Source organism: Quercus suber, unplaced genomic scaffold (genome assembly GCF_002906115.3).
Source record: "Quercus suber isolate HL8 unplaced genomic scaffold, Cork oak 2.0 scaffold_483, whole genome shotgun sequence".
In the NCBI taxonomy this organism is placed as follows: Eukaryota; Viridiplantae; Streptophyta; class Magnoliopsida; order Fagales; family Fagaceae; genus Quercus; species Quercus suber.
Window position 1 is genome coordinate 1 of NW_027069933.1, and position 57,665 is coordinate 57,665.

Here is a 57,665-nt window from a genome sequence, read left to right on the forward strand (position 1 = left end):
AAAAAAAAAAAAAAAAATACTTGCTGTTTGTGTTCGTGTAGCTCACGGTTTGTTTGATTTTTTCTTGTGGACTTCTAGATTTGCTGTTAATAATAATCCATTAATCCCGTTTATGGAAAAAAAGAAAAGAAAAAAAAGAAGTCTTCAAGTAAAGTTAATACGCTTGTATATGTTGAAGTGGCTGACTCCGAAAAATTGGTGATCTATTGCATGATTTTGATTTGCATCTATCACCAATAAGCCTATGAATATTAAGGTCAAGAAAGACTCTTAAGAGCGCACATTTTAGTATGATAGCAACGTAGTAGCTAAGGATATAAACAATGGCCACTCCCACCGCTTCCTTCCTTAGGTTTCTCTTATTTAGCGTTCTTGTTTTTCTTTGCACTCTGGACAACCTGGGATTTGCCCTTCAACCAAGAGAGTTGGAAAGCGAACATCTTACTCATATGCATACCCTTAATGTCAGCTCTCTAATACGGTCAACTACTTGCAGCCCTTCTACCAAAGGTTTCTCATACAACTTTCATTTCTCTCTCTCTCTCTCTCTCTCTCTAGATTCTCGTAATGCTACTATTATTATAGTCATTCCAACTCTTATAAGTTATTTTATTTCAGTCTTAATGTCTTATAATTTATTATTTATTAGATTCTTGTAAGTTTGAGAAACCTACTTGAGCAAAAGAAGTGTGGGTAGGTTTAGAAACAAATTGCCAATGAGCAATACTTATAGTAAAACTTTTTCTTTCACAAAATGTTAGAGGACATTATTTGGTAAATAGGATTGGCATTTATTTCCATAGAGTTTTGGGATTGTTATTTATATTTTTTAAAAGTAAAAATGGGAGAAGAGGGCTGGTGAGAGTAGAAGCTCAGTAGTCAAAACACTACAAGAGGTGCTGAGGTATCCTTCTCATGGGGCAATTGAGAAAAGAGCAAAATATTTTTGCCACAGCTAGGTAGTGATTTAATAATCACTTGGCGGCTTTGAGATGGCATTTTATGGTGTGTCATGAAAGGCTATGATTGTTAGGTGGTCCTACAAAGCGGATGTGACTATTGCAATAGGGGGCAAGGGTTGATAATAGTCAAAATTTCAATAGGTTCAATGTTACAATGCACGGGAGCACTCGACCTATTCTAATTCCGGGCTTTTATACTCTTACGTTCACCTTTATACACTCGTTATTTCACATTCATTTTTACGAGTTTGATTATGTCAGACATATCACTCAAGGAGCAAAGTTTTTAAACCCAGACTATTCATTGAACCGTAAAAGAGAAAGGTTCAAGATTTTTGAGATTGAACCAAGATCAAACTGAGATCGAATTGAGATGACGTCATAATTAATTTAATAATTATTTTAATATAAATAAATATATTAAATCAGTATAAATAGAAAATTTAACTAAAATAAACCAAATAAATATAAAGATCATCTTTCAAATATATTTTTCATATCACAACTTTCATTATAGTGTTTCAAAAAATAACGCTATATTATCAATTGTTAAACAAAATAATAATAATAATAATAAAAAGAGAAAAGAAAAATATTTATTTATAATATACTATCAAAGCAAGATTTTGCATTATAAATTAAATAAATATTTACACCATTGTACACTTTCATGTAAATATGTATAATATTGTATACTTTTTATAAATATATGCACGTGTTTTGTGCATTTTTTAATCTACAGTTACATTTACATTGACAGTACAAAGGCAGTAAGTAAATTTGTGGGAATTGGTGGGATTTTACCGTAGGTAGAAGCAATCAAATCAAATAAGTTTAAAAAACATTTACAAACTAAATGAAAGGTGAAGAGGTAGCCACGTGTCAAACTCTTCACATGGGGAAAGGGTAGTGCCTGCCAGCCATTGCCAGAGTGATAGACACTCATTGAAAAAGAAAAAAAAAACTTGGCTTTTGGTTTTGGGTACTAGTGATCGGTGTCTGGTGATAGAAGAAGCAAAAAGGAGCAAAACGGAAAAGAGGAAGAAGGAAAATGCAGATGAGGAAGAAGGAAAAAAGGTTTGTGCTTTTCATTTCATTTTATGTGGATCTATTAGTGTGTTTGGGGATTGCAATTTCAAATTTGGGGTTGAGAATGAGGGATAACAACTCAGTTTCACTGGAGATGAACTAATGAACTCGTTTTTTTTTTTTTTGCTTTTTGAAGCTTTGGTGTGAACCGTGAGACCCGGTCATGGTACTCAAACTTGGGTGGTTCGACTTCGGTTCGCACGGTTTACTGAATTTTTGTATAGAGTGGGTTTTGAAAGTAGAAGAACCGTTTAAGTAGACGGTTCTCGATTAATCGGGTCTGACCGTACGGTTCGGTCCGAATTTTAAAACTATGACAAGTAGAGCTGTCATGGGAAGTTAACAGATATACGCGTTGTTGAGTCAATGGGCTTCTAGCCCACTAGCCCTTAACATCTCCCCTATCTCCCGTAGGTTTGACCGGTCCCTCTCCTTTTCATTTTACCCCTCCATCTCCCTTTCCAAATTATAATTGAAAAAACAAAAGTTTTTATTTATTTATTTAATGAAAAACAATTGGTTTTTATAAAAGTAATTGTCTACCTCTCGCCGTTGACAATTTTATTAAATTGTGACAAATATTATGATAAATGGTGTAATCATAAGATAAAAATTCTTTTCCACACCTAAAAGATTTCTCTTTTGAAACTAATGACCTGATGGCTAGCAAGAATCCATTGATGACCCATCTAATCACTATGGGAATGGACCTAATTATGCCTGCCCTATTCAGATTTCATTTTTTCTAGATGGGTGAGAGGACAAAAGTAAGTAAAATTTGTGTTGACAAATCATAGGCCCTAAATTTTTTTGTCAAATTGGGAATTTTTTTGGCTGTCACGGGCTCTTGGATAATCGTCCTATTATCTTTTTCTTCATAACCCCCCCAAAAAAAAAAAAAAAAAAAAAAAAAAATCCTATGAGCGTGTGAATTGGTCAATCCATTTCATTGAAATTTGGCATGTATTCTTTTGGTTAGCCACTTATTGTTACCTTTTCCTGAATAAACAATTTTATTTTAGTTGTGTTTGGTGAAAACATACAATAATTGACAGTTGTATGAATTTGTTTATATGTCAAAACAATTCTAATCGATGTCGAATTAAAATGCAGGTTCTAATAAAAGGGCATCCTTAACAGTGGTAGACAAACATGGCCCATGCTCCCAACTCAACCAAGACAAAGTTAAAGCACCCACTATGACTGAAATCCTCGAACAAGACCAATCCAGGGTCAATTCAATTCACGCCAGGCTCTCAAAAAAGCTAGGTCTTAATGGTTTACGTGCATCAAAGGCCACTACCATCCCAGCCAAGTCTGGTAGCACCATTGGCTCGAGCAACTACGTTGTGACCATTGGTCTTGGCACTCCAAAAAGGGACTTAACACTCATATTTGATACTGGCAGCGACATTACTTGGACTCAATGCCGACCTTGCTTAAAATGCTACCAACAAAAGGAACCAACCTTTGATCCATCTAAATCATCGACTTATTCAAATATTTCGTGTAGCTCATCTGTGTGCTCTCAACTCTCTTTTGCCACAGGTATTTGATAATTTTGAGACCTTTATTTGTAGGTAACCATAGACATAGCGACAATTATATTGGAATAAAAAATCTAGGATTTGATCCGATACTATACCAAAAATTAATTGTGTCTTATCTAAACATAGTCATACAGCCTAACTATCATTTTCTAAGAAATATTTTATTATTTAATATTTATATTATGTATACTACTATTTAAGGGGCTTTTCCTGTTTGGACTGAACATTTTTAAAGCCTATACGTTACTGTTTTATTTTTTTATAAAATAAAAAAAATCCTCACGTTTATCTTCCTTTTCGAATTATTAATCTTTACCAAAAAAATAGAAGAGTNTAAACTAGTTATTTTTTTTTTGGTCAAAAGCTAACAAGAGTGAAAACTGAAAAGTGTAAATTCGGAAAGTATTTTTGTGAATGAAAGTCCAATAATAAATTAATACTACTTTTTATTTCTGCAATCTATATAAATAGAATAATTAAAAAAAAAGTGTACATTAACGAATGTAAAAGAAAAATAATTTTTTTTAAATAAATAATAATATTTATTAGTACACATACAAAAAAATATAACATTAGAACAATAATTATTATAAAAAAATTTGTGATAATGCAGGAAACTCACCACGTTGCAGTTCCTCGACATGTGTATACCGCATACAATACGGCGATAAATCATTTTCTGTGGGATTTTTCGGCAAAGAGAAGCTAACCTTAACACCATCAGATGTGTTCAAAAATTTCTTATTCGGCTGTGGCGAGAACAACCAAGGTCTCTTCAGTGGTGCAGCAGGATTACTTGGTCTCGGTCGCAACCCACTTTCCTTAATCCAACAAACCGCAACAAAATACAACCGTGTCTTCTCTTATTGCCTTCCTTCAACTTCTAGCGCTACTGGTCACCTCACGTTTGGAAAAACTGCTAGTTCTTCAAGTGCCATTAAATTCACCCCCTTTTCGAAACTCACTGAAAATACCTCATTTTACGGCCTCAACACACTTGGGATCACAGTAGGTGGAAAGAAGTTATCAATTGCAACCTCAGTTTTTTCGAATGCAGGCACCGTTATCGATTCTGGGACTGTCATAACACGTTTGCCGCATGATGCTTATAGCGCCTTGAAGGCGGCGTTTAAGGCTAAAATGAAGAGTTACCCTTTGACAAGTGGGTTTTCGTTGCTTGATACATGTTATGATCTTAGCAAATACAAGACAGTTTCGATTCCAAAGATAAGCTTTTTGTTTAGTGGTAATGTGAAGGTGGATTTAGATGTGTCGGGGATAATTCTCGCTCAAAAAATCTCGCAGGTTTGTTTGGCTTTTGCTGGAAACAGTGATAATGATTCTGTTGGGATTTTTGGGAATGTGCAGCAGAGAAGGTTGGAGGTGGTGTATGATGTTGCAGGAGGGAGAGTTGGGTTTGGTCCTGCTGGTTGTACCTGAAATGGTTTGGTGATCAAATAGTCATGTAATATTAAACCATTGATAAAGATCAGTGGAAATGTTAATTGCCAGAGCAAAATAGATTGGCAACGTTTAATATTAGTGACTTAATTACGCACATGTGTATCTAAATAAAACCATGTTTGCAAGTTCTTTATAACAAGGGTTACTTTGTTATGGATTTTGGGTTTAATATACACTTTATAAATCATATGTTGATAAAATCTGGAATGTTGTAATTTTCAATTATGTTTTGTTGGCATTAATTCAGTGTCAAATTTTATTGTATTTTGTAAAGTTGTGATTTCCAACTATATTGTGTGGGCTTTAATTCTGTACCAAATTTGATTGTAATTTCTTCAATCATTTTCCCGGTATGTATGTGGGTTTATTTGTAAGGGATGAGTGTGAGAGATTGATGAAGAATCAAGTTTCAAAAGTTGAATAAGCGGATTTCGTGATTGTCTCGCGAGAAGCAACTTGCGAAGAAGCCACATATGGAGCACATGATTGGAAGATGAAGAGTTGTGCCAGGCTGTCAATTTTGTGACTGTCTTGCGAGAATGGCCAACCTGCGAAGGACCCACGATAGTTTCTGTTTGGCAAAAATTTGTATTTTGCTTTACCAAGTCTTTACCCACATTATATATACTCTTATTACCCACAAATTGTAAGGAGTGCTTTTCAGAGAGAAAACCATAGAAAATACATTTGAGAGTTAGAGATTGTTATACCCACAATCATCTACACATTTCTTTGGGGTTTTCCTCAACTCCTACCTCTCAATCTCTAGATCTTTGAGAGGTTGCTAGCCCAAATACTTACCACACATATTTTGAGTGTTAAGTGAGATTTTGGTGCTATTGGGAAGCATTGAAAGGAGCCATTCATTGGTGGATGAAATCGAGCTGAATTGCGGGATCTGGAAAGCTAGAGAAGACAAGACTCCGAGAAGTCCGTTGGTAGTAGGAGCTTGGAGGGCTCAAGTACATGGGGTAGACTAGGCTTAAAGGGTTTTTTTGTTATCCGTGTACTCCAACTTTATTCTCTAATGGATTGATTTCGACTTGGAGGGCCACGGAGAGGTTTTTCGTTGAGTTTTTCGGTTTCCTCTTCGATAACACGTCTCAGTGTTAACTTGTGTTTACATCTCTCTTCATTACTCTTTAACCTTTCATTTTATTGTTGATGATGGATGAATATGGTTTAGGATAGTGTTATCAGTTCATTGTGCTTATTTACTCTTGTTTTGCATTTAGTCTAAGTTAGAGTAAAAACAATCTAGTCATAATTATTTATTGGGGGGTTTGAACAAGCTCTTGTGTTTTAGCACAAATTTGAGCTTTCATATTTAGTCAATCATTTCCTTGTATATTTGTGGGATTTAATGTAAGGGTTGAGTGTGTGAAATTTGGTGAAGAACTGTGAAGAAAAGACAACTCACAACTTGCTCGTGACTGGCTTGTGAGTGGACAACCCGTAAAAGGCCACATGAGAAGCATATGTTGGAAGCTAAAGAGTTAAGTGCCAAGAGGTATCTCGCGGCTATGGCAACTCGCGAGATGACCTGCGCAATGCATTGCCAGCCTGTTTTAGTGTACTTGACTCATTTGTTTACCCACACTATAAAAGTCCACATTATCCATGAAATTGTAAGGAGAATCTTAGAGAGAAAACCCTAAAAATACACTTGAGAGTTAGAGATTGTAAACCCACAATCATCTACACATTTCTCTTAATTTTCGTCTACTCCTACCTCTCTAATTACAAATCCTTGAGAGGTTTTTAACACAAACACATACCTCACCCAATCTGACTGTTAGGAGTTGTTTTGGTGCATGAGGGAAGCATTGGAAGAAGCCATTCTATAGTGGATGCTGTGCGCGCCTAGATGAGGTTGTTGGGCTTGGACTCACCTGGGCTGACAACTTACTTGTAATGTGGGCTTTGGATTTCCTACTTTGGGCATTCTCGGCCCAGTGACTCGATGAGTTTTCACTCTCTCTCTCTCTCTCTCTCTCTCTCTCTCTCTCTCTCTCACTCCCTTGCTTTCTGTATCACTCCTTTCCTAATCTCTATTTCTTTTAGAACCTCTCGACAACCAACCCCCTCTTCTTCTCCAACTTCTCTTATTTATAGCATTCCAATTAGTGGGGTACTATGATTACTTTTGCAGTTAGTGGTTTCAAGGGTCCAATGCTGTTTTCTTTAGGTGGATGTTTGGTGGGAGTGGCTTTGGAACCAGTTCCTATTGGAGGTGGACGCTCGGAGGCGGCGTTTCTTAGAGCTTTACAGGGCATCCGAGATATGGTTTTCCTGTGAGGTCGTTCTTCGGTGGCAATGAGATTTGCCGGTCACATTCCATTGTTGCGGAGCCTTGAGCCAGTTTTTTAACGACCGAGGTTTTGGGCTAACCACAAGGTCACGAGGCACGCATTTGTGTCCCTTATGGGCCTTCATCCCAGCTTCTGACAAGAGAGTTAGTAACCACGGGCCACCCTGTGGAGCTTGGGCCTAAGGCCCAGACGGTCTTGGGGGCTTGGTGCCGTACAGATGCAATTTGGAGCTAATTGTAGAACTCGGTGAAGTTCGTTAAGAGCTGGAACTTGGAGGGTTCAAGTACAGTGGGTAGATTAGGCTTGGAGGATCTTCTTGATATCCTTGTAATCCAACTTTATTCACTCATGGATCATTTTGGCTTGGAGGGCCATGGAGAAGTTTTTCGTCTAGTACTTCGGTTTTCTTTTTGATAACACGTCTCGGTGTTATCTTGTGTTTGCATCTCTCTTCCCTTACTAATTGTGCTTTATATTTGCTTATTGTTTATATATGCATATGCACTAGGTAGTAGTCCAGGTTAATTGCGCATTAATTACTCTTATTTTGCACTTAGTTGAATAGGTTAAAAGTAATTTAGCTATAAGTTCAAAATTGGGGGTTTAAACAAGCTATAGTGTTTCGCACTATTGAACTTTCAAAATCAATGAAGATGTTAATTGCGTTGGCATAGTAAATAGGTTAAAGTTTGTATGTCATGTATAACACCGTAATATTATTGCTTGCAAGGGTTATTTACTTCATTTGTAAACTAGAGACCCAGATTTTCATATTCTTTAGTTGGATTTTCGCTATGGTAGGTCCGATTTCTATTGTCAAATTGATCTCATGGTATACTTTCTTTTGATTCCATCAATTGCTCGGATTATAGTAGCGCTTAGTTTAAGGTGTGTACAGACTACTTTTAGTGCAACTATGGATGTGCACAATCACTTCATTCACTACCATAAAGCGTATACTCAACTATGGGTAGAGCTAACATGAGAGTTTTTTTGTTCTACTTATGAGAGCCACTAATGAACATGTGTCCTCACAATAGAAATGATGTTATATTCATGATTGACAAAGAAAACAAAGATCATTTTACACCCATCCACAGAAACTCTAACATCTCCTTTCTTCTAGGGGAAAATAAAAATTGATGTAAAACTTCTCTTTCTAATTTGTTTTACAAAACTACTGAAGATGCAAGTTGTAAATTATAGAAAATGATGTCAATGGTGGGTCAATATGAAATTCATAGTTCTAAAAATCGGATTGGACTAGCCGGTTCAATTGGTTCAACTAGGCACCAATTTGGTCTTGTAAAAGTCCCAAAACTGAATAAAACCAAGAATCGAGACCAAAACTGGTTCTTTGACCGTACCGGTTTTTAAAACCATAGAAAATCACTAACAAATCACTGTGAACTATCTTAGCAAATGGTAAAAAAATTTGTGAGCATAATTATTGTATCTGTAGCATTATAGGGGAAAAAAAAAAGTTTAACTTGCTTTCATGATCAATCCAATATAATATTACTGGGAAAAAAAATTAGTGTTCATGTGGCATGAGAAAGTTAAAATAACTAGAGTGACATATTTAGGTCTTCTTTTTTGTACATTGATAGTTTGGGCTTGGGGAATTTGAACCTCGGATATCTCTCTTAGAAATACCAAAATTTGCAAATCAATTGAATTTCAAGGCTCTTGGAGACATATTTAGGCCTTAATTACATATTATTTAATAAGAAAACAATTGAGTAATTTTAAAAGCTTGGTAGCCCATACCTTTTTTGTTGGGTTAAAATGAATTGACCCCTTACAAATTAATTAATTACCCAAGTTAATTAATTAGTCAAATTACATGTAATAGCGTGGTAGCATAAACAAATCACTAAATTACTAAATACAGCGGAAAATAAATTTGACACAGGTGATTTGTTTACAAATGGGGAAAACCATCAAGACAAAACCCCACCGAGTGAATTTAAGGTCACCACTCTCGAGAATCCACTATTATCAATCACAAGCGGTTACAAGTATAAGAAATTTTACCAAACCCTTTGGCCTATCCCAAAATACCAACCTACAGTTGAACCCTTACCCCAATACCCAATTAGACTTGTATTGTAGTGGCAATCTCTCCGTTCAATGCATGAATCCCTGTATGTGACTAACCAATGATGTATGGATCCCAGTATGTGACTAACTCACCAACTTGAAGAAGATTGTTGGCTGCAAAGTTCTTCAGTTTATCAACAATGAAGATTAGGAAGTTCCTTGGTCACAAAACCCTTGGCATAAAGACGTAGTAGCTTCTTCAGAGAGAATGATGAATTAGAGCAATTTCTGCCTCTAGTCACACAATGCACGTGCGACAGCCTTTAAAATAATCCTTATATATGTCTAGGGTTGAGAGAAAAGAAACCCTACACAAATACATAGGAATATGCGTGTAATCAGATCTGAAAAATATGATTTTGTAATTCTCGACAGATACAGCTTGTGTTGAGTTTTAACATTAAATCTCGATAGAAAGGATTCTGTTTAGACTTTTGTTGAGCTTTAATGAACAACACTTTCTTCACTTGTTTCTTGGTTAGACTTGCATGGCTTCGATACTTAACTTGAACACTTGTTTCTTGAAGTACTTAACCCATCCTAGATCTACCCAATTACAAGTAAAGTGCATTTTGTCAAAGAAATAGCCAGTTACATAAAATATATCCCTAACATCTTCATTTGTTGGTGCAAGTACAGTTATTCAATGTTAAGATTCTCTCCATTTTATCTAGATCTATTTTATGATATAAATTAAATATTATTAATTTAAAAGGAATATTCAATGTCATGTAATTTTTTTAAAGTTTAAATGATGTGATATTTTGTACATTGTTAAACTTTAAAACAGAACCTTAATTAAAATTGGCTATTTCCATTTCAATTCATTTCAAGTGAAATGAAGAAAATCCAATTAGGGTCATTGAATAGAAATCAGGTAGGATAATTATCTTACCTCAAAAAGTCTATTTGAGTTGATATGCGAAAAGGAGTTAAATTTTGTCATTTCCTCTGTAACGACAAATTATCCTACCTCAAGCAGAACCCTCATGTGAGAGTGCATAAGCTTCTGTCATGTGGCGCTCTAATTTTGCATTTAGCTTAACCTCTTTTCATTAAGTTTTTTAACTCTTACCGAATAGATCATAGTAACTTATTTTTACGGTTATTTAAAATATGGGTCGCTCTTGACAATTAGAACAAATGTTATTCTTTACAAAATGGACTACATTTTAAAAATAGATCAAACCTTGTGAAAATCTCAAGCCCAGTTATTATCTTACATATTATGACCTAGGTCCCACTTGTAGATCAAGGCCAAAACTCTTACCCACTTCTAGAAAATCTCATTTTCATGAAAACATGTCTTCCTCATGAAAAATTGTTCTATGCAATTTATGTAGGCAAATTCTCTTTGTCATTGACCAGTGCAACAAAAATATAAATAAATCTTGAGATTCCTAAGGTTGTTGAAATAACTGACAAGTGCATATTTTTAAAATTATTGATAATAAAAAAAGTCTGACAAATAGCATATACTATCTCACAAATACCATTTACATAATATTTTCTTTAAAAAAACTTCAATGATACGAATGGTCAAAAACATTATCCTATACAAGAAATACCAAAAATACTTACAAAACAATTTTCATATGAGGATTTATTTTTAAACAATATGAAGACAATAACAGAGATCAAATGCATTGAATGGGGCACTATGAAACAAGTTTGTTAATCATTTCAAATTACACTCATCATTTACATGAAAAAAATAATAATACATCATACTCATCATTTACATTAAAAATAAAAATAAATATTAACTTCAAATTTCATTGCAAGATGTGAATTACTGTTGTATTGCAACAATAAGCAACATTGATACAATGATAGGTTGGTATTGCATTTCATGCATGCTTTGTGGAAGGAAGGTCAAACTACAATCAGGATCATTTTGGTGTGCAAAATTTGAAACAAAAAAAAAAAAAAAAAAATCTCCCTATCCCAAGGTTAGAGGCACTCACATTAACGACATACTCTCCAAATATTTATAACATATTCATCTCACTATAACTACTATACAATTGCAAACAACTTCATATACAATTCAAATTGAATTTTTTGATACGACTGACAAAACAACTTTTGTGATATTTGATCGAGATGTTGAAAAAATCCTAAATAAATTTGCAAGTGATTTTACTGAAAAACAAACAGTGATGCAACTTATTTTAATTATTGTAAAACTATTGATCATAATATACATAAAATTCCCCATATGCAGATTGATATTGGAGTAGGAATCTCACATGAACTGAAGAAAATACATTTTCCTATTTCGTTTGAATGAATTCAATCTAAAGGATGAATTTTAAATTTGCATAGTTGCTAAGATTTTTGATGCGCCTCAAAATGACAAAAAGGTATGGAAGAAAAAAAAAATAGACACAATCCAGTGTGCTATATTAATTCGTTTGCTACACTATTCCTAAACTAACAAAAAATTTTAAAAACATTTACAAAAAATGTCACATCACTTTTAGATTGATGTAAATAACAATTTGAAATTTAATATGAATGAAAATACCTAAAAAAAATCTTAGCGACAACATATCTGCAAGTCCAAATTTTGCAAGATTAGTCAAGAATCTTCCATTTTCAATTCATAATTAGTGATCAACAGAAATGATGCAAAAAAGTAAAAAGTGATAAAAGATAAAAAATTGAACAAATAGGGACGGACCAAACTTGAAACATTGAAGATGAAGAAATAAATGATGATAACATACCCCTCAACAAGCTTTACAAGCGTCGCCATATCACAAAAAACAAAGCATTGAAGAAACCAAAAAAAAAAAGAAAAAAAGATTTCGCAATGAAACTCTTTATTATGTCACATAATAAAGATAAATAATATGTAATGAATTAACATGATTTTATCAACTTTTATCATACAATATTACTCCAAAGCTATTTTTTTTTTATTGCTCATTAGTAGAACAGAATAATTATAATGGATATGTGTATACAATTTATAATTGTTTCTTCTTATAATGAAGTCATTACTAACAAAGTTTTATATCAAATATGCTATAATATATGTACAATATTCTTAAAAAAAAAATTACATAAAATATTATACAACATTATCCGTGCATTGCACGGGCAACTTACTAGTGTTATTAATTATTTTTTTTGGACAAATTAGATTGGGGAAAGGATATTTTATTTAAGACATGGTAAACATGCTTGAAGCTTTGTAGTTCCATTGATTGACAACTTTTGATATTTTTGAGAGAAATATTTAAGGTTCAAATCTTTTCTCAGCCGTTGTAACCATAAAAAGTGTCAAACATGTTTGTATACAAGGAATGCACAACTTCTTTTTGGCATAAAAGATAGGAGAATGAAAATCCTAGGAGTATCAAGGGTCTTAAGAAGATTGCCTGTATTACAAATTTGTAGACGATAACTATAAGGCACTTGCGTGAAGGTGGACTGGAAAATGAAAGTGAAAACAAAATTCATGTAGCCAAATTAGGAAGTAATTAGTAGAAAAGTTTCTTCAGATATCCACCAATCTAGAAAGGACACGAATAACCTTAATCCGGCTATGCGTTTTTTAAGGATTTGCAATTGCTCCAAGTTATGTCAAGCAAGCTCAATTATTAGGGATAGCTAAATAACATAAATAAATACAAAATTGTCCTCAACTAGATACACTTGTTAAAGTGGGTGATGTGTGAGATTGATAATCTATTGTATCTTCTATTAGGGATGGCAATAGGTGGGGTGGGGCGGGGCAGGGCTAAAGGATGGGGTCTTTGTCTCTGGCCCACGTGGTTTTGTCCTGCCCCATTCCCAACCCACCCCACATGACGGGAAAAAAATTTGTTGCCCCATCCCCGCTCCTTGGGGTCCCATGAAGCCCTGCCCCACCCCGTAACACTCTACTTCTTGTTGATTTACTTACAACTATTACAATTTTTTTTAATAAATCCAGTTTCATTAGTAAAATCATACTTGAAATTAAAAATAAATTTATCCCATCAAATCAAACTATCTTTTAGCAAAAACTAAATAATATTATCCAAGTGTTTAATAAGACAATATCACAATAAAAACAAAAATGTCATAGTACAAAATAAATAATTTAATAGTATATAAATTTGTTTCTAATAAAGATAGAAGAAAACGTTAAAATTTGTACCTTATTTCCAACCTTGCTAGAAAGAAAAAAGAGGCAGAGAACCATGTAAGGTATAATAAAATAAGCTAAAAATATGTTTGTTTAAATAGTAGGGATTTAGGGTATGAAAAATTTACAATTTAACCCTTATCAACGCGAGGTAGGGTGGGGATAGGGCGGAGTGGGGCGGGATGGGTCTAAAAAGTTTAAATTCATCCCCACTCCACCCCATGGTGCGGGGCTAAAATCTCGCCCCATCCCTGCCCTTTCACTTTTACGGGGTGGGGAAAATCTGCGCGGGACGAAGCAGGGGGGAGTGGTTCAAGCAAAATGGGAAAAATTACCATCCCTATCTTCAAGTAGCTTATATTATCACATCAATAAAAATAAAATAATAATTATATGTTTGTTTGTTTAGATCCCTTGAAAGCAGATTAGTTTAATCTAATGAATTAGCCAAGTATTTACTTCGGTTAATTGTGAGATCTAGGTTAAACACATGAAAACATATTACTTAGTGCAGAAAAGTAAAGAAGCCAGTAATATGATGACCCAAGAAAGCCAATGAAATCAATTGTTTCAAGGTAAAAAACTGGGGAGGATTTAACCTGGCTATCCTCAAGGTAAACAAATCCACTATAATAGAATGAAAGTTTGCAATATATTTAAGCCCTAAATCTAAAACTAACTCTTGTAGAACTTACAAACACAACACTACAAGAAAAACGGGCAATTGCGGCGGGCCAAAAGCGTTGCTAAAGCTCAAAAATACCTTTAGTAGCGGGTTCTATTGCGGCGGTAACAAAAAGTGCTGCTGTATATGCATATTTTAGTGGTGGTTTTGGTTTATTGCCAAAATTGCACCCATATAAGGTTAGAGTTTGGGTCAGTTGACTTTTAGTGGCGGGCTAGGTGCACCATTATAGGTGTCAACATGTAGTAGTAGGCACATGGCGCTGCTATAGGGCATCAATTAAAATGAACTAATTGCGCTTGTAGTGGTGGGTGAGAAGTGCAGCTATATATGACAACCTTTAGCGGCCGGTGAGAAGTGCCGTTATATGTGACAACCTTTAGCGGCAGGCGATAAGTGCCGCTATAGGACTTCTTGTAAAACAAAACAAATGCACCTTGTAGTGGTGCTTTTTGACCACCACTATAGGTTAATTTTTTTTTCCCCACTAGGTTTGAAAACCTCTTTTTGCTGATAAATTGTTCACAGACCTGTTACAAAGAACCTGTATTAGTTTTAGCTCTACTAACACAATACCTCAAATGCAACTAATTAACAACATCACAATTGTCTCCAAACTAACATAATATTAACATAGAAATATATTATCAAATGTTTGTTTTTAGACCCCTTAAAACACAATTGGATTAACCTAGTTAACAAACCAAGTTATTACTTAGTCCAAATTCTAGATCTAGGTTATCACAATCAAACAATCATATCATGTATAGCAACGGAAAAATAAATAACACAATGATATGATGACCTACGAAAACCAAATTGGTAAAAAACCTGGGGAGGATTTAACCTAGTTATCCTCAAGGTAAACTTGAATCCATTATGAAAGAATCGAAGTTTTACAATAGTGACTTAAACCACTAACATCCTATTGCTACCCACTAGTAGAAACTTACTGACACAACCACGTGCAAACTCCGAGACCACAGACTCCTTCTTTCTTGGATTCTCTAGCAAGTACAAGCACTCCCGCTTGTGTATCTTTAAGTTCTTATGGCAACAATTGAATGATCATCAAGTTCTTGGAGAAATCTCCTCCTTGATAATCCTAAGCTTGTGTGAAGGAAAGCTCCTCTCAAATCTCACAAGAGATTCACACAAACAGCAATATGAGCAACCTGAACTACTCTAAAAATGTGACTAGGGTTTTCTTTATATACTAGAAGAATTAGATCTGAAACCCTAATCCTTAATGGGCTTGGGCTGAGTTGGAATTCTGCAGAAAAAAAAAAATCTGCCCGATATTTGATTGATCGAGCGAGGCCGAAGTGCATAGTAACTTCTGCATCAGCTCGATTCCAATTTTACGTAAAAGACACAACTTTTGAGCAAGCCTAAACAAGACTAAACAACTTGTTTTGATCATGGTTTGTCAACATTACATATTAGAGTTCTAAATACATAAATTCCTAAATCTTTAGAACCTAACATTAAATACATAACATTGTCTATAACCATCATCATAAGATTAACAAAAAAGGATGTGGTCCTTTGAATAAAACAACCGCTCAAATTAAGTTAATAACATAATTAAAAAAGTTCCAAAGTGTTTAAAAATATCCTTTAACACTTGCAAAAAATGCGGTTGTTCAAATATAGTTCTTTGTACACAAAAAAGTCCTCGAACACCAAGCACATCAAACTGTTCCTCTTAATAGCCAAGTCAATCAGTCCTGAAAATGATAAAAGCAACATTACAAACTTGTTTACAATGAACTTAACTTAACAAGAAAAAAAGGAAAAAAACTAATGAGCTTAAAAACTTGGAACAAAAGTGTTCCAAGGCGTCCATTGATGAAAGGAATATTTTCATAAACACAAGTCAAGACATACAAGGTGGGAGGAGATATCTTAGCCTCATTCTTCTCCACAGAAGCTAAGAGGTTCTCTTCTGTGTCATTTATCCCCACAATCACATTATTGTATCTCTCTGTGTTAGCGCCATTGGAAAGAATTCCTAAAATAATTTTATTATTAAGGTAAAATGTATCAATACTGAATTTTGGGGTTTTAAATAGGATTCTCAAGTATATGTATCAAAGAAAGAACTTAACAAGTGAACAAATTGTGAATACCTCATTTATCTCTTGCTAAACTTTATAAGAAAATTCATTATTATTTATCTTAAAGCAAAATGAAAAATCTAGTTTTATAAAGATTTATTCTTTTTTCAAATAAAATAACTGTTAGATAGAATTTCTAGAAAGGTTCTAGCTTGATTTAGTCTAAGCTATGCTCTAATGTATTAGTTTTGTGAGCTTGAAATATTTTAGCAGTATTAATCAGAGTCTTTCTCTCTGTTTTCATTCCGCCTTTTTGGCTTACTAGTTGCCACACTCAGTTGGCTACAATTCTTGGACTTCAGTTTTAGTATCTAATCATAAAATAAAAAAATAAAATAAAGAAGAAGAAGAAGAGAAGAAAAAGATTACTCTTTGCATGACGAAAAAAACAGAAAGGAAAAGGCCGACTATTGGATGCAACTTGTTCTTGTTCTTGTTCTTGGTCTTGGTCTTGGTCTTGGTCTTCTTCAAGAACTGGGTTTTGTTGGGTGATGTGGTGGGAGGTTCAGCTTTCGCGGAAAAATAGAGAGGTTTTCGATCCTAGAGACAGTGGCACCTATGAGAATTGCCGCTTTTCTATAGTGAGTGAGAGTGAATAATGAGCACCTGCCCCCGGACTCCTAAAATTTCTTGCATATTTAGTACTATTCTAAATCTAAAGTAGTTACTCACTCACATAGAAAAAATTGAAAAAAATGACTCACTTGAAAATGACTCTAACACCAAAAAAAAAAAAAAAGCGTATTACCTTTTCACCAATTTCAGTATTCTTATACAATAGCTTTTGACTGTCCCACGTTTTACACCTATTTCACTATTTTTATTCTTTTTTATTTAATATCATTATTTTTCACAATTTTCACTGTGAATTTATTATTAAGTGATACTAGAAATATTACAAATTTTACTACTTATGTCTTACAAATTAGCATGTTACCAGTCACAAAAAATAATTTCAAACATATATTCATTATATTGTTTAAGTAATACTAATCACATTTTACCACATCAATTTGTAAAATGCATAGTAGCTATGACTATTAATTGATTATTTTTATTTATTTATTTTAATAATATGAAATATATTCATCTTTTCTTACAATTGTTTATTTATTTTGTTATTATTATTGATTGATATTTTTTTAAATTAATTTCACTTTTAATATTTTCTTTTAATTTTGCCCCCTTCAGACTAAAATCTTGACTCTGCCACTGTGTACACTAGACTCTCTCTCTCTCTCTCTCTTCTCTCTCTCTCTCTTCTCTCTCTCTCTCTCTCTCTCTCTCTTCTCTCTTCTCTCTCTCTCTCTCTCTCTCTCTCTCTCTCTCTTCCACATACACAACATTTTCCCAATTGGTTTCCCATTTTTCTTATTTCATTGTCATTTGGCATAGTGTTTGAATAATCCTGATCTACCATGAGTTGTCAAGTCACGAGTGGAATGTTAAGAAAAGGGTTACATTTTTCCAAAATGCAACTAGCAAACTAAAAGAAAATGCATAATTACTTTTAATTAGTATGTTTTTATACCTTTCTCTAAAAGATAAAAGAAATATTGTTCAACTTAATAGAGCTAGGTCAAAAAGCATTTTATTATGTGGGGTAAAATTGTAGGAATCTTTTTTCCNCACATTATTGTATCTCTCTGTGTTAGCCGTCCATAGCACTACCACTTTATCTACCTTATTTGCCTCCTTGAACTCCCTAATGAGCACATTCAAATAGTAATAAGCACCAAACCAAAGTTTGAAACAATTACTAGAACAACATAGGATGATAGGAGGACTACCTAATATCTTTAATAATTTGTTGGATTTTTCTTTCTTGGTCCCTTTGTTCATGTTGTTGGCACGTGAACCTATGAGAAGACATATTGGTGAGATATAGGATTGCCTCCTTAAGAGACCAAACTTAAGCCATGTTCCGTAGAAACATTTGAAAACAAGGTTGAAAGTCTAATGAAATCATGATATTTAGCAATTTCAAAAAAGTAGGACATAGAATACCATACACAAAATAAATCTTAACTTGCCCATGATCCCACTGACACTTTCATGGTTAGCCATTCAACATGGATGAGCTCAAAGAACCTTAGCAAGAGTTTTAATGGTATTTACAATTGTTATTTGAGGCTTGTAGAAACAACATGGCTCACCTCCAATAATGCAAATTCAGAATTGAGAATTACCCATTCTTGTTATAGAAGGTGATGACATTAAAAGAAATAGAAATGAAAAGTGCAGCTATGAATATGTATAGTTGTAACATGTTTGAGAAGAAAGTCTAGACCCCAAATTAAGGCAATATATATATATATATATAAGGCTGTCTTATAAAATAACACCATTGATTATAAAAACAATCTTTTTTTTGTAATGACTCTCTAAATATTGTCCCAAAAAAAGTAAACAAAAACATCCATAGTATGTACACGTGCTAGTGAACAAGATAAATTAAGCATGAAGTTCTTTTCACAAAATCTCCACAAAATCTCGTGCAGATATGTAAAATTGGGGAGGATCCATTAAAATTTGAAACCATTAAAACATGGAACAATATGGGCAAAATCTAGTCAAGGTAGTTTCGATTAAGTCTTTAAGCCTTAAATTTTCTAAACAGTTGCCACTCAATTTTTATATTAAGAAAAATATATGAATAATAGTTGTAAATTAGATAGAAATGATACTATGTATATAAAGAAAGATAGTATAAAATAGGATGTCAAAAAACAATTTATCCTTCAACGTTCTTATAAAATGAAGCAAAATATAAATAGTTTGCAAGTACAACTTCTAATCAAGGTTTTCAGACTCGGACGTTTATTGAACCGTAAAAGGGAGAGGTTCAAGGTTTTTGAGGTCGAACTGAGGTCGAAACCGTGATGACATCATAATTAATTTAATAATTATTTTAAATATATATAAAAACATTAAATTAATAAAAAATAGAAAAATTAACTAAAATAGTCTAATTCATTTAGAGATCTATCTTTCAAATATTTTTTTACATCATAACTTTCAAGACAAATAAGAAATGTCAAATCCTTAGCAAACATAAATATGAATTACTCAATCAATCCATAAGAATACAAAGTAAAAATGCATAAACAAGCCTCTAAGTTACAATACACAACTACACATTGTTTCTTACAAAAATACATAAAACTTATTTGTCATAACTTTCATAAGACAGATAAGAAATATTAAATTTTAAGAAAAAATAAATATTTTTTTGATAAAACTATATTGTACTTTTTTAATCTTTTTATGAAAACTTATGTCTAAATTATCTCAAGATATGCTCAAGCCCATTTGACTATTCAATAAATTGTTTTATGTCAAAGGCCATTTGAATATTCAACTATTTATAAAAATTTTAAAATAAAAAATATCCAAAAGTTAGAAAAATGGCCGGATAAAGCATTAAGAAATTGATTAAATAAAGAACAAAGCTCAATAAAGTTTTGAAAAGAGTGGTTGACAGACACATGTATTTAGTTAAATTTTAAAAATAAAAAATAAACAAAAGGTAGAAGAGTGCCAGATAAACCATTAAAAAATTGATTAAACCAATAAAATTTAAAAGAGTGGTTGATAGCATGAATTTAGTGGGTGACAGAATACAGGTTGTCAATCATCTTCAAAGAGCCAGAAGACTCTAGAGTTCAGAGGAAAAACGCAGGAGGAAGAAAACTGCAGAAACAACAAATGAAACGCAGAGAAAGAGAAAATGCAGAAAAGTAGTCAGCAAAAACGCAGAGAGAGAAGGCGAGTGAGACTGAAAAGAAGAATAAGAACAAATAGTGGTGAGATCTAATGTCTGAGGTTGAAGCTTCATCAATGGCTGAGCCTATAAGTACCAAAAAAAAAAAAAAAAAAAACTCTGAATCAACTAAACCATGAGAACCGTGCAACCGTTCACGGTTACTCTCTCTCTCTCTCTCTCTCTCTCTCTCTCTCTCTCTCTCTCTCTCTCTATATATATATATATATATATTTCTTTTCTTTTTTTTCTTTTTTGTTTACTTTCAAAATGATATACTACATATATAGTAGAACTTTTCATTTGTTTGGATTAAGTTGTGAAATAATTGTTTTTTGGCTGAGTGTGGAAAGAATTAGGGCAAATTATAATTTACCCACCTGTGGTTTGGCCGAAATTTAAGTTGTTTATCTGTGGTTTGAAATTTGACTCTTTAGTCTTTACCAAGGTTTTCAGACCCGGACCGTTCATTGAACCGTAAAAGAAAGAGATTCAAGATTTTTGAGGTCGAACCGAGGTTGAACCGGGGTCGAACCGTGATAACGTTATAATTAATTTAATAATTATTTTAAATATATATAAAAACATTAAATTAATAAAAAAAATAGAAAAATTAACTAAAATAGTCTAATTTATTTAGAGATCTATCTTTCAAATATTTTTTACATCATAACTTTCAAGACAAATAAGAAATGTCAAATCCTTAGCAAACATAAATATGAATTACTCAATCAGTCCATAAAAGTACAAAGTAAAAATGCTTAAACAAGCCTCTAAGTTACAATACACAACTACACATTGTTTCTTACAAAAATAAATAAAACTTATTTGTCATAACTTTCATAAGGCAAATAAGAAATATTAAATTTTAAGCAAAAATAAATATTTTTTTGATAAAACTATATTGTACTCTTTTAATCTTTTTATGAAAACTTATGTCTAAATTATCTCAAGATATGCCCAAGCCCATTTGACTATTCAATAAATTGTTTTATGTCAAAGGCCATTTGAATATTCAACTATTTATGAAAATTTTTAAAATAAAAAATATACAAAAGTGAGAAGAGTGGCCGGATAAAGCATTAAGAAATTGATTAAATAAAGAACAAAGCCCAATAAAGTTTTGAAAAGAGTAGTTGACACTTACACTTGACAGCATGTATTTAGTTAAATTTTAAAAATAAAAAATAAACAAAAGGTGGAAGAGTGCCAGATAAACCATTAAAAATTTGATTAAACCCAATAAAATTTAAAAGAGTGGTTGACAGCATGAATTTAGTGGGTGACAGAATACAGGTTGTCAATCATCTTCAAAGAGCCAGAAGACTAGGAATGGCAATGGGTTGGGTTCGGGCCGAGTTTTTCCATACCCGGACCCGACCCGCGAGCCAAGACCCACGGCTCGAACCCGGCCCGTTTACTTAACAGATTTTTTTCCCGGAGCCCGAAACCGCCCCCGCCGGGCCCCGCGGGCTCCACGGGCCCCGTTGGGCCGTGGTACTTCAAGGCCCATTTTGTGGCCCAATCAAAAAAAAAAAAATTTGCCTGATATTGATTTTCTTAGCAACCAAATAGGAGGGTAAAAGAACACTCAAGAAAACCCATTATTTTCCAGCAACTAACAAATTTGAACAATCGGAAACCAACAAAACCCATTATTTTCTCAGCAACCAACAGATCGGAAACCCTTTTTTTTTTCATTACAATATTTTCCCACATCAAAAGTAAAAACAAGAACTAACATACATACCCTAGGTCTGAACAATAAGACCCTACAAAATCAAATCAAACAAGCCGATCCTATTCAACCAAAATAGCACTAAAACTAAATATTACAAATTTGATTCTTTGAACAAAAAGAACGATTTTCATCCTTTCAAAAAAAAAAAAAAAAAAAAAAGAACGATTTTCATTGCAAAAGCCACAACAAGGTGAGGGAGATGAGAGAGTTGCGGCCTTGTGAGGTGGAGGAGGGCCTGGCGAGGTGGGGAAGAGCAGCGACGTCTGCAGGCTGCGGCAAGCTGAAGGAGGGAGGGAGGAAAGACCTGGTGATTTGGTGATTTGGGGTTCGGCCTGGCGAGGTGAAGAACGGAGCGACGCCGGTGAGGTGAGGTGCAAGGAGCAACGGCGCCGGCGAAGTGAGACTGAGAGTGAGAGTGAGAGCGAGGGGGAGGGTGAGGGAGAGAATGGGAGGCGGCTTGGGAGAGAATGAGAGGGTGAGAGAATGGGTCTGATGGTGAAAAATGACTATTTATACTTAGGGTTTTTTTTTTTTTAATATTATATATACGGGTCGGGTTCGGGCCGGGTATGCCTAATACCCAGACCCGACCCGAACCCGCTTCGGGTTTTTTAATTAAATCTCAGACCCGACCCTAATGTTAAACGGGTCGGGTAAAACTCAACCCATTAGGGTCAGGCCGAGCCGGGTACCCCGGGTCGAGTACATTTTGCCATCCCTACAGAAGACTCAAGAGTTCAGAGGAAAAACGCAAGAGGAAGAAAACTGCAGAAACAACAAACGAAACGCAGAGAAAGAGAAAATGCAAAAAAGCAGTCGGCAAAAACGCAAAGAGAGAAGGCGAGCGAGACTAAAAAGAAGAATAAGAACAAATAGTGGTGCGAGCTCAATGTCTGAGGTTGAAGCTTCATCAATGGCTGAGCCTGTAAATACCAAAAAAAAAAAAACAAAAAAAAAAAAACTCTGAATCAACTGAACTGCGAGAACCGTGACAACCATTCACGGTATTTAAACTCATGAGGTTGAACTGCAGTTCGCACGGTTTACTAAGTTTTTCATATATGCCGGTTTTTGAGGTTAAAAGAACCGTTTTGGTGGATGGTTTCCGGTTATCCCGGTCGGACTATACGGTTCGGTTTGGTTTCAAAACCTTGGTCTTTACCCACCTAAGGTTAACTTAGTTAGACTTATTAAAAACATGGTTAAATATATTATTTTTCTCCACTTTTATGTCTTTCCCCTCCAAAAACACAAAAAAAAAAAAAATATATATATATATATATATAAGATTAAAAAAGTTCCAGCAGAACACTTGCATTATAGTATTTCAAACCACACACAAGCAACTTAAATTTCGGTAAAATCTCAGGTGGGTAAAGTGTCAAATTTCTACAAGTAGGCAACTTAAATTTCAGTCTAACTATAGGTAGGTAAATTGTAATTTATCCAAAGAATTATTTGTTATAAAGGGGAGTCACCTATCACATATAAGATCTTGTTCATTAATAAACTACACAAGTATATAGATGAATCTTCCAATATGGAGTTCTTCTGTTTAAGAATAGATCAATTTGGCTTTATCCTATGATGTCGCAGAAGCCTGAAGAGAAGCACACACGATACTCTCTTGATTGAATAGAAACTAAACTGTTAGTTCCTGGTAGTAAACCTCGAATCCACGATGAGTTTTCCTAAATCCACAAGGAGATAAAACTGGAATCCACTAAAAGAAAATTTGACAAAACATCTGTGTTTATTGATAATAGTCTAAAAATTAAATTGCCTTTGGAGGCTACAATGCGTTTAAATAGTAAAAACAAAACCTAGGGCAATTAGAAACCCTAAGGCGGCTACAAAAGCATATAAAACCCTAATTTGACTAAACAACATTAAAAACACCTAAAAACAAGGAAATAAATGCCCTAAACCGAAAATTACATAAAAATACCAAATATAAAAGATTACGAAAATGAATTAGAATATTTTGTCCTACATCAGACCTCTCCACTTGAAATAAACTCATCCTCGAGTTCATTCTTGAAATCTGAAATCTTCCACTCCAAATAAACAAATACTTTGAATATTTTAATAACTTGATCCGGTTCTAAAACTTGAATCTGTCATAAAGTGTAGCATAAAATTTTTTTCTCATCTATCTTCAATTTATTTGCAACATCATTCAACAAAGGGTTGATAGTAAAATTTTCTACTCCAAGAAAATCAACATATTGTGTAGTTATCTTCAACAAATCAACTGAGACCTGAGGATTGTGAGTTGTGGACTCATCCTCATATTTGACCTCAATTGAATCTTTCACAATGTTCTCAATAATTACCATCTCTTCATTCCTGTCATTATTCACAATCAACTCAACCTTCGTTTCTTTGACCTCTTCTTCAAATTTTTGACAAGTGGTATTTTCAATCTTCAATTCAATAACTTGTAGCAAATCTTGATATTTTTTAACCACTTCAAAATTTTCTTTAGAAATAGGCTGCTCCTTCTCAACCCTCAAACCCTTTCCTTTACTTGACACATGGACTTAGCTGTCATAATTTTGATTTTGAATATATTGCTTTTCATATGAATATACAGATTTATAATCAACACTTGTATAATCTAGTATATCATAATAGTCATTAGGAAACCATAATAGTCTAAAAATTGAATTGATAATAGTCTAAAAACTGGAATCCACAAGAAGATAAAACTAGAATTCACTAGAAGAAAATTTGACAAAATATCTGTGTTTATTGATAATAGTCTAAAAACTAAATTGCCTTTGGAGGCTACAATGCGTTTAAATAGTAAAAACAAAACCTAGGGCAACTAGAAACCCTAAGGCGGCTACGAAAGCATATAAAACCCTAATTTGACTAAACAACATTAAAAACACCTAAAAATAAGGAAATAAATGTCCTAAACCGAAAATTACATAAAAATACCAAATATAAAAGATTACAAAAATTAATTAGAATATTTTGTCCTACATCAGACCCCTCCACTTGAAATAAACTCATCCTCGAGTTCATTCTTGAAATCTAAAATCTTCCACTCCAAATAAACAAATACTTTGAATGTTTTAATAACTTGATCTGGTTCTAAAACTTGAATCTGTCATAAAGTGTAGCATAAAATTTCATCTCATCTATCTTCAATTTATTTGCAACATCATTCAACAAAGGGTTGATAGTAAAATTTTCTACTCCAAGAAAATCAACATATTGTGTAGTCATCTTCAACAAATCAACTGAGACCTGAGGATTGTGAGTTGTGGACTCATCCTCATATTTGACCTCAATTGAATCTTTCACAATGTTCTCAATAATTACCATCTCTTCATTCCTGTCATTATTCACAATCAACTCAACCTTCGTTTCTTTAACCTCTTCTTCAAATTTTTGACAAGTGGTATTTTCAATCTTCAATTCAATAACTTGTAGCAAATCTTGATATTTTTTAACCACTTCAAAATTTTCTTTAGAAATAGGCTGTTCCTTCTCAACCCTCAAACCCTTTCCTTTACTTGACACATGGACTTGGCTGTCATAATTTTGATTTTGAATATATTGCTTTTCATATGAATATACAGATTTATAATCAACACTTGTATAATCTAGTATATCATAATAGTCATTAGGAAACCATAATAGTCTAAAAATTGAATTGATAATAGTCTAAAAACTGGAATCCACAAGGAGATAAAACTAGAATCCACTAGAAGAAAATTTGACAAAACATCTGTGTTTATTGATAATAGTCTAAAAACTGAATTGCCTTTAGAGGCTACAATGTGTTTAAATAGTAAAAACAAAACCTAGGGCAACTAGAAACCCTAAGGCGGCTATGAAAGCATATAAAACCTTATGTTGACTAAACAACATTAAAAACACCTAAACACAAGGAAATAAATGCCCTAAACATAAAATAATGAAAATTACATAAAAATACCAAATATAAAAGATTACAAAAATTAATTAGAATATTTTGTCCTACAACATCCTATCTTTAGAGTGTGATACAATAAGTGTCTTCTGAGAACGTCAAAGTTACCTTCTTTCTTTTCTTTTTCTTAAAAAAATTTAAGTTATAACAAGGTAGATGGGAGGTTTAAACTTGGACATCTCCATTAAAAATAATACCAAGATAACTCAATTGAGCTATATTTATAAGACTTGATATTTACCCCCCCCCCCTCCCACCCCCCACGCCTGTCTTTAAAATATGATATATAGATGTAAAAATTTCTTGATTTTTTTATTTTATTATTATTATTTTTAATAATTCGATAGTTGCAAGAGGGGAGATTTGAATCTTGAATATATTTGTTAAAGATATCAAAAGCTATCAACCAGTTGAGCAAGAAGGCTATTGGCCATATATTCTTTCTTTTAATTGCCCATAATGGTGAACAAAAAACTAGATTTTAAAAGTTATCCGAAATCCCAACAACACTATAATTAAACCTTAAACGAGAATTAAGTTAGGTCTAATATGGTTAATGAGGTAACATGAAAAAAGATGGATTTGATTTAGTTTTATACCTATTAAAAAAAAAAAAAAAAAACATAAACATATGGTTTCAAAAATTGTATCCCAGGAAAAAAAAATTATAACCTTAATAATGATTTAAAAAATGTATGTAATGATTAAAGAGTATTACCAATTCATCACGCTACCATAGTCCCACCATAGCGTTACAGATAAATATCTCTATATTACGTCATTGGATGACAATATCATGATGCAATCACAAAACTCACACAGCCTTTTTTTTTTTTTTTTAATAGAACCTCACACACAATTGACACAACCATTTTATATGATTTTCATCTATTACTAGCTAGTCATAACATTTATAATAATTAGTAACTAAGGAAAATGATTTTCTGCATTTAAAATGGAAAGCATTCTATTCTAGTATGTACTACGTACTAAATGCGTTATCTATATATCTATATATATAATAATAGGTATAGTTGAGAGAAACTCAAATTAGAATTTCAAATTAAAGTTTCAATTTTGCGTCTTGTGTTATAAATTATTTATTCTTAAAGAGTTTTATTCTTAATTTTAAAATCAAGTGTGAGACTACATAATAAATATTCATTCAAATAAGTTATTAAATACAAAAACCAAAGAGTCTAAAATAAATGAATCGTAAAAAAAAAAAAAAAAAAGTGCTTCACAATAATAAATAAATAAATCAACATTGACAATTTACATTTTATTCCTAATAATTTCCTTACAAATTTTTTTAAAGAATTAACAAAATATAAAAATAACTATCAATAGTATTTAAATTATATATATATATATATATATATAAGAATTAATTACGCATCTTATTGAATATTTTTAAGTGTATCAATGCATATACATGTAGTTACAAGTTAGTTTTTATAATAAAAAAGTATAATAGTAATTTTTATCAACTAATTGAATCAATATCATTCTGGAAGAACCAAAACATCTTTTAGTATGATTTTTTTTTTTTTTTGGAGAAAAAACAAATTTTCATATCTGAAGACGTTTCGGTTTTTGTTAAGAGAATGATATATTTTAGTATCGGTCAATACATGTATACCGTTTTAAGATATATATATATATATATATGAAATTAAATTAATAATAGTTATTTATTTATTTATTGCCTTAATAATATATTATAATTTTTTTTTAAAATTTTACAAGCCTAAAAGTCTTCCCTTTTAGTAATAATGGATCAATTAATATAATTTTGCTTCTATCTTTTTTGTGCACACTATACCTAATACATTAGTCAAGCCAATTCTTTTCCTATTTCTTTTTCTTCTTCCCTGCCCTTCTCACATTTTTTTTTATGATTATACTATTTATTATCAGAATAATATATTAATCGATTTTTTAGTGTGATAAAAAATTATACCCAGAATTTCACACTTTTCTAAAGCTTACACCTTATAATAATGTGGCGTTTTCTAAACGCTAACGCTATACAAAAGAGAACAAAGGACATATCCCAAATCTAGCACTTTTTTAAAGTTTATAGCATATATACCTGGCGTTTTTTAAACGGTGATACGATACAAAAAGTAAACGAAGGACATTGCTTTTGTGCCCAAATAACCTTAAAATAATTTTGTAACCTCTCTTTTTTTTTTTTTTTTTTTGAGAGGGTAACCTCTCTTTACTTTTCCTTTTCCATAAGGTATCTGAATCCAGGTACTCGTTCGATGCTTTAATCCATTTTCTTTTAAGGTTGAAAAAGAAAGCCAAAGACGTCGATGCTAAATGTATATAAATATAATATGCCTTTCTTTTGATAACCAGTAATGCTCGTATTGTGTTCATTAAAAAATAAATAANATATATATTTTAATTTCTATTATTATTTATTATTTTTAAATTTTTTAAGTCTGTTCTTGTTTATTTTTAGTTGCCGGTGATTCAAAGTGAAATTTGACTTTGTGGATTAGAGAAGGGATCCAAAGTACATGTCTCAATTAAGAGGACTTATAGTAGAAAATGCAAATAAAAATGAAAAATGAAAACAAGTAATTAAAATTTAAAGTCCCTAAGTTATATGATTCAATTCTAAGTTTCTTTCCAATTCCATTGGATTTCAAAAGACTAAGACAGATTGCAAATAAATTAATTGGTGCCTAACTTGTTCGAAACAAACTAATTCGAAAGTTCAGAGTAAAAAGCTCAAAGCCTGAGTTATTACACCTAACACTTAAGCAAACATGCTTAATATAAAATGAGCTTAACAACTAAATACTTGGATCAAACATAAGTAAATATGTTTAAGCTAAATCACAAAGTTATAAGCATATATTTTTATGTTAGAAATATTGGGCCAGTTAAAACCCAAATAAAGTGTGTCCAATAGTGGCTCCAATCTAATTTGTAATCAAAACTTTAGTTCTTACCGATGAGTTATATCTTTTAAACCCATACCTTTTTGGTTGTCTATGTTTATATAAAGAGGAAATGGGCTCATTTGTATGCACGTTACAATTTTTTGAGACTAGTAGACAAGAAATCTCTCTCTCTCTCTCTCTCTCTCTCTCTCTCTCTCTCATCACTTTTATTTAAGTATTTAGGCTGTAGATATTGTGTGCTTTGTTCTCATAACAAACACCAATGTATGTGTAATTTAAAACACTTATAGATTCTATTTATTGGAAAGATTATTATAAAAAAGTTACAGGAGGACTTTTTAATTTTCTGACACTTCACTAAGCCCAATGAACAAGAGATTATCTCCTTGATAACTATATTACATTGATTTCAATAAGATCTTTGGATTGTTTGTGATCTTCTATTGGGATCGAGCCTCTTATTTATACTAGGAAGTCTCAAAGGTGATTGTCATTCCATGGGTTGCTTTAAAGCCCCATGATAAAGCAACCCATGGAATGACAATCACCTTTGAGACTTCCTAGTATAAATAAGAGGCTTGATTCCAATAGAAGATCTCTATACTGATATACAGATGTTCTTAACTTCCAGTAATTGCTTTAAATTTTATTGTAACGATACATTTATGGTACCAAAAGCTTGAGTTAATAATAAGTGTTGAAATATTGAGAGAATTTGGTAAATTGCTTTGCAATTGTCAAAATTTAACGATTTCTTCTCTTTTAAATGAACACCATCAAATTCAATTAATAATAAATAAATACAAAGATTTTTTTTTTTTTTTTTTTGTGAGCAAAATTTTTCCATACACTTCTATGTATTAAGTTTAAGCCACTTTATAAGAAAAGGAATCATAAGATCCCCACTGAAATTAATCACTAGCCGCCAATTGGATTTCCGTTGAGACCAAGGGATAAGTGAACATGAGAGAGAGGGATTTTAATTTTTTTGCCCAAGCCCAATCTCCATGACAACTACAATTTATTTATTTATTTTTAAATATTTTAATATGGTGTGGTTGCATAGTTGGCTATTGATGTGGCGGGTAAATTAATTCTTTATTATTATGTTTGACACATTGGATTTTTCCATCAAAGAGATCACGGCAAAGGGACCAAATTGAAATATGGTGTAAAAAATAGAGACCAAATAAGTAGTTTACCCAAAAACAAATCTATTAATACTATATATAGAGAAAGAGGCAACCACATACAATACCAAAATGGGTATATGAAATTATTTTTATTTGTTATAGAGTTTTAACTTATAGCATCTGCTTCTAATAATTTTGCTCTTTATTATTAGATAAGACACCAAAAATACGTGAGGATTGAACCCCGGATCTCTTATTCCACCATCTATTATTACTGATTATTGAGTTTGAATATTTGATGGTATTCGTTTTAAAGATAATATATATTTAAATTTTGACAAATACAAACTATTTATTTTAACTAATGTTTAACTCATGCAATGCACGGAATCATTTTAAATATTAACAGACTATGCATCCAACATAAACTTAGTTATCATACTTCTATTGCATACATTCAAACTTAAATAATGTAGCATATTTAAGCATATAGTGTCTAATATCCCCTAAAAAATTTTAAATTGGTCACTTCAAATCACTTCATGTGTGTACTTCCCTTCTATGAGAGATTAAAAAAAAAAAAATCTGACTTTAAGCAATTAAAACTTACATGAAAATTTCAAATAGCAAATTTGCTATTCCTAAGAACCACAATAAATCACACCGAACTAAAACTTGCATGACAATTTCAAATACCAAATCTACCATTCCTACGAATCACAATGAATTAAACCATGAGATTAGAGACAAAAAAAATGGTTACAGGTTTATGAAACATAAAGTAAAAAAATAGTAGTAAAACAATAATGCATAATCAATAGTACATGGGAATCTCAAATTCTAAAACCAAACTAATACATAACTCTTAAGAGGGATTGAATCCAACTTTTTAATCGCAAAAGAAAAATTAAAAGCTACGGTGCATCCCGAATCCACAATTCCAAAAAAGCTGCAATGATACAAATAAAATCTAAATACAAAACAACAACCCTCAAGCTACAATATATTTACATTGATGAAAATATGCTTTTGGGCAGCGCGCATCTTCTTGGTTAGGAATGAAAAATTAATAAATATAAACCAATTTAAGTATCAAATATATTAAAAAATTAAATGACACATCACGGTTTGGCCTTGATTAAATCTCAGTCCGACCTCAAAAACCTTGAACCTCTCCCTTTCTCGGTTCATTAAATGGTCCGGGTTTCAAAATCATGTATATAAACAAAACAAAATTCCACTTGCAACAAATAAAATGCATAATCAATAGTAGATGGGAATCTCAAAAAGTCTAAAACCAAACCAAGTCATAAGTCATAACCCTTAAAAATGACATCGAATCTTAATCCTAACCCTAATTGATGAAACCCATGAAATATTTAAATTTCAATTGCAAAAAAAAAAAAAAAAAAAAAAAAAAAAGGCTCACAATCCCAGAAAAGCTACTATGATATAGGAAAATTTGTTAACAAGAACCCTTGTATTGATAAACAAAACAAAATTCCAACTTCAACGAATTTCATCGCCATATATGATCAATAGAAGATAAAAATCTCAAATTTTAAAAACCAAACAAATTCATAACCCTCAAAAGTGATATAGAATCCCTAAACCAAAAAAAAAAAAAAAAACAAACAAAACAAAACAAAACAAAACAAAACAAAACAAAAAAAAAAAAAAAACAAACAAAACAAAAAAAACAAAAAAAACAAAACAAAAAAACAAAAAAAAAACAAACAAACAAACAAAACAAAACAAAATTGCGATTCAAATCCTCATTAGTCAAACAAAAACCTTAAAAAAATTCCAAGAAAACAAAAAAAAAAAAAAAAAAGGAAATCGAATTGAGAAAAATAAACGAACTTTGTCACTTTCTCTATTAGCTGTGTATCAAGCGTTTGAACATATTTTAAGTTTTAACTGGTTAGTTTTGTTTTTATATTGAGAGGCTATTAAATGGTGTTTTAGTGTTGCTGAAATAGTATAATGTTCTTCTTCTTCTTCTTCTTCTTCTTCTTCTTCTTTCTTCTTCTCTTTTTTTTTTTTTTTTTTTTTAATATAATTTAGATGGCTTTTTTTCCTACGTGGCAAAACAACCTTAATTGTAGGACAAGGCTTCTAGTTTATATATAGTATACTAGTCTTGGATCATGCACGTTGCACGTGATAATATTTTTAGGTTGGTCTCATTATTATTATTTTTTAATTTGTACTAATTTAATAAATAATAATGTAATTCATAATCATATTTTCATTTATTATAGGGACAATCACAAAATGTAATATATATATATATATATATGTGAAACTGTGAGAAACTCAAGTTAGAATTTTCAATTAGAGTTTCAATTTTGCGTCATGTGTCCTAAATTATTTATTCTAAAAGAGTTTTATTTCTTAATTTTAAAATCAAATGTGGGACCACATCATAAATATTCATCTAAATGAGTTATTAAGTACAAAAACCAAAGAGTCTAGAATAAATGAATTGTTAAAAATAAAAAATAAAAAGTGTTTCACAATAATTTTTTTAAAAATAGACAATTTACATTTTATACCTAATAATATCCATACAAATTTTTTTTAAAGAGTTAACATAATATAAAAATAACTATCAATAATATTTAAATTATATATATATGAAATTATATTATGCCTCTCTTATTGTACATCTTTAAGTGTATCCATGCATATGCATGGGGTCACAAGCTAGTCTATATATATAATAATAGGTGAAGTTAAGAGAAACTCAAATTAGAATTCCAAATTAGAGTTTTAATTTTGCACCTTGTGTCCTAAATTATTTATTCTTAAATAGTTTTATTTCATAATTTTTAGAATAACATGTGGAATTGCATTATAAATATTCATCCAAGTGAGTTATTAAGTACAAAAACCAAAGAGTTTAGAATAAATGAATCATTAAAAAAAAAGTGCTTCACAATAATTTTAAAATATATATCAATATTCTTCTCCAAAGTGAAGTATACGGGCTTCAAGCCTTCAAGGATGAGGAATGGATAGGTGTTAAACCTATTCCTTATGCTTTTGTGATTAACATAGGTTATCCTTTGCAGGTACGCACATATATCTTCACAAACTCTTAGTATATATAATGCACTTGGTTTGTTTTGGGGAAGGATATTCTAGCTTATATGTAACTGCAAGATGTTTCATTAGTGAAAATTCGTTGATAATCCATTTGATTTGTGGTACTTCACCACAATGATTTTGAATTATGTAGGCATTAGGTAAATAATTGTTGGGTAATACATTAGTGTGCAAGAATCAATCTAAGTTATTTACACGATTATGGAAAGCTTTATTTATAGGCAGTCTTTTTAATTTGGGATATCATATAAATTGTAACAAATAGTATCACATAAATTGTAGCAAATAGTACCATATATATATAGTCATAGAAATCCACCTTAAACTTTAGGGTACCTACGCTTTGCACTCCAAATTATAAAAATTTGTAATTTCAACCCAATTGTAACAAACTTTGCAAATTGCATCCCATAGCCTGATTGACAATTAAAATTAATAAACATACCTGAAAAAAAATGTGCAAGTTACATAGATCATAAAAATTTAGTACACGAACTGACTATAAGGGCAAAACATAGAATTTATTTCTTTAGAGTCATGTAACTTGCATGCTATCATTAATTTCAACATTCATTCAAGCTATGAGATGCAAATTATCAAGTTTTTTACCATTGGGGTGGTGAATGCAAGATTGCATAGTTTAGGGTGTAAAGTGTAAGTACCCTGATAGTTTATGGTCACTACAAAAAACTTGGCCTATAGTGGTTTTTTTTAGCGGCGTTTGTCAAAAACGCCACTATAGGTACCCTATAGTGGCGTTTTATATAAACGCCACTATAGGTACCCTATAGCTGCGTTTAGCAAGTCCTATAATGGCGTTTTATATAAACGCTACTATAGGTACTCTATAGCAGCGTTTTGAAGGCCTATAGTAGCGTTTTTAAAACGCCACTATAGGTCTGACCTATAATGGCGTTTCTCATGGTACAAACGCTGCTATAGGCACTTTTTTTTTACTTTTTAAATTTTTTTTTTTCGGCTGGGATTAATTTCTTTTTAATTATAATAGACCTATAGTGGCGTTTGACAAACGCCACTATAGGCCCTTGTAAGTGTAGGACCTATAGTGGCGTTTGTCAAACGCCACTATAGGCATTTTTTCTGGGATTTTTAATTTGTGCATGCAAAAAAAGGCCTATAGTGGCGTCTGTCAAACGCCACCATAGGCCTGTAAGTGTACGACCTATAGTGGCGTTTGACAAACGCCACTATAGGTTCTTAAAAAAAAAAAAACATTTCACAACAAATTTCACTACATTTTAACAACATTTTCACAACAAATCATGGGTAATTAATTGTTGTTAGTTCAAATTTGAATTTAGCAATGAGATTGCTTTTTTAACCCAACAATAAGAACCAATAACAACTCACCATTTAAAATTTGTTATAAAAATATTGTTGTAAAAATATTTTATGGTATGTTTCAAACTATTCTTTAAAAAAAAAACAATCCGTAAAAAAAAAAGGGTGATATATTCTAGCTAGGAATATGCCATAGAATATTCCTAGCATATTCTATAGCATATTCCATACCATTCTTAAAAAAAAATTTTAAAAAAACTAAAAAAAAAATCAATCCGTAAACAAACAGAATTAGGAATATGCCAAAATTTCTATGGTATATCTACAAAAAAAAAAAAAAAAAAAAGTTTTTCTGCTCAAACAAATTGACAACCGTAGCGGGAGCACATGCCATTAACAACTCGAAAAATGAACAATATAGAAGCAACAGTTCTAAGTCTCAAACTCAGGATGAATTCAGAAAACCAAAAAAGTATGGCTAAACATCTGACTTAATGGCTTGATAATGGTTTACAGCGAAAGGTCAACCAACTTTTTCCACCCTTGCCAAAATAATTGAAAAGCTTGTCTAGGCTTTGCCAAATCAAATGGAAATAATTGGTAGAAATTTTACCCGGTGCCTTTAGTGCCAACCTTTGAATAAGTACTTCAAACGCAAATAATTGCAACACAAACAAACTCCAGAATACATGAAGGCGAGATTGGTCAAAACTTGGGGGTAGCAAAGGCCATTCGGCTATTCTGAAGTTAACCAAGCCTAGAGTTGAGCAAATTCAAGCTAAACAACCCAGGGTTGAACAGCCCAGAGTTGAACAACCTAGAGTTGAGCAGCCTCGAATGGAGCAACCTGGAATGGACCAGTTTGAATTGAACAACCTCAAATTGAGGCCCCTTGAAATGAGATACCTAGGCCACCAAACTTAATAATGGTCATGAAAATAGCGACATAGATTTGGCTTTCATTAGAATGCCAAAAATAGCTATGATAGGAATGTCCAAGAAAATGCGAGGGCGAGTTTTGATCCTCAAGAGGGAGATAGGAATGATTACCAAGAAACCTATAGACCACCATTCAAAGACCAATACCAAATGCTATACCCTTTCCAGGTCAAGTAAGGTATGATCATTCAAGACAAACGTATGGTTCTAGTTTATGAAGGCAAGCAAGACCTTTGTATTGGAAAACTTACCCTGAGTGGATAGATAGGGAAGCGGAATTTCCTAGAAGTTACAAGATTCCAAATTTATCACATTTTAAGGCGATGAAGATAAAACTGCTAGGGAACATATTTCCAGGTTCACAATTCAGTGTGATGAATTGTTAGATAATGACTACTGTGCTTCAAATGTTTCCCGATTCCTTTACAGTACCCCCCCTTCCCCCCCACTCAAAAATCAGTTAGCAGTGGGGTTGAAAAGGAAGTGAAATTCCAAACCCACTTTGCCCCCAAGGATTTAGGTGTGGCAATGGAAGATTTGGTATATTAAAACAATGGGCAGATGAGACTGCCGAAGAGTTCATCATGAGGTTTTAAAAGGCTAAAATGAGATGTCAAACTACATTTCCAGAGGCATAATATGTTAAATAGCAGTAGATTGCCTAGACTTCAAATTGAGAAAGAAGTTCGAAGGAAGAACTTCCTTTAATTTGTATGAATTATCCGAAGAGCCTCTAGACATGAAAATCTACATAGAGAAGAGATTTGAAAGAAAAATGCCTTGAATGGGACTTGTTACTAAGATCCTAAATATGAGATTGATGTAGCAGAGTTTAGGGGTCAAAAAACTTGTGTGATGCTGCCATTATGTAAAAAGAATGTATCACAACAATGAGTGAGGGGAGTAATCGAGAGCCTATGAAAGAGAGAGAAGTAAAATTCATTTCATCCCATCTTATTTATCACCCATTATACAAAAATTCAAACTGATGAAGGAGAGACCGCAAGGGCATAAAAAAACCTGCAGAAGTGGCAGCAAATTCCAAAGACAGGTTCATAGACACAGTCCATTCCTTAGTTATCGCCGCAGCGAGAAGAATATTCCAGCAAAAGATAAAGCTCCAAACCACCCACTTTCACCAAAGGCATGTTGGCAGGCCTCCACTCTTCTCCTCCACTACTAGTGATGTAGGACAGAATATTCTAATTAATTTCTGTAATCTTTTATATTTGGTATTTTTATGTAATTTTCGTCATTTTAGGTTTAGGTGGTTTATTTCTTTGTTTTTAGGTGCATTTAATGCTATTTAGGTCAAATTTTATTCCTGTTATGGTTAGGTATCAATTAGGAGTTATTTTAGATTATATTTTCTTGTCTGTCAAGTTTTAAGGAGCTCTTAAATAGGCTCCTAAGTCTGTAAACGTTTTTCATAGACTATTATCAATAAACACAGACTTTTGTCAAATTTTCTTCTGGTGGATTCCAGTTTTATCTCCTTGTGGATTCAGGGAAACCCCTCGTGGATTCGAGGTTTACTACCAGAAACTAACAGTTTAGTTTCTGTTCCATCAAGAAAGCATCGTGTGTGTTTCTCTTCAGGCTTCCGCGACATCAGTTGGTATCAGAGCCTTGACTTACCCTGGTCTGATGGCTAACCGGCGAGACGGTGACCACCACAACAATGACGGCGGTGACGACGTCAACAACCCAGTCCTCATATTTTCTTGTCTGTCAAGTTTTAAGGAGCCCTTAAATAGGCCCCTAAGTCTGTAAACGTTTTTCATAGACTATTATCAATAAACACAGACTTTTGTCAAATTTTCTTCTGGTGGATTCCAGTTTTATCTCCTTGTGGATTCAGGGAAACCCCTCGTGGATTCGAGGTTTACTACCAGAAACTAACAGTTTAGTTTCTGTTCCATCAAGAAAGCATCGTGTGTGTTTCTCTTCAGGCTTCCGCGACATCAGTTGGTATCAGAGCCTTGACTTACCCTGGTCTGATGGCTAACCGGCGAGACGATGACCACCACAACAATGACGGCGGTGACGACGTCAACAACCCAGTCCTCACTAGGGCTGAGTTCCTTAATTTTCGTGATGAGAATCAGCAATTTTGTGAAAAGAGTCAGAAAATTATAGGCGAAATCCAGCAAAAGATTGCTACTCCTCTTGCTAGGAAATCATCTTACAGCAACAATGTTCGATATATTCAAAGACACACTCCAAACTACAAGAAAATTCCATTCTTTGACGGAGATATGTGTAAGATGGATTTTATTGACTGGTTTCTTGATTTGGAGGAGTATTTTAATTTTTGGAAGATTTGTGATGAAGAAAAGGTGCGGCTTGCATCTAATAAATTAGACAATGAAGCAGAAGAATGGTGGGAAGACATTCAAATTGATAGAAAGCGATGAGGTAAGCGTCCAATTCGCTCTTGGCAAAGAATGAAAAGAGTATTAATTGATTTATGGTTTCCTAATGACTATTATGATATACTAGATTATATAAATGTTGATTATAAATCTGTATATTCATATGAAAAGCAATATATTCAAAACCAAAATTATGATAGCCAAGTCCATGTGTCAAGTAAAGGAAAGGGTTTGAGGGTTGGGAAGAAGCAGCCTATTTCTAAAGAAAATTTTGAAGTGGTTAAAAAAGATCAAGATTTGCTACAAGTTATTGAATTGAAGATTGAAAATACCACTTGTCAAAAATTTGTAGAAGAGGTCAAAGAAACGAAGGTTGAGTTGATTGTGAATAATGACAGGAATGAAGAGATGGTAATTATTGAGAACGTTGTGGAAAATTCAATTGAGGTCAAATATGAGGATGAGTCCATAACTCACAATCCTCAGGTCTCAGTTGATTTGTTGAAGATGACTACACAATATGTTGATTTTCTTGGAGTAGAAAATTTTAATTTTACTATCTACCCTTTGTTGATTGATGTTGCAAATAAATTGAAGATTGATGAGAAGAAATTTTATGCTACACTTTATAACAGATTCAAGTTTCAGAATCGAATCAAGTTATTAAAACATTCAAAATATTTGTTTATTTGGAGTGGAAGATTTCAGATTTCAAGAATGAACTCGAGGACGAGTTTATTTCAAGTGGAGGGGTCTGATGTAGGACAAAATATTCTAATTAATTTATGTAATCTTTTATATTTGGTATTTTTATGTAATTTTCGTTATTTTAGGTTTAGGTGGTTTATTTCCTTGTTTTTAGGTGCATTTAATGCTTTTTAGGTCAAATTTTATTCCTGTTATGGTTAGGTATCAATTAGGAGTTATTTTAGATTATATTTTCTTGTCTGTTAAGTCTTAAGGAGCCCTTAAATAGGCTCCTAAGTCTGTAAACGTTTTTCATAGACTATTATCAATAAACACAGACTTTTATCAAATTTTCTTCTGGTGGATTCCAGTTTTATCTCCTTGTGGATTCAGGAAAACCCCTCGTGGATTCGAGGTTTACTACCAGAAACTAACAGTTTAGTTTCTGTTCCATCAAGAGAGCATCGTGTGTGTTTCTCTTCAGGCTTCCGCGACATCAACTAGGAGTAGAAGCAAAACTCTCTTTACTTTCTTCTTCACTCTCCTTTGAAACAACACCGACTTTCCCTACACCCCCATTGTACTATTAGCCAAATTATTATATTAACAACTCAAACTTCTTTTTCATACCTTCATTTCCTTCAAGTGATCAGACCGGCACAAAGTAAAGGAACGTAAAGTGGACGAAATATTGTACATTTCTTCTCATTGCCATTTTCTCCTCTCTTTTCTTACCAATTTGGAAGGGGGACAAAATGGTGGCTTGGGTAGAAAACTTCATCCACCCATTTTCTTTCGTCTACCTTTTCATTCCAACCAAATAATGGAAAATGACATTTTCCTCTACTTTTTCCTTCTCCCATTTCACATCCTCTCATTTTTCACCCTCACCAAACATAGCATAAATGACTAGACAGGAAAAGGGAAATTAATTTATATGGCCATCACCTGATTTTATTATGTCGCCAATCCATAATATATTACAATGTGTTCAAAATCTTATATTCAGTTGGTGTTCACGACACTAAAATTTTATCCATAAAAAAGATATTGACAATAATCATAATATTAGTGCAATGTAAAACCAATTTCACTAACTTATGTTTACTTCCTTGATATCAATGGTTATACATTGATAAAGTAAAATAGCTTTTTTATTTATTTATTTTTTCTCAAACCACTAATCAGGAGTACCACTTAAAAACTCCTCAAATGCTGTACCGTAGGAGGCAGCGGCTCTGCATTTGATAATTAAGTCTTTGTATGAGCAGGACCTACAGAGTGCAGGATTGCTTGCATCAACCAAAGCTTTTGCTGGTTCTATAAGTGTTTCATAAAAGGGATTAAGAGAGAAGGCAGCAGTTGTCCGAGCTAAATTTGAATTTGTCACCACTCGATGTTCAGCACCTTTCAACTTCCCATTGCTAATAATCTACAATTCAATGCAACACAATTCTAAGAACTATTATTAAGAAACAACTAAAAAAATAAGTTTTTTTTTTTTTTTTTTTTTTTCAAATGCTGTACCGTAGGAGGCAGCGGCTCTGCATTTGATAATTAAGTCTTTGTATGAGCAGGACCTACAGAGTGCAGGATTGCTTGCATCAACCAAAGCTTTTGCTGGTTCTATAAGTGTTTCATAAAAGGGATTAAGAGAGAAGGCAGCAGTTGTCCGAGCTAAATTTGAATTTGTCACCACTCGATGTTCAGCACCTTTCAACTTCCCATTGCTAATAATCTACAATTCAATGCAACACAATTCTAAGAACTATTATTAAGAAACAACTAAAAAAATAAGTTTTTTTTTTTTTTTTTTTTTTTGTTGAGAAAAGGATGGTTACTTACATAAAAGTTAAAACCACCCTAAAATATGGCACTTACACTTTTCATCATAAACTACGTGAATTTGCAATCACCACCTTAATTGTAATATACTTTGAGAACTTTACCCCCCATAGTTGATTGTTAAAATTAATGATAACGCTGCAAGTCACATTGTTTTGCTTTTGTAGTCAGTTAATGTAGTAAATTTTATGGACAATGTGTGATCATTAATTTGAACAGTTAATCACGTTGTGTAATGCAATTTAATTTTTTTTTTAATTTTTATATATACAAGATAGAATTTTTATTCTAGCATAATCTAAGTGTATATATATGTGAAGCTCCCTTCTAGAGACTTAAACCCCGGCCTTTTTCTCCACACACTATAAGTACTTACATTTGTGGAGTGACTACCGCATTAGGGGTACGCGGTGGTAATTTAAAATATTGTGACAGTTGGGGTTATGATTGTAAGTATACATAGTTTGGTTGCAAAGTTTTGGCACACGAAGTTTAGGGTGGTTTTTCATGACTAACCCTAAAAAATGTTTGAGTTTCTTTTTTTTGTTTTTTGTTTTATTTTATTTTATGAGACAAGATTCTTTTTCCCCTAGTTACTGAACCATATTACGTATTAGGCATATTGAGGATTTAAAAAACAATACAAAAAACCAAACAAAAACAAAAACTAGAAAAGGTAAAGAAAGTGTTAAATTTGTATTGTAATGAAATACTATTTGTCACAACTTATATGATATCCGAAAAAATTAGTTATAATTTGAGCTTTTTGTAATCATCTAAATAACTTAAATTGACATAATTAAAATTAATACACAAGTTTGGGTTGGTTTTCTATGACTGACCCTAAAAAATATTTGAGTTTCTTTTTTTGTTTTATTTTATTTTATGAGAGAAGATTCCCACCCCTCCCACCCCTCAAGTTACTGAACCATATTAAGTAGTAGGCACATTGAATATTTAAAAAAAAAAAAAGTAAAGCATGTCTTAAATTTGTATTGTATATAATGCTATTTGTCACAACTTATATGATATCTGATGTTAGAGCTTTTTGTAATTGTGTAAATAACTTAGGTTGACTTAATTGATACGCAACCAATTTAACACCCAACAATTGTTTACATCAATGTTATGAATTCTATTTCTACTGGATGAAATGGACGGAAAATCTCATATTGGTATGTAAACTAGAACGGTAACTCCTCAATTCCACCTCAGACCAAATTTCAGGCCATTCTGGATTATTTCAATTAATTTTGGTCGATACCAGCTGAAATTAAAAACCTGGCCAGTATGCATTTTGTGCTGAATCTAGTGATTATATGAGGTTATGAACAGATAAATAAATAAAGAAAAGAACTTAATAAGATGAAGTGAGCATAGACACAATGAAAGAAAGAACTAAACCAAACAATGCGATGTGAGGGAAAGAAGAGAAAAAAAAAAAATCAAGAATAATGAAGCCTGAAGAGTAGGTGACCGTGAGAGGACAAAAGAAATAAATTGACCATGTGAACTTGTGAAGTGCTTTTACGTGGGTGGATTGGGAAATGGGTAAAGTGAGTTGCTAGGAACTTCCAAGAAGGTTCCTTCTTTACAAATACCCCCACATGTTAGTTTTTTTTTTTTAGTTTTTTTTTTTTTTTTTTAATGCTCACTTGATATTTTTCTTTAAAAAAATATATGAAATTCATTATTTTATATAAAAACAATATATATATATATATATGTAGCAATAAATTTGAAACTACAGGTAGAAATAGAGTTTTTTGTTACTATGGACAAACGGAAATAAGGTTCAAAATGATATTCGTAACATTTGTTTATGTAATGCCTTCATAATTCAAATCATTAATTGCAAGCCCGTGCGTTGAGCGTGATAATTTTTTCCTAGGTGATTTCAATATCTATATATATATATATATTTTAAACCTTACATAATACTTTTCTTTTTAAACATTTACACACACACACACACACATATATATATATTATAATGTGAATCTTTACATATACTTTTAAGTAAACTAATATATTCCATTTCATTAGGTGCGTAAAACCATAGATTATTATTATTTTTTTAATGATCTCATTTATAATGCTTCTTGCCATTATATGTTTACTAACCGATGATTTGCATAATAAAGATTTAAAATGAAAGACAACATTGTTCATTAGATTTTCAAAAAGTAACAGTGTATGAAATATATATATATATATATAATATGTTAAATGAAATGTCAAAAAAAGGATTTTAAATTTGCTAACTTTATTTCTTATGCAATTTCTATTATTATTGGAGAACATCACTTTTTTAGTTATGTTTGGAAATATGGTTTTCAAGACTAAAGTTTGATTAGTTTTAAGTTTAAATTTAGTACTATGATTGTATTTAATTTTTTTTATTATTGATTTAGTGTTTTCAGTGAATGTAACAGTTTATTTTACTACACTGTAAAGATTTTAATATTCTTTGTGTGGACATCTCTATTTTATTTTTTACTTCTCCTTATAGCCTCTTTACCATCTCTCTCCATTGGCAACCTATCTTTTTCCAAAATTTGATGATGATTCTATGGCATTAAACATGCAATATTAGTTTCTTTATGTTATATTTGGTTTAATATCCTCATTAATTTTTTAAATTAACTATTTCTAAATTGACATTTATTTTGTATTCTATTTTTCCTTTAATATATTAGGTGTGAGAATGAGTATTTCCCTAGCATTACTCAACTTTATGAGGACAATTTTATTTATCAAATTTAAGTAAAATATTAAATGTTTAATTTTTTTTAATATAAAAAAGGAAAGGAAATATAAATAATGTAATGATATGGAGGATGTAGTTAAATTTAAATGTTGAATAAAATAATATGGGAAAAAAAAGTAAAAATAAAAGATATAACAATAAAAACCGAATTATCAAAAGTATACTATGTAATATATAATAATTTTTTATATACTATCTTTAATTCTTTATAATGAAATATGATATCATTCAACAATCAAAGTGAACCAAAAAAAATATATATATATATCAACATAAAACACAAAACTAAATCACACCAACCTAAAATAAAGTTATAATGAACACAAAAATTTATCAACCTAAAACAGATATGCAAGAAAAATTAAAAAATTCACCAAAAAATTGAGAGAGAAATAACTTTTTTTTTTTTTTGGTGAGGGAAAATTGTGCATAGAATGGAAGAGTGAATGACAAATTTATGCTAAAAGGATGATAATAAGAAGAAACAAAATAAAAGAAGATAAAGGGAAAGAGGAAGAGTGATATTAAGGTAGCGGGTTTGGGGAGATGAAAAGGTAAAGGGAATGAGAAAGATTAAGGGAATAAGAAAGGTCGGAGAAAGTGTAAAATATTAAATTTTTATTTATTTTTAAATAAAAAAGATGACAAAATATAAATAATTTAATGATATGTAGTGTAGGGGTGTTAGGCCCAGCAATATATATATATATATATATCTATGTATATATTGGGCCGGGGGCCCAATTCAAGGACATGAAATAGCCCGAGGAGGGGTGAACATTATCAAGGGAGTCCGTGTTAGTAAGTGAAGAGATTAGTTTTGATCATAAGGGTCCATGAGGGTGGTTCGAGGATGAATGCCTCCTCTGCTGAGTAAAGCCGAGGTCTGAAAGGGTGGTCTACCATCAAAGGCAACATTCCAAGAAATTCTATTGATACAGATTAAGCATCATGAAGTGCAAGATAGTAGGAAGTCCTAAAATATCTAAAGAGAAAACTGCTATTACTGCATTGAATGCTCTGTAGCTAACTACTCTACACGTGGAGGGTAGAGATGAAGGAAGGAAGAGAGTATAAAACAAAAGGAAGACCCTGAAGGAAGGAAATTGAGAAATTAAGAGAAAAACACTGTAGCAAATAAGAGCTGAACATGTAATCAAACTTGAGAGAAATATATAAGAACTGATCTTCTCGAATTGTGCAGAGGACAATTGTTTTTTTATATTAAACCAGTCTAAATTTATTTTCTTGTCATCTGGATCCACTTTACTTGTTGTCTAACTCATTAAAGCCCAGTTTTTCAACTCACTCTTTACAAATTCATTGTATTGGGCTCCATGGGCCTAAGTTCATCCACCCTTTGGGCTTGGGAGCCAAAAAGCATCCTTACATGTAGGATCTCATCATATTTCAATGTTGAATAAAATAAGATGAGAAGAAGAAAAAAAGAAAAAATAAAGGATATAACAATAAACACTAAATTATCAAAATCATGCTATGTAATAGAATAATATTATTTTTTATATACTATCTTTAATTCTTTATAATGCAATAATAGGATAACATTTAACAATAATTAAAAAAAAAAAAACTTAAAACACAAAAATAAATCTCATCAACCCAAATTAGAGTTCTAAAAAATACAAAAATTTGTCAACCTAAAACAGAGATGTAAGAAAAATAAAAAGATCCACCAAAAAATTGAGAGAGAGAGAGAGAGAGAGAGAGAGAGAGATAACATTTTTTTGTGGGGGGAAAAATATGCAAAGAATGGAAGAGAGGGCGATAAATTTATATTAAGAGGGTGTGAATAAAAAAAAGACAAATTAAAATAAGATAAAGGGAAAGATAAATAGTGATATTAAGGTAGAGGGTATTGGAGAGATGAAATGATAATAGAGAGAGAAAGGTTAAAGAATATGTAAATATTTAAATAAAAAAAGTGAATGTTAAAAAAAAATTATAAGAAAATTGGAAAGAAAAAATAATAATGACATAAACGACAACATGGTTTAACTGGAATGTAGTAATATTAAATGTTATGCTTCAGCTTTTAGAGAAATATATATATATATATATTACAGTAAAGTACCAGAAATCAACGGACTATCAACTAGTTTTCACGTTTTTTTTTTTTTTTTGAGCTATTGTTTTCACTAGTAAAAGGTTACAAATTAAGAAGTACTATATTGTATATAGTTAGAGCTTGTGAAGATGTATGTACCTGCATCAGAGAACCTAAGGTAGCCACAAAACCGTAAGGAATAGGTTCAACACCAATCCATTCCTCATCCTTGAAGACTTCAAGCCCATATACATCACTTTGAAGAAGAATATTAATGACAACAGGGTCTCTATGTTTGGGGAAACCCAAGGTTAAACTTGGGTCTGGGCATGGTGGATAGTGATTGACCAACAGTATTTGATTTTCACCAAGTTCACTGCTAAAATGATCGGGGTTGAGTCCCAAGCCTTGAGCAATGAACTCCAAAATCCTAAAGCCCACCTTCCTTAATTCAGCTGTATATATCGCAACAACTTCTCTGAAAAAGGTTACATGAAACATCATCGTGTAGTTCATTTCTGTTCTTATGTGTATATCAAGCCACTACTTGGAAAGGGTAAAAACTAAAAAGTATGAAAGAACAAATTAACATGTCTATGACTACGTGGACTTACCGATATTTAGGTGGCTTTTCAGGCCAAAATTGGATGTATTTCTCTAGAGGATTACAATGGTGTAACAATCCATCCCTCCAGAAGTGAAACTTTTCAGTTGCATAATTATGACTGCTTGTATACATGTAGCAGCTCTTATCGGGGTCTTTCGAAGTTTCGATTGCCTTGTCCGCGGCAGATAATGCATGAAACTCCTTAAAAACACCCATGGCCTCATCTATTAAGTTGCTAGGGACTCCATGGTTGATCACCTATTAGATGGTACAAATCATAGCATAAAACAAATGTATCAAATATGAAAAAAGTTGCCAAGCATCACTCGGGAATAAATCATTGTCTGATAAAAGAATAAAAGAAAAGATGTGTGGGTGAAACCTGAAACATTCCAAACTCTTGGCTAGCTTCCAAAATTTGTTGAAGTATATCGTTTTGATCATGAGCCCCAAGATCAACCACTGGAATATTTTTCCCTAGAGAGAGTATCCCTGGTCTATCTTTGGGTGGGAGTATATACGATTCTGGCAAGGATCGATCATTGTACCAGCTTGAAACAAGGTGCTCCATGGCTTACAACTCAAATCTCTGAGGAAGAAGGAAATGTCTATGTTGTGGAGAGAACATCAACCACAAATATGTCAATAAAAAGCATCCACTACAAGTTGTTGACTAAAAGAACCATAAACAATATACACACATTTTTCTTCTTCTTAATGTCACTATCTCAACTATAGGCTCCATTGGTATTCTCCATGATGAAGAATTGTTTTGAGTCTACGAAAAATTATCACTCTATGGGCGGCTTTGGTTTCTTAACCATATGATTTTTTATTTCATAGATAACATGCCATACTTAAATAATGAAATAAATCCTAATCAAGCACGTGAAAAAGATTTCTATCATTAAATAACAAACTTCAATAATAAAATTTTATTAAAATAAACTTTTCAACTTTTGGTAGATAGCTTGTAGCTGTCAAAACTAAAAGAAATATATCGTGTAAATATAAGACAACTTTTATCAGGTTTTAAGTCTACGAAAAATTATCACTCTATGGGCGGCTTTGGTTTCTTAACCATATGATTTTTTATTTCATAGATAACATGCCATACTTAAATAATGAAATAAGGGTTGGGTTCAAGTTATACCTGGTGTAACTCTAAACAATATTACACCACTCAATATTTTTTAATTGGATGCGAATATTGACAAATCCACCGTTAGATTACATTATCTTCATATATTCTTCATGCTTGCAAAATTTTGAGATGATCAAAGATTAATAGTCATGTCATCAATCAATTGTTAAATTTCAAATTTTTATAGTTTAAGATAATACATAAAAAATGAGCATATAGATCAAATCGTAAATAGCATCCGATTGATATGAAAATTGACATGCATGTTAAGAACATATAGACCATGTAATTCAATGGTTGGATTTTCAAAATATTAATTCAATAACAAGTTATTGAATGGTGTAACATTACTTAGAGTTACACCAAGTGTAACTTGAACCTAACCCATGAAATAAATCCTAATCAAGCACGTGAAAAAGATTTCTATCATTAAATAACAAACTTCAATAATAAAATTTTATTAAAATAAACTTTTCAACTTTTGGTAGATAGCTTGTAGCTGTCAAAACTAAAAGAAATATATCGTGTAAATATAAGACAACTTATATCAGGTTCGAATATCAAAGAAATTAAAGCTGTGTTTGGTTTAATGTAAAATATTTTTCAAGTGCAAAATGTTTCCAGATGAAAATATTTTCAAGAAAAGAAAATATTTTCTGGTGTTTGGTGACTTTTTAAAAAATACTTTGGAAAATATTTTTTAGTGTTTGGTTGTTTTCTTGAAAATACTAGTAAAAACACTTTTTTTACTTGATGCTCACATTTTCTCAGCATCCAAACAAATATATAATATCAAACCAAACCAAAAAATTCATGAAATCCGGTTTCAATCGGTCAAATGGAGAGAAGAAGGAAGAGAGAGAGGCGATTGGGTTGGGTCTGATATCGGCGAAGGTTGGGTTATCTGAAGGAGGCGACGGCTACGAGATTGGGGACGAAGGAGGCGACGACATCAAGATCGGTGGGTGGGTCTGAAGGCGACGGCGACGAGATCGGTGGGTGGGTCTAATACTGGCGACGAGCAAGTCAGTGTTGGGGTGCAACGAGCGAGTCGGTGCTATGATGCGACGAGCCGATGCTTGGGTGCGACGAGCGAGTCATTGCTGGGGTGCGACGAGCGAGATCGGGTTGGTGTGGATCGGGCAAGGTGGGTGTGGGTTTGCCGAAATGGGGATTGGGTTATGTTTCTCTGGGTAGCTTGGATGTGTGCAATCTCTCTTCCTTGCTATTTCTCTCTCTCTTTTGTTTTCCTGGGGCGGAATTGATTTGAAGGTAAAATACAAATGGAAATGGTTTTACAAGGTCAGACGGCATATTTTACGGTCAACGGAAATGATTTTCTGTTTGACCCAATTTCCCTTGTGCACCCAAACACTCTCAAGGGTGTAAAACGTTTTCCTGATTTCCTTTACCATCAAAACAAACGCAGCCTAAAATGAACAAGGTTTTCTTCTAAATCAGTTTGAAGGAATCTCTTTCTTCAATACATAAAGATTTTTAAGACTATCTACATTTAAACAAGTTATAAAAATAATTAAAATTTTTATTAAAAAAATTAAAAATATCATATGACTAAAATGTAAGACAAATAAAAGGAAAAAAAAATAATATTTGAGATTAAATCAAGCAAACTAAGTGCAAAATGGAAGAGAAAAAAATTATCAATGGTTGAGAGCCGAGGCATGGAACTTAATCTACTTTTCTAAGAAGTGATTTTGCCCTATTGGATGCAATTTGTCCTTGGTGCAATATGGCTCCAACGATCACCCCCAAGATTCACTAGTAAGCTTTGGTTGTATGTACTCACATACCAAAGCTTTGAACTCATGTTAATGCCTACAAGAATGAAGGAACTCTGATAGAGATAGAGAAAACATGTTAAGGGAAAGGTTGACAAGAATAACAATACACTAACATTGTGTTTGGTTGGGGTGAAAATAGGGAGGATGGAAAATAGAGGGAGTAAAATAGGATGGAAAACAATGTTTCTACTGTTTGGCAAAAGAAGGAAAATGGGGAGAAAGGAAAAACCGAGAGAAAGTTTTCTCTCCCAGGCCCACCATTTTCATCCTCCCAAATCGGGAGGAAAAGGAAAGTGCTCTCACATCACTTTTACACAAATACCCCATTCTCTCTCCTCTCACAGCTACAAACACAACAATTTTTCTCTCAAACATCTCTAAACTCAAGCATAATCAGATTATTAGAATACAAACTCAAAAACACAATTTTAAAATTAATCAAATCATAACAATAAAAGAAAAAAAATGAACAAAAGGAAAAAAAATGAAAAAAAAATGAAAAAAAAAAATACAAAAGACAGAAGACAGAAGCCATCTAACCCATCTAGACTGCGATGGGGATGAAGATGAGCGACGACTTCCAACTACTTTGGGATGAAGATGACCCATCTGGACTGCGTTGGGGACGAATGTTCTGGAATCAAGTAAAAAAAAAAAAAACAAAAAAAAACAAAGAGAGAGCGCTGGAGAAAAAAAAAAAAAATAAAAAAAAAAAAACAGAGAGAATGAGAGTTGCACCAGCTAATGTTGGAAAGTTCTTGAATGAGGGAGAAAAAGAAAATAAAAAGAAGGGGGGGATAGAGGTAAGGACAATGTGTGTGGAGGAGAAAAACAAGAAAAAAAAATGTATGGATAAAATGAAGGCTGAGAAAGGAGAAATAATATAAAGAATAAAAAATCCTAATTGAGAAATGTTACCACAATATTTTCACAATAAATTTAAGTAATAGATTGTTGTTAGTTAATACTGGTGAGTAAAAAAATAATTTCAGTAGTAGGTTCAAATTAGAACTAGTAACAACTTTCCACATAAATTTTGTTGTGAAAGTATTGCGAAAAATATTTTGGATGTAACTCTTTTTATTGAAGAATATAATTGTTGGTAAATTTTATATTATTTAATGAGTACAAATAAATCTATTTCTTACCTATTATGTAACAAGGGTATAATAGTCAATTTATATAAATTACATTTTCTATCCTCCCACTTTTCTTTTCAACCAAACAAAAGAGTTTTCCACCCTCCCACTATTCCATCCCTCCAACCAAACACACACGAGGGAAAACTAAATATTTTATATCATCCCATTTTTCCATCCTTCCACTAATTTTCCATCCTCCCACTTTTCCACTCCAACCAAACGGACCCTAACGGTCGTCAATGGAAGTTGTGTATTGAATACACATTTTAGAATCCGCCTTGATGGAAGTCAGCCATATGTTGACACCCCATTTTGCAACCCACATTTAACCTCACATGGAGGGTAAAGGGTAATTTTGCCTTGAAAATATGCTTCTTGATTCTAGCCATTAGATCCCTAATCTCATTTCACTAAAATGATCTTAATGTTGTAACGATCAAATCGACTGGTCATAAGCCCTAATCGAAACACCAGATTGAAAGTTATCATCAAATCAAATTTTAATGGCTGAGATGCACTATCACAAATTTAGTCCAACTATATGTGATTATGAACAATAGATTTCAATTGGTTATAAGTGTAATCAATTTGGGTTTAATGACATGTCATAATTTGATTGGTTAGGACTACATTTTATGGTCAGGTTGCATATATCTAATTAATTAGATAGTTAAACATTAATTATTCAATGAGTAATTTATGCAATTATCTTTTAATTAGAGTAAATTTGAAACCAATTAAGTCTGAAATGGGAGTGATTGGAGTCATTTAATGTTAATTGGGAGCTAATTGGGGACCTATTAATGTTAATTGTGCTGAAACCATTTTCTAACAAATGACCTTTGCTCACCATTTCATCAATATCTCTCAGAATGTTTTGAATTTGTGAATGAGGTTAATTTTCCCAGAAACTAGAAATCCGGGGCTTCAATTTGAGCATAAGAACAAGACAATTCCGATCAGAATTGAGTCAGATATGATTTTTTCGAAGTTGGCTCTACAAGCTGTTACAGCAGCTACGGGAAATCCGAATTTTGGCTTGCTCCCCACTCTCACTAATCTCTCCATTTAATGTACCAAATTTTCCCCAAGGCTAAAATGAGGTCTAGGTTCATAATCTTTGTCAACCCCCATTAAATGGCCTTCCATTCATATTCCCTCCACCACTACTATATAAACCCTCCCTCTCCTTCATTCCAAGGCACACAAAAAATCCCCTCTCCTGTCCTCTCCTTTATTGAGTTCTAGTGAAGTTGAGTAGTCTTGTCATATCTTGGTCTTCTTGAGACTCAAAGTATTGAATGAGACTCATTCTCCCTTTCCTAGTTCTTCTTTTTTCCTCCACCCTTAGGACCTCCACCAAGAATCTCCTCATTCACCGTATAGATCTTGCATGAAGGTATAATACCTTTCCCTAACTTGTTTATTGTGTTGCCATGATGAGAATTTAGGATTAAAGCATGATAGTGATTATTTAAATTCTCTTGAATATGTTTGAATGTTCTTAAATTTTCTTATGCGTTGTTTACATGTTCTTGGTTGCTCATCACATGTTCATGCATATCACTAGTTTTGATCTTAAATTTACATCAAAAATATGAAAAACATATTTGTTTCATAATTCTTTCAAATCCTTGAATCTAGGTTATCACCATCCACACACATTCACTAGAATTTTATTTTTCAATCCAAATGCAATGTCTAATCAATTGAATTACGGTTTATCACATGCACACACATTAAATTCAACATGTAAATTGATTGACATACTAGATGATATGATATGATTGTTGGCCACCATAGTTTAGAAGACCGGTTTCACCGGACAAGGTGGGTGCCTAACACCGTCCCACCTTGTAACATAGCCTCCGAAGTTAGATCAAGGGTTAGTAGATCAAATGCTTATCCTTGTTGTGCGGGTCGCAAATGAGGCCAATGGGCTCAACCCCACTTGGGCTCACAACTTATTTGTTTATTGGGCTGAATTTCCTACTATGGGTAGTTCTACAACCAAGGACTCACTGAGATCGCTTTTCTCCTTCTCGGCAACACAATCTTTCCTCCCAACTCCTCTTAGACTCTATTTTTCTTCTCTATTACCCCTGTTCTCTTTCCTCCCCTTTTGTGACCAACCCCTCTTTCTTCTCCTTCCCTCTTATTTATAGTGCTCAGCTCAGGCGAGGGTTATCAATGCTCTCATGTTTGTGCAACAGAGGGTCCAGTAGGATTTTCTCTAAGTGGGAGGTTAGGTATGGGTGGCTTTGGGACTTGGTTCCCACCTTCGTCGGCAGCTCGGCAGAGTTAAGGCGCGCTTAGTGCTACGGAGGGTCCAATTAGGGGGATGGTAAGTGGGAGTCTAGGCCTGGGTGGCTTTGGGACTTGGTGCCCACATCAGGTTAGAGCGAGGTGGTGGCGCTTGGAGGGCCTTCTTTGAGCCGAACAAAGTTGATGCGCCGTTCAATGACACCCCGAACGTGCTCGGTAAAAATTATGCCGATCATAACTTAGTAGTGAAGCTCGGCACCCCCGAGCTGTGATAGCAAGGGTTGGGCCTTAGGGCGAATGAGGATTGGGCCCAAAGACCGCGTGTTTTAGGGCGGAGACTTGGGGCTGAGTAGGCCCAACACTTCGGGCGCCGCACATTAGCCCCCCCTTGATTTATGCTCGGTGCACGGCGTGAATCAAAGAACTCCAAAGAGCGCACGTTACGGGTTCAGTGAAGTGACGTCAGGGGCGTTGCAGGGTTTCATTAATGCGCCCTGAAAAGGCGCGCTGGATCTGGCCAAGCGTTACAACCCTCATCATTGCCTGACGCTTCGTCAACCGAGGAGGCGCAGTTGTTTATCGGGCGTTGAAGTCATCATGGCTGGTTAATCAATTTCCATAATGGCTGATTAACCGCTGCCCACCCTTTTTGTTCACTATAAAAAGGGCCTTCAACACTATTCTTTTACTTTACAAACTCTGAGTTCTGCAACTTCTTCTCTGCCGCGCATTCATCTGCGTCTTCATACTCCAGCCCAGAAATTTCTCACACCTTAGAACCCACAGTAAGTTCTCTACACTTCTTTTCTCCATATCTCCACTTTCTTAAATTTTTAGGGTCCTAGGATGGGGTATTCATACCTTTTAGATACGGCTGCGACCTTAGCAACCTTTAGGCAGGCCTTCAACATCCCCAGCGATGTGGAGGTTGTATACTGTCACGAAAGTGAGATGGCACTCCATAGAGGAGGCAATACTGCCTTCTTCCCCTTAATGGCCATCTTGGAGGGTGGGGTTAGGTTTCCCATAGACCCCCTGATAATAGACACACTTAGGTACTACGGCTTGTGCCCGGACCAACTTCCCCCAATTTTTACAGGCTGGTGAGTTGCGTGAGTAGATTAAACCAGACCTTCAATTTACAGTTAAACCAGCATGACATAAACCATATGTACAGTTTATGCGGAAGTAAGAAAACAAATTACTACCTCAAAGTGAGAGACATGAGGGTACGGCTGATATCCTGCCTGCCCGATTCAAATAAAAACTCTGCCGGGGAGTTCGTTTTGGTGCGCGGCAATTGGTTTGTCGGCGATTTTCTTTGTCCGCTTACTAGGCGAGAAGTGGGTTCGTCCCGATCATTAATTCTTTTCCTTTTATGTACATTTCTTTCTTTTTGTTTGAGTTCGTGCTCGGATTCACATGCACGTGTACTTTGCGTATACTGATTTTCACTTCTACTGGCTATTTCAGACGGCAGGGTGTTCGCCCGGGACGTTAGAGTCGTGCACGTAAGGGATCTCAACTTCGTCCTCAGATCCGAGATCTTCGTTCACGCGGACGGGCAGCTACGGGCCTCTCACCTCATACTCGGGGTCGACCCCGTGTATACCACCTAGCAGAATTTCAGTCAATCTCTGCTAGTTGATAGCCCCCTCCTCTCTTACATAGACGTTCGGCACGCGAACTTCCTTCCCCCCAGGTTCACAGCCGGCGAGGCACGCGAACTCGGTCCCCGGCACATTTGTTCTGACGAGATTCCACCCGTGAGGGACGAATCAGCCGAACGTGTGTCCCGGGCAAGAAGAGAACGTGCACACGAACAAATCGAGCAAGAAGCCCCCGCTCGACGAGGGGTTCAAGCTGACCAGGAACCCTCATCCGCAAATACAGAAGCAGTTGGTGAGTCACCGGGCGAAGCTATGGTGACTCGAAAGGTAATGAATATCTCCCGCTTCGTCCTCGGAGCTCGGTCTGCCGGGAATCAGCAGCAGCAGGAACACAATCAAGGCCGTACCCAGCCTAGCCCACCTCCCCCGACAGCTCCTGCACGGCAAAGGAAAAGGCCGCACACTTCCGAGCAAACGCCAGCCGACCCAGCTCATGCGCGGTCAAGAACGCCCCCTCGTCCCTCTAGCGGTATCGTGATCCGCGAACCAGCGACCCAGACGGGGTTGAATGTGGCGTCTTCTTCCCGCGCCGTGCCCGCGTGGCAGCCCTCCTTCATAATGGACGGCAAACCTCTCCCCTCGGATGCCCGTGTACATGTCTGGGGGAAAGGGCCGGCGGTCATATTGCCCAAACCTTGGCTCGGGGGCTCTCCTGCCCGAGGACGTGAGTGCTTTAGAAGATGGCACTGACGAATCAATGGGGAGACGGCTGCAATGGCACACTATCGCGGTAAGATCGAGACTTCCTTCTCTTTTTTTTTTTTTTTTTTTTTTTTTATAACTTCCGTACATATGTCTTGCCAGGCTGCACAGCTAGCCTACATCCTTGACCGTCGCGTCACAGATCTGGCAGAGGATGCTGGCCGGGAGAGGGCCCTGAAGGACGTGGCCGAGGTGACCGCGAAGGAGAAAACGGTGGCTGCCGCGACGTCCGAGAAGAAAGCTGCTGCTGCGGAGAAGGCGAGGCTGGCCGCGGAAAAGAGATATAAAGAACTGGAGATTCAGCTGGGGGAGACCGAGCTCAAGTTGGGACAAGCCGAGAGTAAGCTCAGTGCGCGGTCCGAGGAGCTGGGTGATTTGAGGGCGGCTCTAGAGGAGAGCGAGAACAAATGGTACCAGGAGGGTTCGCGGATGCGGAGAACTCAGCTGAGCCGGTCGTTAATGAGGCACGGCGGCTGGGATTTGAAGAGGGTTGGCTGGCCGCCCTGCAAGCTTTGGGAGTCCCCGAGGATTCACCCTTGAGGAACCCCGGCCAAATTCCATTTCCAGTCCCCCCGCCTGAGCCGACGACCGCCGCCGGACGTGCTGACGAGGAAGAGACGACCAGTCTAAAGGAATTGGTGGAACAGATTGATTCCCACATGGGGATGGAGGAGCCAGAAGTGGCTAGCCATCCTTTCCTTGGAGATCATCTCGGCCAAATTCCCGTTCACGACCCCGTCCAGCAGCCACCATCCGAGCCTGAGGCCCGAGAACGCCCTGCAACCTCCACGTCGTTATTTTCAAACCTTGCTTCTTCTGCCATCATCTTTTGTTTACTTTCCTGTCAAGTTTGCTCATATCACCGGGTTGTGGTGATTAAACAGTTTTAATTTTGTTGGCGTTGAAAACTCAAATGGTCGCTTTGTTTTGTGGCCGAGACAATTACTTTCTTAATGTTTGCAACTAATTTTTGCCGTTTATCTATGGTTTGGTTCCGTATTTGCATGAAGTTTGCTGGTGGGCCAAGTCCTGTTTCGTCATAAGGCGGGGATTTGGCCTGTTTACCGGTTTGATAGAAACGATAAGGTTTACGCCAGCTCGGCGATATGGATCGAGCCGAGAAATAAGCTCCTGTCCTTAGGATAGAACTAATTAGGCCTACACATGCTCGGAGATATTGGGCGAGCTGAGAGAGGCTTCTGCCTTAAAAAATAAAAGGTTTACACCTGCTCGGTGGTAGTGATCGAGCCGAGAGACAGGTTTCTGTCCTCAAAAATAATAGTAAGGTTTACACCTGCTCGGCGATAGGGATCGAGCCGAGAGACAGGCTTCTGTCCTCAAAATAAAATTAGTAAGGTTTACACCTGCTCGGCGATAGGGATCGAGCGAGAGACAGGCTTCTGTCCTTAAAATAAAATTAGTAAGGTTTACACCTGCTCGGCGATAGGGATCGAGCCGAGAGACAGGCTTCTGTCCTTAAAATAAAATAAAATTAGTAAGGTTTACACCTGCTCGGCGATAGGGATCGAGCTGAGAGACAGGCTTCTGTCCTTAAAATAAAATAAAATTAGTAAGGTTTACACCTGCTCGGAGATAGGGATCGAGCCGAGAGACAGGCTTTGTCCTTAAAATAAAATTAGTAAGGTTTACACCTGCTCGCGATAGGGATCGAGCCGAGAGACAGGCTTCTGTCCTTAAAATAAAATTAGTAAGGTTTACACCTGCTCGGCGATAGGGATCGAGCCGAGAGACAGGCTTCTGTCCTTAAAATAAAATTAGTAAGGTTTACACCTGCTCGGCGATAGGGATCGAGCCGAGAGACAGGTTTCTGTCCTTAAAATAAAATTAGTAAGGTTTCCACAGTTTCGTAGAAAAAGGAATATCAGCAATCAGGATGAACCGCTATTTTCATTAGCCTTTGTACAACAACGATGCTACGACTGCATGCCCCCATTTCTTTCTCTCTGCTTTTGCCTCTTTCTTTTTACATGGCCGGTCAGTGATAGAACTTCTTCAGATTATGAACATTCCACGGCCGCGGCAAAGGTCTCTCGTCCAGGTCCTCCAGATAATACGCTCCTGCACCTGCAACCGCTGTGACCCTGTAGGGCTTTCCCAAGTCTGAGCCAGCTTCCCCAAGTTTGTATCACCGATACTCATCTCATCCCCCCCCCCCCCCCCCCCCCCCCCCCCCCCAGCCCCCCCCCCCCCCCCCCCCCCCCCCCCCCCCCCCCCCCCCCCCCCCCCCCCCCCCCCCCCCCCCCCCCGCCCCCCCCCCCCCCCCCCCCCCCCCCCGCCCCCCCCCCCCCCCCCCCCCCTCCCCCCCCCCCCCCCCCCCCCCCCTCCCCCCCCCCCCCCCCCCCCCCCCCCCCCCCCCCCCCCCCCCCCCCCCCCCCCCCCCCCGCCCCCCCCCCCCTCCCCCCCCCCCCCCCCCCCCCCCCCCCCCCCCCCCCCCCCCCCCCCCCCCCCCCCCCCCCCCCCCCCCCCCCCCCCCCCCCCCCCCCCCCCCCCCCCCCCCCCCCCCCCCCCCCCCCCCCCCCCCCCCCCCCCCCCCCCCCCCCCCCCCCCCCCCCCCCCCCCCCCCCCGCCCCCCCCCCCCCCCCCCCCCCCCCCCCCCCCCCCCCCCCCCCCCCCCCCCCCCCCCCCCCCCCCCACCCCCCCCCCCCCCCCCCCCCCCCCCCCCCCCCCCCCCCCCCCCCCCCCCCCCCCCCCCCCCCCCCCCCTCCCACCCCCCCCCCCCCCCCCCCCCCCCCCCCCCCCCCCTCCCCCCCCCCCTCCCCCCCCCCCCCCCCCCCCCCCCCCCCCCCCCCCCCCCCCCCCCCCCCCCCCCCCCCCCCCCTCCCCCCCCCCCCCCCCCCCCCCCCCCCCCCCCCCCGCCCCCCCCCCCCCCCCCCCCCCCCTCCCCCCCCCCCCCCCCCCCCCCCCCCCCCCCCCCCCCCCCCCCCCCCCCCCCCCCCCCCCCCCCCCCCCCCCCCCCCCCCCCCCCCCCCCCCCCCCCCCCCCCGCCCCCCCCCCCCCCCCCCCCCCCCCCCCCCCCCCCGCCCCCCCTCCCCCCCCCCCCCCCCCCCCCCCCCCCCCCCCCCCCCCCGCCCCCCCCCCCCCCCCCCCCCCCCCCCCCCCCCCCCCCCCCCCCCCCCCCCCCCCCCCCCCCCCCCCCCCCCCCCCCCCCCCCCCCCCCCCCCCCCCCCCCCCCCCCTCCCCCCCCCCCCCCCCCCCCCCCCCCCCCCCCCCCCCCCCCCCCCCCCCCCCCCCCCCCCCCCCCCACCCCCCCCCCCCCCCCCCCCCCCCCCCCCCCCCCCCCCCCCCCCC

At 35.3% G+C, this 57,665-nt stretch overlaps 2 protein-coding genes across 4 annotated transcripts; one reads left to right on the forward strand and one right to left on the reverse strand.

Annotated features, from left to right (window-relative positions):
- The first annotated feature begins 282 nt into the window (after window positions 1-282).
- LOC112039174 (aspartyl protease family protein At5g10770) lies at window positions 283-5,390 on the forward strand. 3 transcript variants are annotated; one of them, XM_024072026.2, is made up of 3 exons: window positions 283-510; window positions 3,165-3,599; window positions 4,215-5,390. In XM_024072026.2, exons 1-3 carry the CDS (start codon window positions 324-326, stop codon window positions 5,039-5,041), a joined length of 1,449 nt encoding a protein of 482 aa, XP_023927794.2. In that variant the 5' UTR covers window positions 283-323; the 3' UTR covers window positions 5,042-5,390. The 3 variants fall into 3 exon arrangements, with proteins under 3 accessions (XP_023927794.2, XP_023927795.2, XP_065619026.1); XM_024072027.2 differs by lacking the exon at window positions 283-510 and adding an exon at window positions 1,720-2,039 and having other exon boundaries at window positions 4,215-5,388; XM_065762954.1 differs by lacking the exon at window positions 283-510 and adding an exon at window positions 2,057-2,461 and having other exon boundaries at window positions 4,215-5,388.
- A 19,642-nt stretch (window positions 5,391-25,032) lies between these two features.
- Window positions 25,033-46,407, reverse strand: LOC112003034 (hyoscyamine 6-dioxygenase). Its single transcript, XM_065762955.1, has 6 exons — window positions 46,014-46,407; window positions 45,639-45,889; window positions 45,184-45,502; window positions 39,825-40,082; window positions 39,623-39,776; window positions 25,033-25,547 (listed from the first exon to the last, which is right to left on the reverse strand). Exons 1-6 carry the CDS (start codon window positions 46,200-46,202, stop codon window positions 25,033-25,035), a joined length of 1,686 nt encoding a protein of 561 aa, XP_065619027.1. The 5' UTR covers window positions 46,203-46,407.
- Window positions 46,408-57,665: the final 11,258 nt, after the last annotated feature.

Excerpts from the sequence above, each read along its gene's own strand:
- LOC112039174 (XM_024072026.2), top strand. The coding sequence starts at position 324 with ATGGCCACTCCCACCGCTTCCTTCCTTAGGTTTCTCTTATTTAGCGTT. Across the intron at positions 511-3,164 it reads TTGCAGCCCTTCTACCAAAG|GTTCTAATAAAAGGGCATCC; the intron begins GTTTCTCATACA and ends ATTAAAATGCAG. Across the intron at positions 3,600-4,214 it reads TCAACTCTCTTTTGCCACAG|GAAACTCACCACGTTGCAGT; the intron begins GTATTTGATAAT and ends GTGATAATGCAG.
- LOC112003034 (XM_065762955.1), bottom strand. The coding sequence starts at position 46,202 with ATGGAGCACCTTGTTTCAAGCTGGTACAATGATCGATCCTTGCCAGAA. Across the intron at positions 40,083-45,183 it reads CCTTAGGTTCTCTGATGCAG|ATTATTAGCAATGGGAAGTT; the intron begins GTACATACATCT and ends ATTGAATTGTAG. Across the intron at positions 25,548-39,622 it reads TGCAAGCAATCCTGCACTCT|ATTATACAAGTGTTGATTAT; the intron begins GTAGGTCCTGCT and ends ATGATATACTAG.